General features: G+C 33.3%; 4 protein-coding genes across 8 annotated transcripts; 3 read left to right on the top strand and 1 right to left on the bottom strand.

Moving 5' to 3' along the window:
* The first annotated feature begins 388 nt into the window (after positions 1 to 388).
* LOC108205790 (uncharacterized) lies at positions 389 to 1,620 on the top strand. The gene has a single exon (XM_017375866.2). It carries the CDS (start codon positions 557 to 559, stop codon positions 1,505 to 1,507), a length of 951 nt encoding a protein of 316 aa, XP_017231355.1. The 5' UTR covers positions 389 to 556; the 3' UTR covers positions 1,508 to 1,620.
* Positions 1,621 to 10,249: 8,629 nt separating this feature from the next.
* Positions 10,250 to 26,352, top strand: LOC108201473 (protein CHROMATIN REMODELING 4). Of its 4 annotated transcripts, none has more exons than XM_017369758.2 (11): positions 10,250 to 10,493; positions 11,727 to 12,021; positions 12,442 to 12,543; positions 12,636 to 13,517; positions 15,904 to 16,017; positions 16,252 to 19,026; positions 20,377 to 20,534; positions 21,284 to 21,398; positions 22,440 to 22,534; positions 22,743 to 23,337; positions 24,037 to 26,352. In XM_017369758.2, exons 2-11 carry the CDS (start codon positions 11,812 to 11,814, stop codon positions 26,083 to 26,085), a joined length of 7,095 nt encoding a protein of 2,364 aa, XP_017225247.1. In that variant the 5' UTR covers positions 10,250 to 10,493; positions 11,727 to 11,811; the 3' UTR covers positions 26,086 to 26,352. The 4 variants fall into 4 exon arrangements, with proteins under 4 accessions (XP_017225247.1, XP_017225253.1, XP_017225258.1 ...); XM_017369764.2 differs by having other exon boundaries at positions 10,250 to 10,497; XM_017369769.2 differs by lacking the exon at positions 10,250 to 10,493 and adding an exon at positions 10,504 to 10,704 and having other exon boundaries at positions 15,919 to 16,017.
* A 3,619-nt stretch (positions 26,353 to 29,971) lies between these two features.
* LOC108205157 (UDP-N-acetylglucosamine diphosphorylase 1) lies at positions 29,972 to 36,472 on the bottom strand. 2 transcript variants are annotated; one of them, XM_017374974.2, is made up of 15 exons: positions 36,124 to 36,472; positions 35,971 to 36,025; positions 35,736 to 35,887; positions 34,643 to 34,682; positions 33,945 to 34,037; positions 33,761 to 33,873; positions 33,587 to 33,661; positions 32,974 to 33,013; positions 32,762 to 32,844; positions 32,570 to 32,647; positions 31,787 to 31,930; positions 31,494 to 31,561; positions 30,775 to 30,889; positions 30,530 to 30,686; positions 29,972 to 30,274 (listed from the first exon to the last, which is right to left on the bottom strand). In XM_017374974.2, exons 1-15 carry the CDS (start codon positions 36,340 to 36,342, stop codon positions 30,177 to 30,179), a joined length of 1,530 nt encoding a protein of 509 aa, XP_017230463.2. In that variant the 5' UTR covers positions 36,343 to 36,472; the 3' UTR covers positions 29,972 to 30,176. The 2 variants fall into 2 exon arrangements, with proteins under 2 accessions (XP_017230463.2, XP_017230462.2); XM_017374973.2 differs by having other exon boundaries at positions 32,974 to 33,017; positions 33,513 to 33,661; positions 36,124 to 36,440.
* An 8,716-nt stretch (positions 36,473 to 45,188) lies between these two features.
* LOC108197788 (protein RGF1 INDUCIBLE TRANSCRIPTION FACTOR 1) lies at positions 45,189 to 48,750 on the top strand. The gene is made up of 4 exons (XM_017365493.2): positions 45,189 to 45,582; positions 46,467 to 46,541; positions 47,237 to 47,374; positions 48,150 to 48,750. The coding sequence occupies exons 1-4, from the start codon at positions 45,364 to 45,366 to the stop codon at positions 48,474 to 48,476; spliced, it is 759 nt and encodes a 252-aa protein (XP_017220982.1). The 5' UTR covers positions 45,189 to 45,363; the 3' UTR covers positions 48,477 to 48,750.
* The last annotated feature ends 8,871 nt before the right edge of the window (positions 48,751 to 57,621 follow it).

Below are 57,621 nucleotides of genomic sequence, written 5' to 3'. Positions count from 1 at the left end.
TTATATTATCATTTTAATTATATTATCATTTTGATCGAATTTTGGAATTTCAATTATTCAAGCAAGTACTATGTTGTATAGTTTTAGAATTTTTTATGAGGATTGGCACAATTGTAGAAATTGAAAATGGGACCTAATTGACAGATTCAAAATTAATAGATGATTTCTCGCAAATTTTGGATATATTGAAAAAACTTGTCAAATTAAAAAATATATATATAAAATATAATAATAACTATTTATAAAAATAATCGAAACATAATTGATACATATCCTAAAATGTTTTAAAAAAAAAATCCTAATTCCACATTTTACAATCTTTTCACATGTTCCAATGACATTGATACACATATTTGCATACATTTTTAACACGTATTATACACACACATACCAAATACTAAAGGATAGATCTATGTCGGTGCATCTCAACATTGCCCAAATCCTTGACCAAAGCTTCTTGAAAGTTCAATCCCCACCCACCCATTAATCTCATCATCTCAACACTCAAATCCCAGAAATTAAAACCCAAAAAGTTGAGATCTTTACCATCATCACCATGGATATTGCCCCTGAAGAGCTTCAGTTTCTCACAGTTTCAGACATCTTGAAAGAATCAACCTCAATACCCAAGCTATCTCCAAGAACTTTTTATCTCATAACCTTGACTCTGATCTTCCCTCTGTCATTTGCAATCTTAGCTCACTCACTTTTTACACACCCCCTTTTGTCTCAAATTCAAGACCCTTATGGATCTCACTCTTCCGAGTGGACAAAGCTTCTTGTTTTCCAGTTCTTTTACCTTATTTTTCTCTTTGCTTTCTCTCTTTTATCCACTGCTGCTGTTGTCTTCACGGTGGCTTCTTTGTACACATCAAAGCCTGTGTCTTTCTCTAATACTTTGTCTGCGATTCCTGGTGTGTTCAAGAGACTGTTTATTACTTATCTGTGGGTTTCTTTGACTATGGTGGTTTATAATGTGATTTTCTTGTGTTTTCTTGTGCTTTTGATTGTGGCAATTGATACCCAGAATCCAGTTCTGTTCGTTTTTTCTGTGATTGTTGTTTTTGTGTTGTTTCTTGTGGTTCATGTTTATATTACTGCGTTGTGGCATTTGGCTAGTGTTGTTTCTGTGCTTGAGCCTATTTACGGGTTTGCGGCAATGAAGAAGAGTTATGAGTTGTTGAAGGGGAAGATTGGCTTGGCATTCTTTATGGTTTTTGGGTATTTGGTGGTCTGTGCTGCGATCAATGGAGTGTTTGGATCAGTGGTTGTTCATGGTTGGGAATACGGGGTTTTTACAAGAGTTGTTGTTGGCGGGTTTTTGGTTGGTGTGCTTGTGATTGTGAACTTGGTTGGTTTGTTGGTGCAAAGCGTGTTTTACTATGTCTGCAAGAGTTATCATCATGAAGGGATTGATAAGACAGCTTTACATGATCATCTTGGTGGGTATCTAGGGGAATATGTGCCTCTCAAGAGCAACATTCAGATGGAGAACTTGGATGTTTAGTATCACGGTTAGAGTGGCTACATGTACCTTCTTTTCTTTTTCTTTTGTATGAATTATAATAGAAGTTAATGATATGTAAATTGGAAACAAATTTACTGGTGGTCTTTTGCACATTTTTTAATTCCATTTAGTATTGCAAATAATAAAATTAAGTACCCTTGTTTGTAATTAATTTATACATGCGTAATCTCTAATGCGTATCTGCCTATGCATTTGATTGTTGGTTATGTCGATGCTGATTGGTGATAATTGATAATTGTTACTCAATTATCATCAACTCGATAATTCATATGTAGTGCTATCTTATAGATAGCGAGATATATATAATTTGGTTTATTTATGCATCTGTCTTGGAATCATAGATGAATGTTTCACATGTAATATTTAAAAATGGTAAGTCCTGTCTGTCACCATAAGTCCAAAACTGATTTTAGGTATTGTAGTTGGGTGCTTGACTGCTAAGCGGGTTCTCAAGTGCTTTTAATGCTTAAACATATATTCATTGAAATGTTAGCTACAATCAGTTGATCTAAAGCTGTGCTTAGAGCCGCAGCAAATTCCTAGTCAACAAGAAGGCGTTTCTCATGATTGTACAAGGGTAGTTAGTTACTTTCTAATTGAGTGTGTTGTCCTGGTGGTGCCTGGGCTACCGTTATAGCTTCATGTATTGGTATTGCATTGCATCAAGTCAAGTGCTGTGTACAAAACATACTTATGCTACAACTGATTAGGATGAAGCCAAAGTAATATGCAGTAACAGTATATCACTATGTTTTGATTGTTATCATATTCCTCATTAATTTCTTATTCGGAAGTTAGAGCTTAGTGATTGGATATAAAGTTTTTGGAGATGTGGTGATTTCTTTTGCCCCGGAGTTGCTCTGTTTCTATAGTTCTCATATTTCAGACTCCTTATTACTTTACTTGCCTCGGCAGTCGGCGCTCTTTCACCAATGTACTCCGAAGTCTCAAGAATTAAATATAAAACAAGGCTCTACTAGGTGGTTTGAAGAGATTTATACTTTTTAGTTACTATACATAGGGCTTATTCATATTCTTGCTCTAAGTTACTTCAATTAACAACTAAGAACTGTGTCATATTCATATAGATCCACTGATGATTCTGTTACTATCCTTTCCCTAGGAATTGACATCAGTATTAAGTTTTACTGTATGTGGAAGTAGAATAGTTCCCTCTTGATTGCGCAGTTTGCATTTAGCAATTAATCTAGGTTATTAGCAGAATAATGTATGTGATTTTTGTTAAATAGTTGTTACAGGTCGCTTACATTCTCGTGTTGCAAGTCACACCTGTTGCTAAGCACCATAGCAAATAAAATGATTCCTGGTGTTTGTTATTTGTATGTCTGCTTTGGAAGGAACTTTATATTCTTAACTTTCCAGTAAGTTGCTGGGCACAGATACTTTACTTCTGGAAATTTTACGTAAATAGAGTATTTCATTATTATTTCATATGATAATGTTGTTTCGGGTTATCTGGAATTGGGCATCCTGTATAATGTTTCGTGGTCTATTCTTGTGTGCTTTCTTTCTACCAAATTCACGCTTTCCTGGTTCCCCTTCAATACATTGCATGTGGCTTCATTCCCTGCTTTCCTGAATTTCATTGTATGTGTCATTCATATGAACAGATAGTTCATATGTTCTTGGTATACGGCATGTTTCCATGGTGTAAGAAGTTTAACATTTTGCCATGGAGTAATAGTTAATTTTCATGGTATGTTTCACAATTAGATGTGGAGAACACCAGAATTTGAAGACTACTATTTAGAAGAGCAGCATATTAGGAGGAGAGCATGGCCGGTTCGGCTCGGTTTCGGGATAAAATCTATATGTTTTTAAAATCGAAAACTGCAACCGCCTGTTCGGTTTCGATTTAAAAAACCTCATAACTGTGAGTAGTTTGACAAATTTCATTTTTCAAGAGATCTTGATAAAATTTGGACTTCTCATGAGCATGCCCCCAAGCCAATTACCCCTGGGCGTGGTTTGGAATTTGGATCATAGTACGAGTCGTCATATCCATTATGCAGTGATGAGGGCATCTCCGGCCATGATCCAAATATCCAAAATTGAGGCAGTTTTGCCCCAAAATACTACAATCGTGGACTAAAAAGTGATCCAAATTTGGATCAGTGAATAGTACTGGTCCAAATTTGGATGTTCACTGATCCAAATCTTTTTAACATTAAAATATTATTACTTTTATTATTTGATGATTTTGTTAATGTTATTAAAGATAGATTAATTAAGATTAGAATATAATCAAAACAGTAATTAATTATAAATCAAATTTTAAAATACATAAAATTTCAAAATACATAAAATTTCAATAATTTATCAATCGCTACGAAAAAAATCAAAGATACAAATCTTTTTAACATTAAAATATTATTACTTTTATTATTTGATGATTTTGTTAATGTTATTAAAGATAGATTAATTAAGATTAGAATATAATCAAAACAGTAATTAATTATAAATCAAATTTTAAAATACATAAAATTTCAAAATACGTAAAATTTCAATAATTTATCAATCGCTACGAAAAAATCAAAGATAAAGATGCCCCAACTTGAACTTCGAAATGCACTAATTGAGCATTTGCGGGAAGAATATACAAATTCTGAGGATTAATATTTTAATGTAATATTTTAATATTTTAAATTTATTTTTATGCACTGTTTTAACTTTTTTGAATTATTTCGTAATATTTTATCTTTGTCTAGTCGTTGATTGTATTATTATAATCAATGATGAAATTAGTTAATATTTTTTAAAATATTTAAAATCAAAGTATATGAATATTATAAAGATGAATGAATTTGGATCAATATTTGGATCACATGGTTGGAATGAGATTTGGATCCCGCTCTAAATTTGGATCATTTGGTGAATTTGGATCTATGGTTGGAGTTGGCCTAAGCATAAAGCAAAATATCTGGAAATTTTCATATACAATCAACTTATACAATCAACTTAAACCGTTAAAACCTCAACTAAGTGGTAAATTAATAATATTATTGAATTAATACTTTTATTTGAATAGCCGGAAATATTTTTATTTTTAATAAATAATAAATTTGATAAAATTATATTTTTTTCCCTGGTTTCAATACCCACTGCTTTAAAAAGGTTAATGAGAGTGTATTTAATTGCAGTTTTAAAAGATTTTTTTCATCAATGAAATCCGAGAGTATTCAACTCGGATTTTAAAATATGTTCTAAATTTTGGGCTAATCAATAGGATTTTAAATTATACTTTAAAATCTGACGATATTCAAATGGGATTTTAGAATGTATTGAAAATTATGCTTCAAATCTGATGATATTCAATTGGGATTTTAAGATGTATTGAAATCCGATGGTATTCAAATGTTGATGGATTTCTCTTACTTCATAGATGATAAATTTTGTGGAAATCTCATCAAAATCCACGAGTTTTTGAAGCATCGTGCTCAAAATTTTAAGACTCTCATCAATTTTGCGACATTTAATTGATAATTCGCATAAAATCAAAATCAAATATAGACATGTAGTCCATTAAAATCCATAGATTATATAGAATTCATTAAAATCTCAATTGAATGTACTCGTAATCGTAGTTGCTTTATACATCCGAGCATCTCCAACGATATTGACTAAATGGTTGCTTAAATTTGACACTTAATATATTATATAAGATTTGTCAAGACATTGTGCCCTGATGGGAGTGGGTATATTAATTAATTGTATTTTAATATTGGTATGTTATTATTGTTATAATAGAATATATCATGTTAATATGATAATATATGATGTAGAATTTTACTAGCCGAATATAGTCAAAGAGAATAGTTATTTTTATTAAAGTGATGTTACGTAATTTTTTCCCAAATGACGTGACAAACAAATTACTGATTTTAATATTAATTGGATGTAATTATAGAGAATAATTTTGTATCAAAGTTAGTATTTTTCCTCCCAAATGACGTGACAAACAAATGACAGATTTTAGTTGGGTGTGATTATAGAGAATAATTTTGTATCAAAGTAATGTTATGTATATTTCTTTCCCCAAATGAGGTGACAAACAAATAACTGATTTTAATTGGGTGGTTTATGTGTATACGAGAGGGTGCCATTATTATTAATGTGAAGTGAAATCAATCAAAGATTGTCAACTTATTAAAAGTGTGATAACATTTTATAAACTTTTTTACTTCTATTTAAGAATATGCTTGATTTTGATACTTATTTTAGTGGATATATTTCAATTGGTTAAAAAGTATTAGTGCATCTTACTCAAATTTTATAAATCGTCCCAATCATTAATTTGGTCAGAATTTTAAATTTGTATCTTCAAGTGAACTCCTTTTTCGATCACCCTCTCTCACTCGAACTATATATTCTATTATGAATATTGGTGTTAGTATTTCTATCATTCCATAAGGTCACATGTCTGAGATAGGTGTTAATTTTCACAAAAATTAAATATAAAAAATATGAAAAAATTAATTTAAACTTAAAATTCTTACATATCAAGCTAAACCACCTCTCACTCACACCTACTTAAAAAGTAATCTAGAATTTTAAAAAACTTTAGTCAAAAAAATCATATATCTACCGGATTACAATAAATCACAGAATGATTACAGAACTCAATAAAGATAAGCACAATTTGAAGAAAATTTATCAATTAGGGAAATTTTTTAAGGATACGATCTCATTTAAACTTACAAAGTAATAGAAAAAAAAATTGATTCGAGTCATTGAAATGGGTGAATATCTTTTATATCGCTTTTATCTACACGCATATCCAAAATACCAATATGCATAGTAAATGTCCAAAATCACACTTTATATTCGCATTTAGTAAATGCGCTGATGCGTACGCATTGTATGTATGCGCTTCCCCTTCTTCTTTTCTATACTTGCCTGTTTTACTCACAGAACTGTAGTATTCACTATGTGTGTTCGCTGACCAGTGACCACTGCTACTCTACCTCACTCAGTGCTATGTTACTGAACCTCAACACCCCACAATGTATAACCAACTAACTCATGTGAACTCTACGCATACGTATAAAGGTTATGCGTGTGTAATAACTGGATACACATTTGCCGGATGCGTGAATTGTCTTGAACCAATCCATCAATCACATCTTTTACTCTTAATCAAACTGCTCGAGTCGTCGATCTCGATCTCCATGCCATGTTTTCTCCAAGTTCTTAAATATACTCATTGACATTCTCAAACCATGATAGGGGGTAAGTCACTTGCATATAAACATTCGTGTAGTTTAGTTTGAGAAATTGGGCCTGAAAAAAAAAGGTTTAAGAGATTGGGGATATGCGCATACTTCAAATGCGTATTTAAATGAGTAAATTGGACACACTCAGCCAAAAGCGGCATTTTGGACACCTCGGTACTATAAATCTGTCAAAAAGGGCATTTTCTCCATTGAAATGTTCTATAATTCTATACAAAAATATTAATTTTAACATAATAAAGAAATAATTTATAAATTCTGTCAAAAAAAAAGAAATAATTAATAAATAATACATAACCGGATAATACATAAATTATTAGGTAGACTCTAGAGTCACTGCACAACCAGATGGCACATAAATTATTTTCACACTTGTAGATGATAAGTCAAAGCTATTATATTTATTGAACAAATAATCAATTATGGACATTATAATTGAAAAATGATGATAAGTTTGCTCCATCAATTTGACCCTTTCAATCAATGTGTATGCATATATCGAAAGTCTATGGTCATCCGCACAACGATATCAATATTTGAAGATATTTTATATAAGTTTATAAGTTGAGTTACACAAACAAAACATGTAAGAAGCACAAATACTACTACATCTAGGGTTACAACAACTATGAGAAAGTAACAAAAATTTGTATTTCAAGTTAAATAATTTGTATGTTCTAAATGTATAATCACCTCTAAGCAATGTGTTATATTTTCAAAGTCTTGAGATCGGGTGCTTTTTCGAGACTGAAATAGAAGGACTTATGTATTTAGTTAACACTATGTAGTTGATACTAAATACGATAAAAGTCTCGTGTATGGTATCAACTATTCTTTTTTGCTTCATGTGCTGAAGGAATTTATAAACATCACTATTTTTTATAAGGTAATTAAATTATGCATCCCATTTTAGCTAAATTATATCTCTATTGCTCATTATTCGGATCCCATGAATTAAAGTTACAGATTTTCTTGAAGTGTCAATATAAATGACTCTCAGACTAAAGCGTCCAGGTCCGTAATATATTGTCAGCGGTTTTCAAAGGGATGTCATTAATCCTAAATTTTGATGAAAATGCCAAAGTTATATCAATTCATTAGCATTATTTATTTCGATAAGGGGAGACTATATTCTGATAGGGAACCAAGTTTATTCTGGTATGTGTTTCAGAAATGACATTACTATATAAAAAGAGAATAAGGTATGTTAATACTTTAGGAAAATAAGGATGTGACAACTCCCAAGGATTATGAATTTGTGTGACATATCAACCACTCAAGGCTCGAGTAGCCACGGATTTGGAATAAATCAACGGTTTTAAATTTTATTAATTAATTATTTCTATTGAGATTTATATTTTATTATGTATTAAGTTTTTAAGTATCTAATTAAAGAGATTTCATCATCTCTTTGGTGTAGATTTTTAAATTATTTTGATTTTTTGTAATTTTGGGTTACTTTCCTTATTCTATAAAAATCCCTATAATATATTATATATTTATTAGCTGGTTGATGTGCTTTTCTCTTACAGTTGTTTTTTAATTGATTTTATTATTTCTTGTATATAATAACTTCTTACATTCTTGTATTTGTAGATTTTTTCAGGTATTCGACAAGAATAAAGAACGAAATGGAGAATAGGACCTTTATGGGTGTTTTATTATCGAACATTAAAAATTGTCAAGTGTCCTCGGTCATCTCTGCATGTCTGAGGGTTAGATGGTTAATATTCTTGAACGAAAAGAACTCCTAGCCGCGACTGTTGTACATTTCTTTATACGTGAAAGTATCTTGTTGCAAAAAAAACATTTTATTAATTTACTCATTGAATTATTTGAACCAATGTCATACGTTTAATTAGTTAAAAGAAAAACTAACATTATTTTTTCGCATGTATGTGAGCACGATTATGTGATGACCGCGTTCACAAATTTTTTATCCACATCTACAATGTCCTTGAATTTATGTCTACATAATCAGTTCGTAATAAAGTTGTTAAGAGATCAATAAAAAATCAAAATATGGAGAGAGTCAAAATTAAATATAATTATTATTAGGTTTTAATCGTCAAACATGATTTGAATAAATTCTCGTACCGGTGTTTTTACCTAAAAAGATTTAAAGATAAACAACAACGTTAAAAAAGTTAAATAATTAAAATGATCAATACTACTACTGAGTTACTTTGAAAATTGATCATTCTAATCAATTATGTAAAAAATCTCATATAAAGTTATAATCATGGATTTCTTATAAGATAAATATATTGACTGTATAGTTAATATGTTCAAAGTTAATAAGAAAGAAATCGTCAATAAATTTATATTTGCAAATTAATTATTCGACTGAATGCAATCAAATGCAACTTTCTCCTATGCAACATCATTCAAACTTGCACTCTTGTCGTCTGTCTTTAATTTTCTTATCCGATCTATTGCAAACACAACCAGGTAAAAGGCTTACATAGTTTCACCACCCTTCTCCTCCTCCTCGCCACCATCGATTCATCACATTTTCCCGACCATCCACCGAAACCCCATCTTGATATGCACCACAGATATCACACCGTACACTGTTCTTGCGCTTCTTTCCCAAAATCCCCACTACCAACTCCAACACCAAACTCCACCTCCTATTCTCAGCTTTCACAATTTTAAGAAAGACTCTCTGACAAGATTTCACGCCGTCACCGATTAGATTAATCTTAGATACGACGTTGAGAAAAGATCAATTCCCTTTTAACCTAACCCTTTTCACAATTGAGAATTCATGTCAGCCCATTACACATACATATCTTATGTTTATTTTTCCTCAATGATAATATATGATTTCTTCAACTTTACTAGCTACTTGATCTGGTTAAGAATTTATTTGATTTTTAGATTTATTTTTAGTTGATTTTCTGATTTATTTTTCTGATATTAATATTGGTTCCGTAAAGACTCATTGTTTTATGTAATAGATAAATTTTCAAATAATACATAGACCTACATGTATTTACAAATGTATCTATAAATTTAAATATATCATATGTAGGGACCACGTCATTAAGAATACTTTAAGAAATGCTTTTGATTTCTTAACATCACTCTCATATAAATTATAATTTCTTTCATTTCTCCATTCCATTTATATTGGTCATAATTTGAATTTTTACTTATTTCATTATTATTGGTTTAGTTTATATATAAAATTAAATATCAATTTTGTAAATTATTTTAATTTTTTAATAATAAAATGATTAAATAAAATGTTATATTTGATTTATCGACAAAACAGGAAGTAAAAAAAAACCAATCTAGTAACAATAGTCGCCAGATTTTTGTTACCAATTTATAACCTAAAAAATTGCAATACTTTTTGCAGTCAACCATATATAGCAAGTATTCAAAACATACACATACGCATACATACGTACATGTAATAACAAACCTATATATATCTTAAACACAAAACACAAGTGTTATGAGTTTGATGAAAAAATTGCTGATGATGATCAAACACCCCACAGTTTTTGCACAATACCCATTATATCTCTCTCTCAATTTTCTAGAGAGAGACACAAAAAATCGGGTAGTGTGTGAGAGAAAGAAGCAAACAGATGTAGACAGGCGTCCTAGGGGGGCCACGTGTTGTCTTCTCATTGGCTCGCGACTTTCTCTCTCTACACGATATACATACAAAGCAAAGCCTCTGGGTGCCATGTCAGTTTGTGCGTAATACCCTCTCTCTAAAAAGCCATCACTTTGTTTCTCTCTCTATTTTATTTTGTTTGTCTACCCTTTTTCTCGTTCTCTCTCTCGCTCTCTCGCTCTCTCTCTCTCTCTCGCTTACCCTAAATCTCTAATCTCTTCAGTCATCCGGGAATTGAGATTTGGGTTTCTTGTGTGTGTTTGCTTTGATTTGATCCATTGAATTGATTGGTATGCTCATATCTGTATCTGGGTACTTGTGTTTTTTGTGATTTTTGCTATCTGTGTTGTGGGTTTTAAGGTTTATGAATAAATTGAGCTGATTCTTGTGTGTTTTAATGTTGATTTACATGTTTTTAGCACTTGATTGTTGTGATTGTTAGGTTTTTAGCTTCAGTTGTGTTTAAAGTTTGATCTTTCAAGGGTTGTGGTTTTAATTGGGCATCTTGAAGTGAATTGCTTTTACTTCTGATTTGGGGTTTTTGAGGTTTTGATGAGGCTTGAATGTGAATTGACTTCAATTAAATCTGTAGTCGCTTTGATGTATTAGATTAGCCGTTTGTATTGATTTTAAGACTGCTGATAAAGCTAACTAAATTACTTAACAGTGTTGCCTACTTCTTGATAGGATTTGTTCTTTCCCTTTGAAAAGGGTTTTAAATTTTTATCTGTACTCAGCAGCGTTACACATTCCTGATAAATGATTTCTTTAAAAGCTGTTTTAATTGCATGAGCATCGTATATCTGCTCTTTAATGCTAGCTATTTTTTTTCCATTTCATTGGTATCAGCTTGTTAAATGCATCAATTCAGGTTTATGTCATTGGTAATATATCCATACTAGTGATCCATTGTAGAAATCGTGAACTCGTATAAATGACTTGCCAGTAATTTTTTTATAAATTAGTACTCATCTGATCCATACACTATACACCATGGCTTGGTTTAAGGCAACTGCCAAAATTAGCTTATCTTTGTTTGGTCTTTGTGTATCTATTAAGAAGTCAATGTAGGAATGAAGCATTTTAGATGGATTTTGTTGCCATATAACTTTTGGTTGTCGATGCATATACCATTTTTGTAGTAGTTGTGGAACACATTTGTACTGCAGATCTTTGTTTATTTACTCTTAACAGGAAACTGTAATGAACTAGTTATGTCGCTAAATATATATTATCACTAGGGCTATCTTGTTATTTTTCCATTATACTTATGTGGTATGGCACTGATCGTTATCTAATGATAATTCTGTAGGAACATAAGTGGGAGATCTATGATTAAAGCTTGTGGAAGATACTTAATGGAATGATTCTATATAGATGAATTGCTTGGGACAAATATGAAGGATAACGACTCAAGTACAATGATTAACAGGAATTGGGTGTTAAAACGGAAACGAGGAAAGCATCCATATAGTCCGGATACATCCAACAGCATTAAATCCAATCCCTTACCTCCTGAACCAGCTGAAAATGCGTCATCGATACTCGAGGGGAAATCTGAGACAATCTCTTGTCGTATTTCTAGCAAGAAGAAAGGAAATGATGGGGTAACTTCTCTTCTCCTTGTCTGTTTGTATATTTACTACATTGTATGATGAGAATGAACCTAATATTAAACAATAAAAACAAAAGAAAAAGTGGATTTACATAAGAATGATATAACTTGAGTCTAATAAACAAAAGAAGAGTGATGTGATTGGCACAGAAACAAAAGTTTCTCCTCAAAAGTTAAACTCCTCATAAATGTGTGTTTTGTGTTCAATGAAGCAACATTATTTTTTGCATATCATTATTTGTTTGTCTGTTTTTCTTTTTCATGTTCTTTTAATTATGCCATTCATATTTAAATATTGTACAAGTTCTCTGAAATGATTTAATGAGTTCTTACCTGACATTCTGGATTAACAAAATTCATTCCGTTGCAAACTGCTTATGATTTTTGCCGCTTTTTTCCTTATATTTTCCAGTACTTCTATGAATGTGTAATTTGTGATCTTGGTGGCAACCTGTTATGTTGTGATAGTTGTCCACAAACCTATCATCTTCAATGCCTAGATCCGCCTCTTAAGGTATGTTCACTTTATCGACAATATCTGTAAAAAAATAAATCTGATGTTGCTATTATATACTTTTTATTGATTGTTAAACCTATCTTATCCAGCGTATTCCAAATGGTAAGTGGGAATGTCCAACCTGCAGTGTGAAAAGTGATTCACAAGATTTAAAAAACAACTCAGATCCACTCCCAAAGCGAGCTAGAACGAAGACAACCCTAGGAAAGTCTGATGTTGGAAATAGATCAGTTGACACGGACAAAAAGTCCATTATATTAGGAAGCTCTAAACTTCAGAAAAACCAATCGTCGAGCAAAGGAAAATCTCTGTCATCTCATCTCACTCAGTCCATCGGAGAGAACCTAGTCTCTGCAAATGTGATTCCCAGCAATAAACCAAGCCGTTTATCTTCGGATGGTTCTGCAGAGGGTAGTTCACCAGTTTTGAAGGTTGCTAATGACAATCTACCTGAATTGTCTCCAACAGCTACAACCAAACAGGCAAAGTCCGTTTCTCCTACTGAGGCATCAGGAGCTAGATTGGGCACAGACAAGAATGAAGTAATTCTTGAGAAAATGTCCGACGCTTCCAACATTGTCGAATCTCTGGAAAAAGAAGTTGTTCCTGTGCTTGATGCTGCCACTCGTAAATTTAGAAAGAGAAAACACAAGTTTTATATCGATGACAATCAAAAGAAGCCTAAAGCTGGCAAAAACAGTAGTGCTGTCAACACATTAGAAAAGCAGGAGGAAGAAAATTCTGGCAGTTGTCAGATAAAGAAACCTCACTCAAAGCCTGCTTTAAAAGGAAAATCTTCCAGAACTCGAGCTAGTAATAAACCTCAGAGAAAGCACGTGGCAGAAGAGAAATCTTTCAGTTCTCAACCGAGTAGAACTCGTCGAAAGCATAAAAAAGTTTCGGATGGAGCTCCAGCATCTCTGTTGAAAAATGACCTCAGCACAGAGATAGATATCCCCTCAAGAGACGAGGTATATATTTCTACTGTTTTCCTGGTCTTTTTTGTTCCAACTCCTCCAGTGCACATATTAAACTAAAGTTACCAGTAAAACTGAATAGAAAATATATTTTCTATCGCATTGTCTTACTCTTGTATTGTGGTTCATATTCATTTTACGTAATGGCTTACCTTTAGAACTAGTTTATTATTTGGTCTTAATATACTTCAGTTCATTATTAAGGTTGTTCAGCGGAAGATGTTTAATTCTCGACCTAACTATCCTTTTCAACTAGAATATTTCATGAATGCACGAGGTGCCAACTTATAGTATGGAACTTGAGCTGTTGTGATTGTGATTATAATCACATATTGAGTTGCGTATCTAGTTCAGTAATCAGAATATCTCCTATCAGAGTGTTCATCTGAACTGCTTATGTATGTAACTTTGAATTATCATTCGTAAAGTTGATAATGCACCTTTATGAGAGACGGACGCCTAGACGGAATATTTTTGTGTTGCCATATGTGTATGGCACAGATTCGAAACCTATACACTCTAAAGTCTAAATAACATCTTCACATTCATACTGTACATGTATGTACATCTAATTTTAATGCAACTGAATAACAATTCATCATAGGATGTGAAGAATTTGCGGAAAAAATATTCTTTTTACTAACATTGTACATTCACTAATTGTTTTAAAGACATAAATGCTTTTGATATAGTATCTTGTGTTATAGTTTGCACTTTCCAGAAATTATCAAAATTTATTCCTTGGAGGATCTATGAATCTCATATTTGGCTTCGCTGACAAAAAGAAAATCCTTCTCCATTTGGCATAACAGGGATTGTCAACATGCCTTGTTGATTCTTGTTCAAAGACAGACTTACTAGATGGAGACTTAATCATTACACCTATAGAATAGAAATGGCTAATCTCCTTGTTTATCTTCAATTCCCGAACTGCACTGGGTTTTCATTCTAAATGCTCCTATTTGAACGCATAAACTGAAAAGCGTGGTAAGCATGCAAGGTGTTTAAAAATTATATTTTCCAAGCAAGGGGCGGTCAATCAAAAAATCTCTCTAATTCATCTGCCAACTTAATAAACATGCCATTGAAACCGATATTGCCACAAATGAATGGAAGGGTCAGAACTCAGGAATGAAGGCGCCTTCAACTCTCCATTATATAGGAGGGGTGTGCTCGTCTTTTCTACTGCTAAACCTAATAGTATCCAAATAATCTAGTGCTGCAATTACCTGATTAAGCGCAAAGAAGCAAACATAACAAATGAATGGAAGGATCAGAACTCAGAAATGAAGGTGCCTTCAACTCTCCATTAAATAGGAGGGGTGTGCTCGTATTTTATACTGCTAAACCTAATAGTAGCTATATAATCTAGTGCTGTAATTACCTGATTAAGCCCAAAGAAGCAAACGTATGAACTCTGCCCTTAATCTTACATCCATTCATCCTGTTAAAATTAAAGTCCCATTCATTCCGTTAAAGGTCAACCAAGTGACAAGTCTGTGGAAATTAGTAGTGTGAGGTGTTATGCGACCCCTTCATAGCCTGTGGGCAGTTTGTGTATACGTTTAATTTGGTACCATGATGACAAAACGTGGTTACTGGTAACAAATTAAAACCATTTACACCAATTTTGTCTTTCTATGGTTGTCATCTTCACTGTACTAATTTAGTGTTCATTTCAATATATTCTGTGTCAAGTCAAACTTTTTACTTAGGTTGTCTCACATCTGACCTTTTTGGACTTACCATCTTTCACAATATTTCTAGGTTTGGGTGTAGTCAGTTATACCTAAATACCTTAATTTTCCTTGCACACTGCACAAGTGGCTTATTGTTTTTCTCATAATATTTTGAACTGCAAGTAAAAGAACATTCACTTTCTTGGAGCTTGTTACTTATAAGCGCTTGGTGTTTTGTATTACGTATTGGTTTCTCATATGGCAGTAGGTCAGCCTCCCCAGTTAACTTCATTTGCTCTTAGTGAAATATCACTTCTTCAATTTTTTTTTTAATTTACTGTTCTTTGGAACCGGGGGAATATATTGTTTTATTTGAGGAATATATCGTCCTAAAAGGATGACACCAAAGGAAGAGCAGTTATTTATAGGGGACAAAAATCATGATAAAAAAATGTCATCTGACTCTTGTTATCCCATTAATCTGAATCATATCTCTTTGCCTTATATATGGTTGTTAATTTAAACATGCTAGATGAGTTTCTTTCTACATATAATGGTGTCCCTTTTGCTGTGAAGAGAAGACCACGTAATGGTTAATCTTCATGTTGCTGCTTATAGTTGTGATGCTCCAAAGTTACGATTGATTAGATCTTGTCCTTGTCCGTATCATTTCTTGTACTATTTCACTTAGCTTACTGCAGTTGTCTATCATGCAGATGGTTTCTGAGGAACCAGGACAGAATGAATCACATGCAGCGAAACATCCTCTAGTTGAACCATTGATATCCGAGGATATCCCTCCTGGTGCTCAACAGGTAAATATAATATATAAAATGTTTAGGTGGATATACTTGATTAATGCTGTTGGTAGCCAGATATGTAAAGAAGTTTTGTAAATTTTTGAGGAAGTCGACCCCCCCCCCCCCCCCCCCCCCCCCACACACACACACACACGAAAAAAAAAATTAAAAAATTCTGCTCTCACCTAGTATGGGCTCTCTTTTACTCTTAAATTATATTTGTAATTTTATTTTGATTTTGTAATGCAGGTTGATAGGGTTCTGGGGTGTCGAGTGAGAGGCAGTGAATCGAATTCTTCACACTGCAGCACTCTGGTTGACACACATGACCTGCCTGCCAAAACATCTCTTTCTTCAGATGATTTTAATAATATTTCTGAGAACAATACTAGTTATGATACTCATATGGATGGTGGAGCCACTGTACACAGATCAAAAGCTGCACAGGAGACCTTAAATCAATTCAATGAAGTAAAAAATGTCAATAAAGGTTCTGATGCAAACAAGATTAATGTGTATAGAAGATCAATGATTAAAGAATGCAGGGAAGGTGGTTCCATGGATACAATGCCAAATGACAAACAATGTACTGAATCAAATGCATTAAATACTAAAAATGAAGTCATTTCTGCTTGGAGTACCGAAGATCTTGAACAAACAGCTGAAAAGAAATCGATGGGAGAAAGCACAAATAACACTAGTCTTGATAATGATGCAGGTTCAGGAAGTCCTCAAATGGCTAGACCTCAGGGACATGAAGATGCACAGAAAGTGGAAATGGAAATCACAACTGATTGTGTTCCTGAAACAATAGTGAAGGACCCTTTAATGCCACAACTTGCATGCTCTAACGGAGTCATGGTTGAATATGAGTTTTTAGTCAAGTGGGTTGGGAAATCTCATCTCCACAACTGTTGGATATCGGAATCCCATCTAAAAGTTCTTGCAAAGAGAAAACTAGACAATTACAAGACAAAGTATGGGAGGTCACTGATTAATATATGTGATGAACGCTGGAAGAGGCCACAGCGGGTAATTGCACTTCATTCCATTGCAGATGATTCTAAAGAGGTATTAGTGAAATGGACTGCACTTCCCTATGATGAATGCACCTGGGAGAGAGTTGATGAACCTGTCATCACAAGATTTTCCAAATTAGTTGATTTATTTAATCAGTTTGAATGCCGAACTGTGGAAAATGATACAGCAAATGATGACATGTTGAGGGGCAAGGGGGGGCTTCACCATGGAAAGATAGAGCCTCTCACTGAGCAGCCTAAGGAGCTTGCAGGAGGTTCCTTATTCCCACATCAGCTGGAAGCATTGAATTGGCTGCGCAAGAGCTGGTGTAAATGCAGGAATGTTATACTTGCTGATGAAATGGGTCTTGGGAAAACAGTATCAGCTGCTGCTTTTCTATCATCATTGTACTTTGAGTTTAAAGCTAGACTTCCTTGTCTGGTTTTGGTTCCTCTTTCCACAATGCCAAATTGGATGGCTGAGTTCACACTATGGGCCCCAGAGCTGAATGTTGTTGAGTATCATGGTTCAGCCAAAGCAAGAGCTATGATACGGAAATATGAGTGGCATGCTAGTGATCCAAGTGGTTCAAATAAACAGACAACTTCTTATAAATTTAATGTTCTTTTAACTACTTATGAGATGGTTCTTGTCGATTCCTCGCATCTATCTGCAGTTCCTTGGGAAGTTCTTGTAGTTGATGAAGGGCACCGGCTGAAGAACTCAAGTAGTAAGCTTTTTGGCATGCTCAATACCTTCAAATTCCAACATCGCGTGCTTTTGACTGGGACTCCTCTTCAGAATAACATAGGAGAGATGTACAACTTGCTACATTTTTTACAGCCAGCCTCGTTCCCTTCGCTGTCTTCATTCGAAGAAAAATTTAATGATCTTGCTACTGCCGAAAAGGTGGAGGAGTTAAAAAAACTCGTTGCTCCACACATGCTGCGGAGACTTAAAAAGGATGTAATGCAGAATATCCCTCCTAAGACCGAACGAATGGTTCCAGTTGAGTTGTCATCCATTCAAGCTGAGTACTACCGTGCTATGTTGACAAAGAACTATCAGATACTGCGCAACATAGGAAAAGGGGTTGCTCAACAGTCAATGTTAAATATTGTGATGCAGTTAAGAAAGGTGTGCAACCATCCTTATCTCATTCAAGGTTCTGAGCCTGAAACAGGATCGCCAGAATATCTTCATGAAATGAGGATAAAAGCTTCAGCAAAATTGACATTATTGCATTCTATGCTTAAAATTTTACACAAGGATGGCCATAGAGTCCTTATATTTTCTCAAATGACAAGGCTTCTCGATATTCTCGAAGATTATTTGAATATTGAATTTGGTCCAGGAACGTTTGAGAGAGTGGATGGCTCTGTTTCTGTATCTGACCGCCAAACTGCCATTACTCGATTTAACCAGGACAAAAGTCGTTTTGTGTTCCTATTATCAACACGTTCTTGTGGCCTTGGGATTAATTTGGCAACTGCTGACACTGTCATCATCTATGATTCAGACTTCAATCCGCATGCAGATATTCAAGCAATGAATCGAGCACATCGTATTGGACAATCAAATAGGCTATTAGTGTACAGGCTTGTTGTCCGTGCTAGTGTTGAAGAACGCATCTTGCAGCTGGCAAAGAGGAAATTGATGCTTGATCAGCTATTTGTTAATAAATCTGGGTCTCAGAAGGAGGTAGAAGATATTCTACGCTGGGGGACCGAACAGCTATTTAATGATTCTTCTAGCACTTCCAGTAAAGATGTAGGTGAAAACCATATCAGCAAAGATGAGGCAGGTGTTGATATCGAGCCCAATCGTAGGAGGAGAACTGGTGCCCTTGGGGATGTATACAAGGATAAGTGCACAGATGGAAGCAGTAAGATAGTCTGGGATGAAAATGCTATTCTGAAATTGTTAGACCGTTCAATCATTCAATCTAGTTCACCTGATAATGCTGATGGGGATGCAGAGAATGACATGCTTGGTTCAGTTAAGGTACAGCCTAACTCATGCCTTATACAAATATGTGTTTCCTGTTGCGGTTGATATATGAGTCGAATGCATATATCGCAGCAGTAGTTCCTCCCTTTTCTTTAAACAATTTGAAGCCTATGCCTTTGTGATCATTCCTGCAAAACTTGAAATATGAGTTCTATGCATTTATTGAAGCACTAGGTCCTCTCTTTATTTTGAATAATTTGAAGACTGCACTAGCATTTGTTATCTTGCAACACATTGTATTGATCTACATTATTGTTTTTTGTACTAGTAGTTTCACATTCAGCAAACAGGCGGGTGTCTAAGGTTCACACAGTCAATATCTATATTAGCTGTCATGTACTATATAGTTTATAACTTAGATTGATGGAGTAATGTTATTTAATATAAATAATAAATATGCGTCTATAGGGTGGTCTCCGCCTTTTTTTTAGCATAAACGGAAATAGATTGTATAAATGTTTTGAGATATAATACAGCCAATCACTTAATCTTGAGGATGAGAACAGAGTTCTCTCTAAAGCTTCATTTTTGGGGACCATGCCATTATCTTAAAATTTTACTGTAATGGAAAATATCTGATTTTGAAATTTCACTAAAATAAATTATGGGGATACTTTTATTAATGTTCATAAAAATATAGCTTTTATATTAAAACAGTTTCGCTAATAAAGTTTTTGAATGATTGTACCATATAAACATCAAACGGAAAATATGTGGATAAATAGTTTCAACAATAGATAAACATAGGAGAACGCAGAAGCAAAAGTAGTACTATCAAATTTAAAGTGAAGAATATATATATATATATATATATATATATATATATATATAGACGTGTACACGCACACACACACACACATAGACGTATGTATGTATGTATGCATGCATGTATGTATGTATATAACTGAGCTCTTGCATTATATGCATGTATGTTTAAGGCGACTTGGTCATCTTTTTCAATTTATATGTTATCATAAACAATAGCTTTTATAGGCATGTTTGTTTGGTACCTTTATCTATTTTACTGAGAAGTATATCTGGTCGATCCGTCGATGTATTGCTCAGATACTGCAGGCATGCTTCCTTTTTAAAAATAAAATAAACTAATGAAACCACAGTCCAGTGAAAGAGGTGTGGATATGTATTGCATTGTGTGTTACAATTTTAGTTGTACATCAATCCGGTTTTGGATTTGTTTTGCATCCAGTTGGTTGGCTGATTCTTTAGCCTAGGTTCATTTTCGGTGTATAGTATTATTAGCTGATAGAACTTATTGCTTTATCCAACACAAATCTAAATAGGATTTTACAATTTGATTAATGCCTTGTAATGTTTTTTTATCAGTCACTAGAATGGAATGATGAACCACCAGAGGAGCAAGAGATAAGTGAATCACTTACAGTGGTGAATAATGATAATTCTGTGCAACACTCTGGAAATAAAGAAGATAAGGTGGTGGCGGTTGCTGCAGATAATGAATGGGATAGGCTGCTGCGTGACAGGTAAGTAATAGTTACATGAAGTTTCTTCACATTGTTACGTTGTTTTAATTGGTATTTTCTTTTTGTTGCCTAGAAGTTTGACATTACAATGCGTGCATACACCAACAGATGCACACACACACACACAAAAAGTTACATGCTCTCATTCTGTCCTTGTAATTATGGTAAATTTGGTGAACTGCAACATGTGAAAGTAAAAATGAAAGCAGCCTTTATAAGAGAGTCCTTTCTTTAAATTCTTATTTTTCTTCAGACAAGTGGATGAACTGTTGGTTGTGCATGGTAGCATAAACTTGCTAGTGTTTCCTTTGAACCTCCCAAACTCAGGTAGGAGGATCCGGAATAAAACAAAACTATTTGCCATCTTGAGGTCTATACTTGGTCCACTTTTGTGTTTCTTCATAACCTTTGAGGGCTCATATTCCCCTTTAATCTACCAATGTCTGTAATATATACATATAGTACATATCATAATCCCTGGTATTGTACCCTAGTGTGTAGCCCTCACCCTTGATTACAAGAGGTCAAGGGTTCAAGTCTCATGGAGACAAATGTTTGCAGGAGTATTTAAACTTATTGTAATTGACCTTAGCCCTAATAAATGATACATATTAAAGCGTAAGAATTTGCAAATTACTTTTCAAAATAGTATGTGTATATGATCGTGTTGTATGTTGTGTAGACGTGGTTGAGCACTAGCAATTGACTCTGTACATCTTGCACTGAGTGAATTTGTTTTGTGGATGTAGATGGGAGAAATTTCAAATTGAAGAGGAAGCAACTCTTGGAAGAGGTAAACGCCAAAGAAAAGCTGTTTCCTATAGAGAAGCCTATGCTCCTAATCCTGCAGAGACACCAAGTGAGGTAATTAAGAAAGTAATTGCCAGGGTATGGTAAAAAAAACCTCGTTCTCCGCACTTTATTATTACACATACTTGCTTTCATAGAGTCGTACATTTAAACATGGTGAAATTCATGTATCCTAAATTGTCGAATGTTTAGCCTCAGAATGAGCTTATTCATATGTAGACTTCAACAGTATAGATTTATCATGATGCTTTTATGTTTATCAAAGAAGAAATAAAATATAGTAATGCAGTGTCCAGATGTCCTTTCTTGCTATATAATGGAATGCGAGATTCATTATATGAAAGAATTATGTAAGGAGACAACTTGGTATAGCTTAAGTAATTGGGACTGCTTTAGTCCAATTGCTTGAAGGGAGACAAATATGTCTTGTATTCAGATGGGCACAGCTGCCAGTTCTTATTCTTTGGTGCTGGTAGTCTGTTCATCAGCAGCGTATTTGGGTAGTGTCCTCTTCCCTTTGGCTGCTAATCATCGAGTCAGCTTCATTACTCTATTTGATGGTAGACATACTCTTCCAGTTGAACAACCTTCTAACTGTATGTTGAGAGCTTCCAGATTATCATAACTTTATATCTCTAGTTAACATACTCTTTTACTTGACACTTTTTCAACATCAGCTTGATATGTCTTCAAAGCTTCCAAGTTACTGTAACTCTGTATCTATTTAGCCCAATAGCTATACCCCTTATTGTACATAGTTTTTATGCTTTCCCCCGAAAGGCATGTGATGAGGTATCGGGGTATTGTTTTACTTTGTAACCAAGTGATCATCTAAAACAAACTGAGTACTTGTTACCGTATAATTGTTATTAGAGCAACATTTTGATTATTTCTTAGAATGTGTTAAATAAGGGCAGAAACTCTTGTATTAGTCCGCTAAATTTTCCAGCAATCTTAAATAGTTTCTATCCAATATCTTCTGGATTCCTCTTTCTTTTTTCTATCCAATATCTTCTGGATGTCCTTTTTGGTACATCTGTTTTTAAAGGATTGCAATAAACATGCAGTGGTGATTACTTTTGTTTTCGTGATCAGGGTGGTGGTAATGGTGGTGGTGCTGGCGGAGGTGATGAAGTGCGGGAGCCAGAGCGGGAATATACCCCAGCAGGTCGAGCCCTAAAAGCAAAGTTGTAAGTTTAGAGCTCATAAAAGCTTCTTTTTACTCTCTTTTGAGTTGTGTTGCTATCATCTGTTTAGTCAGTATCAAGCTCATTTATGCTGTTGCTGGAAACATAGTTAAAAACCGGAGATAGTAGACACATTTGATAGAATATTGAATTTGACTCCATTTGTCAAGAAATATGTTGTACCCTGACATTGCTTTTTTAACACTGACAGTGCTAAGCTTCGTGCTAGACAAAAAGAACGCTTGTCTCGAAGCAGTGCCATTAATGCATCTGGTCCGGCTCTGGGATCGTCTCTTATCGAAACCTCCATGGTCCCTTCATCCAGTGCTCCAGAAAGACATCAGATGACTAAGTTAGACCATCGAAAGAGTGAGGATTTTGTAGCAATTGATATAGAAGGTAACAACCGTCATCAAAAATTAGAGGCGCAGAAGACCCAGCCTGGCTTGGTGGCAAGGCTGAGCAAGTTACCAAAAAATAAAATGAGAAGTTATGAAGATTTTCCTGGTCAAGCTGGTGAGAATTCATTGCCAAACAACAATTTGTTACCTGTTTTGGGACTTTGTGCTCCGAATGCTAGTCAGATGGAGTCGTCCGAGAGGAATATCTCCAAATCTTACCGCAAGCAAAATAAGCAAGGGAGCAGGACAGGTTTCCCCTTTGACATAGCTCCACTTCGAGAAACATCAACTGAGACAGATGGCAAACCACGTGATCTTGCCTCAGAAAACTTTATATTGCCGAAAGCATCTTTAGAAGCTCTGCAGCATGGTCTGAAATTAAGCAAACCTGATACTTATGCTCAGGTTGTTTCTGATTTCTCTCTCTCACTCTCTCTCTACTCCCCCCTCCCCTCTAATTTTCCCAAAGAAATTGTCATCATATAATAATTCAGCATCCTAACATATTCAATTTCAGTTTTAATATAGCATACTGGACATGTGTATTTTTTATATCTCATCTAATCGTCACACTGCTAAAGTGAAAAATGAAGAAAGATAAGTAATAATCTTCCGCAAGATGATTCTCATTCAAGTGTGCTTGCTATGTTTATATACCTGTAAATTAAGCTGTTATTCTATTTGGATATTATATTTTACTAGTATTACAGTTAATCTTCTTGTACTATACTTAATCTTCTTGGGATTGAATAGGGGATTGACCAAGGGGTCTTGGAATTTGAATTCGAGACCCTGGTATTTACAATCTGCTGCACGATGTTTAAGTTACCAACTCCCAAAAGCTTAAGGTTTTTGTACAGTTACTTAATCGGAATATAAATCTTTAGTGCACGCGCTCACAAATATATTCTACTATAGACACTTGAAGTCTAATATTTGGTTATTCTGTAGTGCCAGTGACATGTATACCTAATATCTCTTTATTTAATTTATTCTAACCAACAACAGATGTTTGACTTGTACCATTTGAAGATGCATACCCTTAATTTTGTTACTTTTGCAATTATATAGAAGATGGTCTCATGATTTTAAGTTTATTTGCAGAATTCCTTTCCCTTTCCACAGGGAAATGGTCCTAATCATCTAGATACACGTGGACCGAGTTCTTCTGAATTTCAAGAAAAGTCAGCATTGCCAAAACTACCGTTTGACGAGAAATTGCTCCCCAGATTCCCATTTCCAGCCACTAATGTACCCCATCCACATCCTGACCTGTTCCCCAACTTAACATTGGGTTCCAGAGCTGGGAATATAAGTGACTCTGTTCGCGGGCTTCCTGAAATGCCTTTCCTGCCAAATTTAAAGCTCTCGCGTGAAGAACCATCTAGATACGAGCAACATGGTATCGAAGTGAATCCTCTGCTAGGATTAGGTCAGATGCCACATACCTATTCATCATTTCCTGAAAATCACAGGAAGGTTCTCGAGAACATAATGATGAGAACTGGATCAGGACCAAGCAACTTTCTTAAAAGAAAAGGTATTAAAGATATATGGACCGAAGATGAACTGGATTTTCTGTGGATTGGTGTTCGTAGACATGGACGGGGTAATTGGGATGCTATGATTCGAGATCCAAGGTTAAAATTTTCCAAGTTCAAGACTCCAGAAGATCTGTTAATCAGATGGGAGGAGGAACAACATAAGATTTTGGACATTCCAACTCTTCCGGTGCAAAAACCATTCAAGTCTTCAAAATCAGCAAAATCTCCATTATTTCCAGGAATTTCTGATGCAATGATGACCAGAGCACTTCATGGAAGCAGATTTGCGGGTCCAAAAAAATTTCAGCCGCACCTGACAGACATGAAATTGGGTTTAAACAATCAACCATCTTACTTGCCACATTTTGAGCCCACTGAGCAGCATGATTTACCCAGTGAACATATACCTTCTGATTCCACTTGGAAGGCTAATAACCACCAGAAACGTTTTTTAGGGTCATCGTCTGTCAGACAATATGATAGACCGGGAACTTCTAACTTACACAATGAGCAGCCATTTCTTCTCGATATGTTAGGAGGCAGTAGTTTTGGCTCCCCTGGTTTAAATTGTTCAAGCAGCTTTAATATACAGAAGCAGGAGAATGAACTGTGTGTTAGTAGGAGTTCGAAGCTGCCAACATTTCCTGAAAAGTCCCATAACATTTTGCGTGATTCTGATAATATGGGAAGTGGGAAATTAAAGACTTCAGCCTTGTTGGCCGATCCTGATAAAGATCAGATTATGGTCCACTCGAAGCTGAAAGACATTGCTGGAAGTTCTTCGAAAAATGAGCTGCCTCATTGGCTTCGGGAAGCTGTAGGAGGTCCTGCAAAACCAGTACCTGGTGTACCACCGAGTGTCTCTGCAATTGCACAATCAGTTCGTATACTATATGGGGATGATAACTCAACCATTTCTCCACTTTTTACTCCTGCCCTGCCTCCTGCCGAACCAAAGGATCCACGAAGAACATTTAAGAAAAAGAAAAGACGAAGAGATAGGGCTCGAAAGCTCAAGAAGTTCTCTCAGGATATTGCTGGAACCAGTCACAGATTTCAATGCAACGTTCAGGCTGAGAATGTTGATTCTCCTCATCCCCTTATGCCGCAACTATCTGCTGCAATGCCAGGACTCCCTTGTTTGGAGCCTAGCGTTAATATGCCTCCTCCCAGGGTGAACGTATCCACTTTGTCAGCTGCTTCAGTATATTCACTTGCTCAAAAGAACAAGCTTACTGAAACTGTTCCATCTTCTGAAGTGCTTCAGTTAGTAGCGTCCGGTGTAGATCCACGTCCACCAGAAACAAGTTCAAAATCCCTGGTAGATCCACGTCCACCAGAACCAAGCTCAAAATCCCTGGAAAGCAGTTTTCCGCTTCCAGATTCTGCTGAACAAGTCATCCTGCCAGTCTCGGAGAGTGCATTTGAGGAGCAGAAAGGCAAGGAGTTTCAATCTAGTGTGATGAGTCCAGGCACAAAGGAGAAAGCAGGGCAGATCAAAAGCAGGGATTCCAGCGAGACTCATTCAGATCCTATTCAGCGTGAAGCAGGAGAAACATCATCAGAAGGTACAGTCTCGGATCATTGTAGGAGTGAGCAAGAACCGTAGACTTGCATGGGTAAAGCTATTCAATTGCTTTGTCCATCTTTTCCTCAAAATTTAGACCCCTTAATGAATCTGTGTTACAATTTTGTAGAGATGATCCAGTTGGGTGTTCACTTAGCGAATTTGGGGTCTGTAGAATAGTTTGTGTAGATTTTAGCGCAAAAAGAAATATATGAGTTCTTGCTTGGTACTGTTTTACATGGCTGGAGATTAACTTTATTTGAAACAATATTTATTAGAACACAAAGGTTAGGCGGTTTTCATTTGTGATGATTTTATACTTGGTATCTTTGCACTAGTTTGGTCTAGGAGTCCTAGCAAGCACCAACCTGCACAGGGTTCAGATTATTAATAAGGTGGTTGTCAATCACGGAAATCTGAATCTCTATAAGAGGTATGTGGATGTGGATTCTTAATGAACCAGAATACATATATGATATATTGTAGTAGTACCCAGTTGTGAGTTGTCTAGGATCACACTAAAATGAAAGCACGGTTTGAATGTTGTTTACCTAGGTTTCTTTTACCTAGGGGTATTTACATATCCACCCCTCTACTGATTCTAAATATAAAGAAACTCAGAACCCAAGCATACTTGGACTTTGGTTCTGTTTGTAATGTGGTGAGCCGTAGATCTGTTGCACGATAAATAAGTGCAACACAAAGTCAGCTCAACTCAGCAATGTTGTGTCTGAAATATACCATTACATCAAAGAATCAACCCCCTACACTATGTATATCTCCTCAGCTTCTTCCAACTATCAATGTCATTCCATCATCCGTGGCATGTGCCGGAATTTCCTCGGGTATCTCGGCACTGTTATTGTTGGTTGCACTTGCACCATCTTGTAGCACTGGAACTGGATCACTATTAATCTGTGTTGAGTACTCTTTAGCTTTTGCTATTAACCGCTTAGCTTGTCATGATTCCTTTGTAACAGTAGTCAATTTTGTAACCCGGACTAAAAACGGAACAGAATATGTTGATACAACAGTTATGAAACCCAGATGAGCGGGGTGAACTCTTAAAACGTACTCCCTCCGTCCCACTAAATTCTTTACAGTTTCCTTTTTGAATGTCTCATCAAATTCTTTGCATTTCAAAACTTACCAAATAGTCAATGGGTCCCACCACTCAGTGGCGGAACCAGGACTAGTAGTTAGGGGGGCTGAAATATTTTTTCATCCATACTTGCATAAATAGCTTTCTCAATAAATATCATCATACTATCATTCAGTCATGCATCTCTCATTATTAAGCTTATAAGTCTTGATTATAGCGGGAAAAACTCTCTCATCCTATTTAGTGAAATATGGAGATGAAATGAACTCCAACAAGATCCTAGCACCTCTTCAAAAATTTAGGAGCTCTATTTGCTTCCTCAACAATGAGCACACTCTCCCTTTTAACTATATTTTATATTATTTTTCTTATGCACAAAGTACTCAGCATGCATGATACAGTTTGTAGGTATGCCTATTTTAATAATAGATATAGATAGAGAGCGTATGTAGGGAATATTGTTGGAGATATTGTGCAATTTTACCTCTTAAATAGTTAAAAGTTGATTGCTTATATTTTTTTTAGAGAAAAGTTAAGGAGTTTGTTGGAGTTGCTCTTAGTGTATCTGTTTGAATGTATTTGTTAATTAGACTCTCTTTAGACTAAGTGCCTTCTCTTTTCTTTTTTCACAATAAGTCTTTCTCTATGACATTTAAAATTCAGCGGGGCTAAAAGAAATTATATTGACATCACTAATACAGCGGGGGCTGAAAAAAAAATATACACTGTTTTTTTCGAGGTTAGGGGGGGCTCAGCCCCCCTCTGGTTCCGCCACTGCCACTACTACCCAACTTTTACTCCATTTTCACATTACTTTTACTCCTCTACTTCTCTTATATACATTAAAATTCAATGGATCCAACTCCTTCACCCATTTTTATTCTTTTTTCCACTATTTTATACATATTTCTTAACCTTCGTGCCCAAACCAAACGTAAAGAATTGATTGGGACGGAAGGAGTAATACGTAGGAATAATGATTATGGGGGAGAGTATAGAGAATGTAAAGACCGCCGAAAACCACAACTTGCACGACTGCTTATGCTTTTGCTGCTACTGCCTTCTGCATTCTTTTTACGTGTGATTTGTGATCCTGGTGGCAACTTGATATGCTGTGATACTTATCCAGGGACCTATCACTTCAATGTCTAGATCTGGCTCCTAGGTTTGTTCACTAAATCCACACTGGTTTTGGCAAATGGTCTGTGAAGAAACTGGTTATAACTTATAAGTGAAATCTTGTTATAGATTTCTTATAAATGCAGAGAAGTTCCACAAATACAGTCGGCCAATATCAAGAGGTTTATAATATTTATATACAAGTAAATGTGCTACTGGAGTTTGAGTTTTTTATAGTAATCTCTATAATTTTTATGTATAGTATATATTAATGATTTTTAGTTAAGGGTACTGATACTCTTAAAATCACATATAATAGATTCATGAATTTTTTTTAAAAATATCCGAGTTGCAGAAATTATTTTTAACGGTACAAGTAAATATCATAAAACGTGACTGTTCACGATTTGATTTCCAAAATAAATCAACGCTTACAAATAATTTAATTATTTTGTAAAATGCTTCATATTAATATAATTTTTAAACCATCACTGCGATCATATCTTTCTTACTATAAAATGTTCTGCAAAACTGAAAGTCAGATTTCTTAAATTAAAAATAAATAATAACAAAAGTAAAGAGGAGGGGAAGAAAGAGACAAGTCAAAGAGGCGACGAGAATCTAAAAGATCATCACGTGCCTGTAGTGGGTCTCGTACGAGAACTTTAAATTAATTACAAAAAGACAGAGGTGCACATGACTTGGAGAGTGTTTTTCTTTATAATTTTGGAGCTTTTTGTAATTTTAAATGTAGCGGGGGTGCTCTATTTATGTAAAACAATCAGATCTACATCGGCGTTGTATATACACAGGCAAGGGCCATGGATCTATCTACAACATCACTTGAGCGGAGCCACACAATACATATCCAAATACTTTCTCGGTTAACCAGATATTTTCAACTCTTAAAATTTATTGAAAGATTTACAAAAAAACTCGTTTATACTTCAAAATATAAAATACTATTCCTTAAATGTTTATAATTTCGGACTTAAATCAATCTGGTTTTAATTTCACAACCACAAATCCTATACCAGACCTTCAACTAATTAGGTTGAAAAACAAATGAACGAGTTAGACATTTACTTTTAAATCTGTCAAAAAAGAAAAATCAAGCCCGCCTAATATTAAAATTTTATAATTCTTTAGTTCATCAACAGAATTTATTAGTACAATAACATGATTATGGGACGGAATTGCGAGCTGGTGGTGATACTGATACTAATAAAATACAAATACACAATTATGTTTGCTTTCAGTTGTAGGAGTATAATTTGTATCGCCATGTTATAATTTGTCTCTGCTTGTACGGACTTGGGTAGCAGGGTATGCCCCATTTAGTCATTTTAGACTCCTGTAGTTGTTACTACTCCCTTTTTTTTTATATTTAATATTTTGACTTTTCAAGCGCATCTTTAAATATGATGATAAAAGTTATTATTTTCAATTGATTTGTTTTGTAAATTGAAATTTTGATTATATATTTTTATTCAGAAAAAAATTAAAAAATAATATTTCTAACTAAAGTGTAGGACTCAAAACCTCAAATAAAAAAAACAAAAGGTTATGGACACGCCAGCCTAGACAGAAACCTCCGAAACCTCATTAAATTTCATGCCCCCCTTATATTCCTCGTCCAAAAAGTATTCAAGGCAAAGAAATATTTTATACTACCATCTAAATGACCAGCTTAACCAACAGGAGAAATATGAGAACGAAGATTCAAAAATTGCTCGAATACAACCAAAAACCTTACAACAAAACGAGCAATACTTCTATCAGCGTGTAAATACAGACCTCATTCACACAAATTCTATAGTAAAATATACGGGAAAAGGAATACCTGAAAAGGAAAAAAAACACCCCCCAATTCGTAATTAAAAAAACTCACAACTTGATATGGCAAAGCTAATTAGTATGAGATTTCACAAGGTGCGTGAAATGTTCTACCACGACATATAGCTTCAAGGTTTTCTCCAGCATAAGAACAAAGTGGTGATACCTCCACACCTGCGCTCAAAATGATAAATACGGCTTTAAGAAGGTAGCACTAAAAGAATATTAGAAACTACACATAGATCATAGATGTGTGCATATTTATCAGGTAGGACATAATTAAGGAATTGTCTGGCAGAACAAAAACAATAGGCCAATATTAGAGTCTTACTTCACAATTTTTGTTCTATATTATCAGATGTTAAAAGTACTAAGAAACAGTGTATCCATGTCAAATAAGGAAAATTATATAGAACAGGTTTAAGTTACCAGTTGAATATAAAGGCACTGAATGTGTTAAGAAGCCACCAGCAGCAACCACCCAACGAGTGTGAAGACGGAGACATAGCAAGCGAGCACTATCTGGAGTGTCATAATTCGAACCATTGGCATTTTTTACTGGAGCAAATTCTTCTTCACGCAACACCTTCGTGAATTTTCATATCACACTTTATAAACCAGAACGAACTCCAATGGAGAATGCACATTCTAGATATTATTAGAAAATATATTACCTCGAAAAGTGTCATGGAAGGTGCATAAGGGAATGCATCAAATATAAATTGTTCCAATTTGTATCCCATTGTATATCCATGGATTGATGGAATTTTCTTCTCGGCAAGATGGTAACTGCATTACATCAATTGGCATTAACCAATAGCGACTTCATAACACTTGAGTAACAAAAGAAGTAAAGAACTCTCTGATGAGAGGACTTAACAAATGATACACTATGTGCATAGAATTCATGTAATCAACAAGGTAAAAATGTGTTAATCAAGCTGGTGAGAAATGTAGAAGTGCCCAAGTACAACATGGTTTACTTTAGAGATTCTTCCTTTTCAATCTGCTCCTTTTTTTTATTATCAGTTAAATTTTGAAGTGATTTCAAAGATTTAAAGAAATAAAAGAATTCATAGTAAAGGATGTGCATGCAAATACTATTCTACAATGATTGCACCGGGGGAGGTAAATGGTGGAAAATTTTAAATCGAGGCAATCATGTTCTTTACAACATGATGGGACAGATATATTTAGAAGAGAAGAAATTCCTAACTTTTACGATGTCAAGAATGAGTCATGCAACATATGTCTATGGTAGCAGTGACTATATTGTTTGACCTCTCAAGGCAAACCTAGTTGTAATCAAGTCATACATCTGAACCATATAATAAATAACATCAAATTCAGACAAAACTGAAAATATACAACTAAACAAAGTAACTTTACTGACATGCTGTCCTTCTCAAGACCATTTGCAACTTGATTTAGAAAATCAACGGTAAACATATGTAGGCAAACCTGGAGCAGGAAAAATAAAAAATTATAAGATTAAAGCAGGTGGATGTATCTTGCAAAAGGCAAAAAAATTGTAATACAACAGTTATCACTTATGTAAAAGGGAAGATGCTTGAGATTTCTTCTGCGAGCAACTCTAAGACAAATTATGCAAACTTTGGAAAGCAAAGGAAAAATTTTAAATGAAACGATGGCAGAGTAAAGTAATAAAGGTGAAATAGACATTACATTACTCCAACAAAAACGAAGCCTGCCAGTTTCCTGATTTATTGCACTAGCTAGAGATGAATCTAGCTCGCTATATTCAACTACAGCAAGAGGTCCGCCTTTTCCTCGCCTTACAAACACACCAACCTTTTCTTGAGGGTAAGCCTGCAATCAGATTATTCTATGATGGTTTAACACGGTACAACACATTAGAGAAATTTGCATCAAACAAAACAAAATATATTAAACTACGTCAACCACAGATGATTCTATCATATATAAAATCTTTAACTGCTACTAAATCTAGTTACAAATATCATAAAGATAGACTGTTACACCAAATTTCGGCATTTCGCTGACATGTAAGTTTTCCCATCACAGATAAGCACGCACCAAAATACTTTGTGCAGTTATTATTAATCAGTTTACTAAACAGGAGCACATCTGACTCTGGGCTGGCACAATTTGCACAACTGCTGCGCTCAGACTTTTTTTTTGTTTTAATTTTTGTTAACTCTGACTTCTTTGACTAGTCCAGATGATTTGGGTAGTAGCTAGTATTTCCCCATGCATAATATATCCACAAGTTTTTTTCACAGTGTATCTGCATGTTCTAATCCGACCCTACAAAGCTCAGCACTACCCTTCAAGGGAAGAGAAAAGACTATAATAACTGCTTATCGGAATGATTGCTCTGAAGTAAATATCTCATATAATTTCGGATATTTTAGAAAGCAATTTATAATATACAAAATTAAGATTTCACTTACTCCTATGACATATGAAGAAGCACAAAAAAAATACCTTACGGACAACTTTAGCTGCAGTAGCTACACCTTTATCGATGAAATAACCCAGGAAAGTAGGGTCAGCCACACGGACCTGCTTGCAGACGAACAAAATTGGAAATAAGAATACACCGTATAGTTATAAGGAACTATTGAGATTACACATACAATAACTTTTTTTGAAAAATACTACAGAAAGAAAATTTACCAGAGCGTTGTCAACTCCATAACAGTCTAAATATTTAACCCCTCTCATTGTCATATCATCTAGTAACCTTGAATATTTCAAAGCTGAAATGTTGATATACAGTCCAATATTGAATTAGCATTCTTTAACCAAAAGATAAAATGGCAATGTACGTGATCAGCAATAATAAACAAAATGCCTCAGAGAGGACTTAAACTCAAATTAGGTTATACCTGAATAGACTCCTCCATTTCCGTCTGGAGCCTTTGCTACCTGGCTTTAGAAATTTAGATTTCCATTACTACCATATATACAGATAGTGCACTAATTTATATATAAAAAGAAAAAGCTACTAGTAGTACATACAAGTACACTTTTACAAGAAACTAGGCAGTTTCGATTAACATAAAAAAAAAGAGCAATATAATCAAAACACACCAAAAGTTCATAATGCCATAATTGTATATATATTAGACAAAAGTGTAAACCTAAAATACCAACAAAAGAATGATCCTACTACCAAGTTCAGTGATATACTTTCAAATCCACTCCAATTACAACATCCATACTTATGAATGTTTAGGCAACAACTTACCAGAAATTTTATCTAGTTGCCGCTACTATAAACTACTCTCTTAGTTAGGTAGGATAAATTAATAATGGTAGATGTAAGTCTCCAAAAGAACACATATTAGAGAGGAAGCAAAAAATGCGATAGAAGATGCAGACTACTTAATTTTTTAAAGCACGCTCAACAGAAAAGCAGAATTACCAAGGGTTTACAACTGTGCCATCAAATAAGCGCAAACATAGATTACTGGGAAAAAAAAGGGAAAAAGGTCCTACTCTGCAAGGAGTCTCCATTATAAATCTACCATCTTTTGAAACACAGGGTATTGTCCCCTGCTGGAAGAAGGTAACCTGCATTAAAATGTAAGTATGATTAAATTTCAAAAACAAGCAACAAGCATTCAGAAAAGGGTCAAAGTTGGAAGTGTGCAAAAAAAAACTTTAGCTTACTTGATCAGATTCAAGACCAAAATATTTATGACTTTCAAAGAACTTGCGTGTGGCATCATCAGTAAACGGGCTAGTCATTATATACCAATGTATTGGCACAATATCAGTAGATCCTGCATGAACAAGTAAAATGAGAGTATGTCTAATGAATTTATTATCCGACCAACCCAAGTATGATGCTCACCCTCATTTTGAGATAGAGCTGCTAATCTTTGAACACGCAAGATTTTCTCAGCTTGAAGTTGAAAAAGTGATTTCCCAGATGGAAGTCCAATATCTGAAACCCAGTCATGATTATAAATGTACAATTTATGAGAGAGGGGAGATCTGGAAAGAGTATACTAGTTCATAATTCAGATAACGGAAAAGGTACTGCTAATATATATGTACTTCCACACAAATAGTGTCAGTTTACATCATTTTTCAACAGCATACATCTACGGTATAATATCTACATTCTATTTTCCTACGCTATATACATCATTTTTCTACGGTATATGTCTAAACCTATAATAGGATGGTACAAGATGTGAATGAAAAACATGATAGAAACATGACAAAGGAACCATTTTTTAGGACGACCATTATTGACTGCATAACTACTTCTGGAAATTTTCAGAACAGTAAAAAAATTATTCCAGTAATTTGGCCATTGATTCTCAGATGTATGAACCTTGCCTATGAAAGTTATGAGACATACACAAATATAAAAACATATGACCCTTCCTAAGAAACTTAGCTAATATAAATCTAAAGGATATCAAATGCTTTTCACATTGACATATTGGTTTATTTAGCCTTATGTGCCAGAGAAAGAGTGGCAGAATAACCATGAACAAGAAAAAAATGATGAAGTCATTGTTCAAAATGATAGTTACTCACTGAAACATCCCTTTGGATCTGAACTTCCGAGACGAGTTCCCTGCAGTCAAATCAACTGTGAGAATATATGTCCAAGGGAATTTTTATACAAGTGAAATCTAATTAATATGTTAAGAAATATGTAAACAACCCAAAAAAAGAGGAATTGTAAAGAAAATGCTGAAACTGAACAAAATACCAATATCAGTAACTATATAACAAACAATCGCAGGTGTAGTAGCAACAACTTAAAATCATTTTTCTGAGATAGTTAATGGTCTGGACTCTGAAAAATAATCTTCAACTCTAATGATATTAACCATATCAATACTTTAGATACCACACTCCAAAGATGTTCCCTCGTTATATTTCTCTACAATTATTTGCCAAAATAAATAGATACAAACCTACAAGTCCAGCAAGCTTGATTCTTCTTTTCTGCCTCGTGTTTTCATATATGAGCTAGACAATTAAAAATCACTCTTCTTATTCTACTTCCTTTGTAATAATATACGTTACTCCCAACTTCTGAAGAACATTTTAAATTACTGCACAAATTCAATTTGGACATGGTCGGTCAATTAATTGATATTTTGTGCTAATGATTGCAAAATACTACTAACTAAAAGAAAGTAAGCTCTTTTTTTGATAAAATAAAATGTATGTACATCATCAATTGATTGCAGAAAATGTGATTATTAAAACAAGTGAGATGTACTGGATAAGAGTAAAAGAGAACAAAAGAAATGACTTTAAATAATAGGAACATGATTATCTCTCACACTTTAACTGACTGCATTAATATTATAAGTAAAACCCCACTATAACTAAAGCATAAAAAAAAGATACCTTTTTGCTCTTTCTTTTCTGTGTTAGCATATCCTTAGCAAATTGCCGACACCCAGAAAGCAAATTTTACCAAACTCTCACACACACTTAAGCAACTAATTTAATCAAATCACTAACAAACATATCAAATCCACACCCACCATTTCATAATTACGCAATTACGACTAATCCACAAAAAGTGCACAGCAAAAAAAAAAAAACCAATCTACTAATCAAACAATAAACTAAACACTGAAAAGCCTCAAAAGGCAGTAAAAGAAACTACCTGACCACCAGAGAGAAGTAAAACTGCTAGTTTTCCCTCAGAAATCGCCTTCATTCCCATCTTCCACCATCTTTCCCTATCTTCAAGCTTCCTATCCTCTACAGTTGACACACTACTCTCCGGCACCGGCTCAATTGCCGCAGCCGGTAGCGCTACATTATCCAACATCTCAATTCATCATCCATACAAAACGATCACATACAAATTAATTAATATATTCAAAACAAAAAAATACCATGTGACTGAAGCGAGCAACGAATAATCCGATCAATCCTAGAAAGATCCACATTCTACAATCACAACAAACACAAAAAATATCAATTCAGCCGTAAACTAAACACACATACATAAAAAATTTCCTAATAATCACGCAACAAAAATGAAAAACCTCAATATCCTTAACGAGAAGCTCCCGCTCGTCACTCGAAAGCTCATCCCACAGCGCAAACGCATCCTCCTGTCCATAATCCTTCAATCTCTCTATCAATCCCTGTGGCGGTCCCGCCATGCCGCCACCGTCGTTGAACTGATCACCGCCGTTACCGTTACCGCTACCGTTGCTGTTGTTACCTTCAATTTGCGCCTGTTGTGCACCAATCTCTCTCATCTCGCTGCAGAGATTGGTTAGGTACTCTCTCTAGATCTCTATAGAGATTTCTCTCTCGCTCTAAATCTGTTGGGGTAGTGAAATTGATGAGAGGGGAGACAAATATAATAGCTGGAGTGTAGTGGAGTCTGTTTAGCAAGTGAAATTACAATAACGGGATTGGGGATTTTGTTCTGGTTTGGTGGAGGTTAGGGGTATGATTGGTATTTAGGTGGTGACATCGAAGTACCAGTGGATCTGTGATTAATAAGCTCACCGTCAAATTCTGGGGATGGTCGTGGGCCCGCCAATCTGGTGCAAGGACAATATTACACTTTAAAAAAAATTACTGATAAAAATTATGTGGAATGAGATTGATCTAGAAAATATAAATAAAAAATATGTGGAATAGAATTGGCTTTGAAGATATGATTTTGCATCGAAGGTTGAAGTTGACAAATAATTTGAAACAAAAATATTTCTTGAAAGTGGACATGTAAATTGAAACAGAGAGAGTATTATTTATTATAATGTTAATGTTAGTATTAAATATATTTTTATTAATATTAAGTTTGTAAATCAATTGAATTATAAGATTATATAAAATAACTAAAAAATGTGACTAAAATTGTGGAACGGTGAAGTGTTGTATCTGATTAACACAACATGACATCCAATCTTTTCACGTGTAGCGAGAGCGAGAAGTGGTTTTAAAGGCAAGAACGAATTTTGCAACAGAGACAAACTACTAAAAGCAGTAGCAGTAGCACTACACAACACACTCAACAATGACTGATGCTCGAATAGACTATCTACTTGTTATTTGCACCATTTGTCACTCTACGTCGTTGACAAATGAGATCTCATAAGTGATAACTTTCTTATTTTATAAGTTGTTTGATCGACAAATATATACTCATTCACAATTAAATTAAAATATCTAAATTAATTAGCTCAACAAACTTAATTTGTACCAAACTAAAAATTCGTATTATGGATTTTTATTTAATATAACTTACAAAATGTAGAATTTCATGTAAAATATTTATATCAGATAATCAAATAAAATTTACAAAATTTATATGTTTTATTAGTCAATGATAAGATAAATCTTGATTTTCTGAAACACAAAATCTAGCATCAGAAAACTTGGAGCGGTCAACACGAACAAGTTTATAAGTATTGTTACTATCATCTTATACCCACGTCAGCCATCCAAATTATTAGGACAAATAATTCTATGTTAATTAGTTCAGGGTAAAAAGTGCAGTCACATACTTTATATTGCAAAAATACAATCATTATTACACTAGGTTTTTTTTTTTTGAGAATGATTACACTAGGTTATATACAAACTTTAAATCTCTAATGGAGTATATGCCGTTGCAAGTCACGTAGCCCACCCGGAGTTAGTTGAAACAGGACACCTTTGTCCTTTGAATCGCTTATTAGCCTATTCACTGTTCCCTATTTCGTGAAAATTTCATTCACTCTCAACAATAAAATATTGATCACAGGAAGTTTATCTTCTAGTAACATAGATTCTTGATTATTAAATTATATAAAATTTTAAAATATATTTTCCAACATAAACTAGCGATATCTCTATAATTAAATTTATACAAATTTCATGCTCATTTCATAACACGAGAAAATTCAACTCATAGGAAGGAGGAAATTATCCTCACCTATATATGCTAAGTTTATTGGCCGCCAATTATTATTGAAGATTCTAAGAGCTACAGGTGTGGGTGGCTATGCTAGAATATATCAATTATGAATTAAATTTTGTTGATTTAAATATGTTCTTGGTAATATTTTAAAAATTATATATTTTTATTATTGTAAATTTCTATAAATAGGAAATCATGTAAATATAATAATGATGAATATGATAACAAATGATGTATAATTTATTTTAAATCTTTATAATATGATGTAATTGACTAGAATTATATACGAAAATTTTATCCCTTTGAAATAACGCTTTTTCTATATATCTTTTATAATTATAATTTCAAATATGCCGCTTAGATATTTAGTCAGTAACTTTTCTGTATCACATATGTTCTAAACATGTAAATATTATAAATAACATGGGAGTTGATTGATTTCAAACCAACTACAATAAAAATAACTGAAGTTTTTTTTTTTTTTTTTGAAACGAAAAATAACTGAAGTTGATCAGAAAGTTTAAAATTAATAACTGAAGAATTATAATTCATGCGGCCGTAGTGGAAATAATACGGTCATTTAGTACCTTACAAATAAAATGGTCATTTAGTAATGCAGGTGAAGATATAGAAAAAAGTAATACACGAGTCATTGTGTATGGTACCCACCCCCCAGTTCTCTTTCGGTAGAGGTTGCCGTGGCCCATGGCCCATGGGGCCTAAGTGAATTAAGCTTGTATTCAAATTAATTCGTATTATGTTACAACTAAAACCATGATTATTAATGCAGAGAAACTAAATAACCTTTTTGGTGAACTTCAACTATCAATCTGGTAAATGACATTTGTATTACAAGCTGAAAACAAACCTCCTTACCAATGAATTCAAGTTACGTAATACAAAATTAAGATATTTGACACCAACCATTTTCTCTATTATACAAAAGTACCCTCGTATATTTTCCCCTACAAGGAATATAGTGGACCGTTTGTACAAAGTCAAACAATTTATTATCTGTAAGAAAATTTACCTATAAGTCGGATAAATTGAAAATCCTAATTTTTTTAATACTTGTTTCAAACTTTGATTTAGAAAATATAAAAAATTATTTAAAAAATACAATATATTATTATTATATTTAATGATTTTATACCTAATAAATTGTACATAAAAATTTTTTTATCTAAATATGTAAGTTGAAAATTACTTCTCAATTATATATAATGAATATTTCTTTTAAGTTTAGTCCTGAAAGTTCATCTTAAAATCTTGTTTCTAAATTTTCGGGTGTGGGCCGTAGCTAAATTTTACCACAATTACTAGCTAAATTTTACCACAATTATTACTAAACGGAGTAAAATTATTCTTGACAATAGTTTAAAGTCCTAAATATTCATAAATTTCATTTGTTTTTCCTATACTTAATAATATTTCATCCATTTTCTTCTCAAATCTTTATAAAATATCCACAAATAATCTAATTTTAAATTTTCTCCAATAATTTGAATATTGGGTTTTATATCAAACACGCCACCCGTTGAGTCAACCCACCTACACCTACAAATCATACCTCTTTACTCATATTTATGAAAACCAACCATTTTGTTTTTTTATTACAAAATCACATAATTATAATATTTATCAAAATGATTTGAAAATTTGTAGCTACGTAGTTACGTAAAGTTATATGATCCCTTAGCTATGTTGCTTTAGGAGTTACTAAATTACTAAAATTTAGTAATTTCATATAAATTTATTTATGTTATAAATATTGTGTATGTATTTTATCGTGTATCTTTTCCGATATATATTTAGAATGAATATAATTATACAAATATCAAATATTTGTATCATTTTGTGGTCTATAATATATATTTATTTTTTTTGTGGTCTATAATATTATTGTCTACTTTTAGTTTTATTTAGGCAGACCGAAGACAGTTTGGGCTGCTTTATACTTCAGATAGGGCCGAAAATAGCTTCCCTCTTTATTGTTTCTTCTCAATCAAATCATGGGCCATAATCAAGTCTAAACATAACTGTGGGCTTACGAATTGGGCTTTATAACTGGTAGTAAAGTTTTCGAAGAAGACTACCGACTACCGTGCAGGCATCATATCGGAGTTTTCTGCTTAAGCACGGACATTAAAAATCTATAAACAATGAATATGAAAGGAAATTAAAAAATAATAATAAGATTCAGCAAAAGTTTATTTAACTATTGGTGATGTACTCTTTTAAATAAAAATAAAGATTTATTTCGAATAAAATTTCCCTTTTATATATTTCTATATCTAGTAAGTATTTAGAGATGTAAATGCTTTTATATTTTCGAATAAAAGTAGACATCATGTATATTTCATAAATCATTTAAATTCCTTCATTTAATTAATTTATTTTCTCTTTTGTTTGATTCTCTCACTTGCTTTTTTTATAAATTCCAAATTTATTTCCCCCTTTTTTTTACTCCGCTATTTCTATTTTCGTTAATTTCTCGTCTTCTTATCTTTTATCATATATCATATAAAAGTACTCATTAATTAATTAATATTATTTGAATTATATGTACCTAATATTATATTTATATCTTATATTTATAAGTCGGTACTATAATTTATCTAACTTATTAAAATTAGTATGAAATATAAAAATCATAATATATAATTATTTATGAAAAGTTAAATTATGTTACTCAAGATAATGATAATTATTGTTATAAATTTGATATATTATTGATATTATGTATTATATATACATAATATTATAATATATATAATACATTTCATTAATATATTTTTACGAGTTATATATATATTAAAAAAATTATTATAACCCGATATCAATTCAAGAAAATTCAAGAAAACTGGGTATTAATTTGAACGATGAATGTTCACTTTCTTTTATTAATATTTTATTACTTCTAGACCTAATTAAAGTTTTTGCTGTACTTTTTATTTTAAGACACCGTAATCAAAATGTAAGTTAAACATTTCACGGCTATAAATTACAAAATATTGAATAATGTGATGTGATTACAGGAAGGCAGAGTAATATCATATGACTATACTCGAGAAAGATGGAATAATACCAAAGATATAGTAATACCAATGGTGTAATTTTTAAAAAATGATTTTATTTTTTTACACAAACTGGTCAAGCAGAAGCCAACTCCTTTAAAAAAAAATACTTCTCTTCGGTTGCCATACAGACACATTAAATAATTTATTCATATTTTCTCAATTTTATGGTACTATTGACTTTCTACAGTATATTATACATAACATAATAAAAGAGGTAACTTTAAAAAAATTGTTCATAAATATATATAGAAAGAAGAGTGACTGAAGTCATCTAGGATATATTTTTTTTACCCATGTGATTATTTATACTGAGATGGAAAGACTCAGGATTTAATAATAAATTAAAAGTATTAATAATACATATTCAAGTCATAAATAAACATACAGTTCCTAATAAGAAAACAGCAAACCACCAGCGCTATGTAACGACTAACGAGTGTATTACCCGTTTACCACCTCTAATTTTGTTTTTTATATTTGCATATAGCACATTTCCCTAAATTTCAAAGACAGGAATGCTACAATTTGATGTTTTCGAGTGGTTCTATACACCTAATGTTGTTATTTTTAGTCCTCCAATAAGATTCAAACTTTTCTTAAGAGTATCATCAATCATGTATATATGCACAATTTGATGCTTCTTTCGTTATGAATACTTTTATTTTCATTGGAAGATTGTATAATTATTCGATGCATGCATATTGTTTCAATAAATATTGCTCCAATGCATCGTAGAGGGGTGGCAGTTTCGGGTGGTCGTGTTCGTGTCAGCAATCGGGTCGATTTCGAGTCGATTTTGGGTCAAACTAAAATCATTTAAAATTGAATAAAATTGAAAATTGAAATTATTAGAAACGAAATTCTAATTTCGGGTCATGTGGGGTTCACTTCGTGTCAAACGAGTGATTTTCGAATCACTTTCGAATTTTATATCAGTAAATCGGATTTCGAGTTTGAGTCGGGTTCAGATCGTGTTTGATATTGCCAGTCCTGTGAGTGTCCGCTGCTCCGTGTATGAAGTTCTTTTGGAGGACAAATTTGTAATCACATACCGGCTTTTCTATCGAGGTACATAAATGCTGCCTAGCAGTGAGCCAGTGACAAACATCCTTTCATGATTTTGAAAATACAATACTAGTAATACAATAGCCATCATACCTAAAATTTTCATAAAATACTCTCATAGTACATGACTTTTAATAAGTTACTCTCATTTGGTATGTTCAGTTTAGGAAAATATATATATATATATATATATATATATATATATATATATATATATACATATATATATATATCAAAAAATATGTAATTACACATTTTTTTTCATTAAATATTCTTAATTAAAATCTTGAAAATCGTGAATTCAGCTAAATTTTAAGGAAGTTAAGTCTTGGGATATAAATTATGGAGATGGATTTGCAAAATTATTACTAAACTTATTTTGAAAATATAAATGGACATCTAAACATGACAAAATTTATTTAAAAAATGAACATGTAAAGGAGGAGGACGGAGAGTAATATATTACCGTGTATCATATTATTCCAAACTATCTTTAATTGAAGATAAAATTGAATACTCCCTCCGTCCCATTACACGTGTCAAAAAAATTATAGTATAATTACATGTCTTTTAACGCAAATTTATCACTATATTTATTGTGAAGATAAAATTATATTAAAATAATACACATTTTCAATTAAATAAATTTAAAAATAATTTATAAATGTATTTGAGTTAATATGGTTTATTAGATATTTTTCTATTCACAAGTTAAATCTTATATTATTTATATTATAATATTAAAACCTAACGTTGAAAGTTTGGTCGACGTTAGAAAAGTTTGATTAGTCGGTCATTATTTGGATCTATGGACATCTTTAATTCATAAAATATTATAATAAATTCTTTTTATAATTAAGATATATTTAAATATTTATCAACTTGACAAATCTCTTCAACTTATTATAAAATGTTAAAAATAAATATTAAAATATTAAATATCTCGGTCAATCATTATTTGAGTTTACCGAACTATTTAATCTGTAACAGGGCACCAACAATGTAGACGCGTGAAATGTCTTACTGAAAGAGTTTATTGTAAATGCAGCTCGCATTCATATTCCCCGCAAATATTGCACTAGTCAATCACATCTTAACAAAATTTTTACAAATCTTATATAGAATTTGCACTTGCTCTTACCTATTAAAGTAAGATTTTTTTTTTAAACCACATATTAAAGTAAGATTGTTTGGCGTGTTATTATATTTGATTCGGCTCATTTTATATTTAAATTATAATATACCTTACAAATTTTAATCTCGAATTTAAAATTATAAACTTAAATTCATCGATATATAGACATGACGATATCTCCCCACTTCTCATTGACAGCTCGTGTGGTACTCACTCCATCCGAGTCATGTGTTTACAAATAGTTTGGGTATCGAGATAAAAAAATAATGTAATTCTTCCGTCCCATAATACAAGTTTTTTTTAAGAAAAAAATTTATTTCATAATACTTGTTCACTTTTAATTTTCAAAATAAATATATTAACATTATTTCAAACTTACCCTTCTTGAAAGTTGTATAACAAGTAATGAGGGTTGAATAAGAGTCTACATTCATGCATTTATTAGGGTGCAAGCAAGAAAATATTATCTAATTAATGTTTTTTTAATATGCGTAATTTTTTCAAAAGAGACTTGTATTGTGAGAAAAAGTGAAGGAAAATGAGGTGAAATGGTGGGCCCCATTATAAAAGAGATATAGTGGAGTAAAAATGGTGTGAAAAAGAGAGAAAAGTAGAAAAATGGTGAAACACAGGGGCTGTTTGGTAACTGGAAGCAATTTCTGCTTTTGACTTCTGCTTTTCTTGACCCGTTTATGTAAAGAAGTAGAAGCACTTTTAAGAAGCTGAGAATGCTAGCTTTTCTCTCACAGCTTCTGCTTTCTTTCCAAACACTTTATTAACTTATTTACTTCTCACTTCTACTCCATTTCTTTATTTTAAACATGTAATCACTTTTTTTAAGATTGGCCAAACGGCCCCACGTTAACTGTTTTTGGTAAGTTTCGAAAACTAAAGAATTGGATGGAAAAAACATAAAGAATGGTTGGGAAGAGAGTATATTTTACTCCCTCCGTCCCCCTCAATTGTTTACATTGGAGGGGGACACGGAGATCAAGACAATGTATGGAAAATGAGTAAAGTTAGATGAAAAGTGGGTAAAGTGGTGGGACCTATCAATATTTAATAATAGATTTGAGATAGTGGAGGAAAGTAGTGGGTGTAATAGTAGTTTTTATTGTTAAATATGAGATAGTGGGGGAAGATAGTGGGTGTAATGATGAGAAAAACTTACTATTTATAGTAACGTAAAGAAATGAGAGGGACATCCCAAAATAGTACTGTAAAGAAATGAGAGAGACATCCCATCCCAAAATAGTAACTGTAAAGAAATGAGAGGGACAAAGGGAGTAACCCATTGCAAGCTTGCACTATACGACTATATCTAGCTAGGATACACCCTAAAGAAAACACTTTACCGCCCAAAAGATGTAACCCCTCCAAATCTCCAAATAGAAATCTGCATCTAGACACCATTCCATGCATATCTGTTATCACCTTCTTATTTAATTATTTTGTTTCTTCTGCTCCTGTAACTCCCACACAAATTCTCCATTCACACCCTTGCAATATTACTATTAAATAGCTAAATATAAAACAAAAATCTCGCTCTAATATACTCAATTTACCCAAGTCGGTAGATAAAAGGGGCAAATTGGTCAGAAAAATGCAAAAATGTTGTACACATTGGTGGGCTGTGTTACATGACCATCATAAAACACCACTCACCCAGTCATCAGACTCAGCACCATACCACAGCCCCACCCAACCCTAGACTACACCCCTCTCAAGAAACATATTATACACACATAATTACATCCAGTACCAATCACAGATTATTAGATATTAAATTATGGTAAAAACAGATAAAAAGAGTAAAAAGAAAAAAAAGTAAAATTGCATTGCATTTTGTTTGGTGTAAAAAAATGGTTAGAAAAGAGACATTATTTCTGGAAGCTGCAGCAGAGCTTAATAGAGGCCAAGAGTGTCTTTGAGTAGGTTTACTGGGACATGTGAGACTCTATTATCTCTACACATTTATATATACATACATACAAACATACTTACAACAGCACCTGCATATACAAACATTAAGTAATAAAAAACAATATAATAGTATAGAAAGAGGAGTATAAAGAATAAGGAGCAGGACATGGTGAGAAAGTCATCATCATCAGCAGCATCAATGGAAGGTGGAGATATAGTAATGAAACCTGCATGGTTAGAAGGATTGTTATCTGAAACATTCTTTGAAACATGTGGGCTCCATGATACTAGTAGGAAGAATGAGAAGAACATCTTTTGCTTGGATTGTTGTCATAGCTTCTGCCCTCACTGCCTCCCTCTTCATAATTCTCATCCTCTGCTTCAGGTATGCAAAAATTCTGCTGTGTTTTTATGTGTTTCTCATGATAAAGATGGTGAATTTTAGTTTCTTTTCATGCATAATTGGCTGTTAGCTTGTGGGGTTTGTGATTCTTTGTGGGGTTTGTAGAATTCAGTGAATTGTTACACTAAAAAGACTTGTTTTTATTGATGCTTTCAAGAATTTGCCAAAATTTTACTTGGGGGTGCTTTGAATTCTCTTAAGTTTTGTGTTTAATCAAGAATTCTCAGCTTTCTTGCTTTCTTGATTGGATTGAGGGGTCTTTATTGATTCTTGAACAATTTTGGTTTCATGTTCAAGAATTGGTTTTCTTGAAAGCCTTTTACTGTACTTTTACAGTTTGAGTTCTCACCTTTTGGTTGAAATTCAAGAAAATTTGTGAGATCTTTGCTTTACACTTTAGAATATCCTTTCTGATGAAAATTTCTATGGCAATACCAAAAGGGGTGTATTTAGACATCTGATTTCCCATATCTGGTTTTGTTTCCTTTCCCTTATTGACAAGATTTTATTTCTTTATCCAATTTCCCCCTGCTACCAAAGGTTCCTCTGCTGTTGCTTTCAAAGAAAGTGAAACTTTGACCCAAAATTCATCTCTAGTCTATTTTGTTTTCATGTAAAGTTTTAGCTCCACAATTTACTGTTACTTCATTCATTTCCAGATTTTACTGTTGCTTCTCAATAAATTTTCCATCTTTAATTTTCACCTAAATTGTACTTGATTGCATTTGATTCAACCATTTCCAAGATATGTAGACTTGATTCTGAATCCTGCACAATCTAATTAACATTTTGAATGTCGTAATTTGTGGAATTTACAATTTTGTTTATGTATGCCATTTCATACAATTCTTTGGTGATTTGTGTAGGTGAGGAGGTATGTTTACCATGATGTTATTCGATTGGATGAGGTAGAAAAGATCCTTGACTGCTCTAATATCCAGGTGAACCATAATTAAGTTGTACTCCAATAGTATACATTGGGGGACGGCGATGCGACACACGCTTTAATGCTCGTGTAAAACATAGTTCTATAACTTATTTCTAAGATTTTTCCTTTTGAATAAAAATTTAACATCTAAATTTTTATTCAGAAAATGAAAATCCTAAAAATAAGTTATAAATCTATACTTTGTAAGAGCATTGAAATGCGTGAACCTGTAGAAGAAATGGGACAGAGGGAATACCAATGAAAAGGGTATTGCTATAGTTGTGTCCTCTGCAGTATTTCTCTAGTTAGTGGTTGTTGGGTGGGATAATGACACTCTCTGCGAAATAAATTTTAATGTTAACAGTTGATTTGCTGATAAATTTGAAATATGTGTTCTTTAAAGTATAACTTGGGTGTTGTACGGAGAAGATGATAAAGTTCAATATTATGCAAGTGGAGGACAATCTAGTTTGAAATATAAAAGCCTGACATTTCCACATGTTTTAAGTCATGGTAAAGTTGTCTAAAATCTTATATTTTTAATAAGAATAAGAAAAGGTACTTTTTATGCCTTAGTTTGATTGAAGACTGATTTTATGCAAATTGAAATTGAAAAAGAGCATAACTGTATGAGTCTATTACTTTCACTTTGCAGCAATTTATGTGTACCAAATGTAATAATGCTAATATGATATATTTCTGTGGCAGCCCTATACAACAAACAATGCCAAAGTGATATTCTTGAATCAGAGGCCATTTAGGTCATCCAAGGACACTGCCAACACTTGTTTCACCTGCCAAAGAATTCTCCAGGAGCCCTTCCATTTCTGTTCTCTTTCATGCAAGGTAATATCTCTCTCTTTATGTGTATCTCTAAGTATGTGGAGAAGCAACCATGCATGCAATTATTTTGTGCCTGGTATATTTTGAAATCTTCGTTTATCAGTCTTGTACCAACCCGAGATAGTTTGCAGCGTACACCCATATTTTACTTGTTGGATTGTTTCTCATTTTTCTTTATCAAAGAATGTGAGAACCAGGTGTTTCAATTATAACTATCATAGTGAACCTTGTCAGATTTATAGGATAACATTTACCTTACCTTATTTTTTGTACTCTCATTATTGTCCATATAATAAGTCACTAATGTTCTCATGTAGTTTACAACAATAATTGAGTAAATAGTGTTTCTTTGTTGGAAGAGTAGTAAATACATGTGCTTTGTTTCAGTGATGGGTAGTACAAAATATAAAATCCACTAAATTTTGTTATTAAATTAATGATTATGTTAAACAATAAGTTTGTTTGCACCCAATACTAATATAATTACATGTTGTATCATGTATGTCTAAATAATTCTACAGTTTAGAAACTCTTTTTCTTAAATTGTGATGTTTTCTATCCCATCAACCAAGTTTTCTTCATCATTCCCGTAAACTAATCACTTTGCAAGTGCTACTAAACTTGTGACTAGTCCAGAGAATATCATGTTTGTACGCATGTATCACAGTCCAAATACAATATAGATCCTACTATGAAAACACTGATAAACCTCAATACTCTCAGATGTGAATAAATAATGCATAGACCAACAATTAATCAAAAACCATGTCATTTGCAGGTTGATCATGTGGTTGATGAAGGCGAGGATCTGTCCAGCATCATACTGGGGTTCAAGGAATCTAACGAATCTGAATTTGCCCGTGCTCAATTTGAAGGACTTCGAATGGACAGTGACGATGGTGGTGGTGTAATCACCCCAGATTCCATCTTGGAGGCCCCTTCTCATTTCCATGCCTCATCATCATGCTCTAGCCATGACATGGGAAGTTCTAGTATTGTGCACCAGATACCCAAAAAGAAGAAAGGCCGCGACCACATCCCTGGCATAATGTGCTCCCCCGGAAACAGGAGAAAGGGAGCTCCTCACAGATCTCCCCTCTCTTAATCGATAAATTTCTGAATAAGTAATACTATGTTAATTTACTAGTTTGTATCGAAGAATGTATGATATTGCATAACTAGGAAGTTTTTAAAAATTGTTGGATTTGCTTATCTTTTTCAAAGTGGTTATGGTCATTCTTAGTTTGAGTTTGGCCAGAGAGCAACTCCGTTTCTAGCCACAGGTGGCTGCTGGTAGGTTATTGTAATCAGAATTATGCTTCTAGCTCCACCAATTTTGTACCCGGTGCTGTGGAATTTGCTCATAGCTATATATATATGGTGTGTGTGTTTATTGAAGTTTTACTGTTGCTCATTGTTCGATTCCAGTGTCATTTTGCACTCAGCTCTATGTGGATGAATATCCGAAGGGTTTATTCAACTCGGATTTTAATTGATTCTTTTTTTAATCAATAGATTGTATGTCATTTTGATTTTGTGTGCATTATTGATAAAATGTCATAGAGCTGATATAGATTTTTTAGGATTTAGACACAATGCTTCAAAATCTCGTGAATTTTGATTCATGAATTTTGGTGAGATTTCAAAAAAAAAAAATTACACCAAACAGTTCCACAAAATCCATCATTTTATGAAAATTCAAAAAAAATCCATATTTGAATATCATCGTATTTAAATGAATTTTACACCGACCCAATTGAATGCTATCAAATTTTTAAGTATAATTTAAAATCTTGACCGAATACTACCAGATCTAGTAATATAATTTAAAATCAGAATTAAATATCCTAATATTAGAACCATTATTAATGAACCTGGCTTTTTGTACAATATTTTTATTAAAAAGATAAAATAGGTAAGAAATATGACGGGCAGAGAGACTCCCAGCGCCGTACCTGGTGCTGTTCACTTTCTGTTTAATAAAATTTCAATGAACCAGGCAGGCTATGTTCCATCTTCTACGTGGTATCTTGTGCTGTCCAACGCGTGTATACGATACTGTGACACTTTGGCATACTATCCTCGTCGTTGATGTTTATCAGAGCATCTACAACGCTGGTTGTTTTGATACTTGTTAGAGCAAGTCCAATGGTGATGCTAAAATGTGTATAGCTATTGTTATAATTTGAAACCAAAAAATGGTGTTTGGAGTTAAAATAAAATTAATACTCCAATAGTTAGATTTAAAATAGAACCAATTAGATGTATATTTAACTAACATTCAACTTGGGTGCTATATTATAGCAATAGCATCCTATTGGAGTTGCATTTTTTCCTTCAGTGCTATATTATAGCAATAACAACATCTATACTTGGTTTTATATTTAGCACCAAGTATAGCATTTTGCTATTTTGCATCAAAATATAGCATCCCATTGGAGTTGTATTTTTTACTTGGGTGCTATATTATGGCAATAGCACCCACTTTAGCTCCTCCATTGGACTTGCTCTTAGAGTTGATAATAATTTATTAAAATATATTTTATATTCAATGAGAGCATTGAAATGTATGTCGAATCCCGTCTTAATGTAAAGGAGATGCAGGGAATGTTAGAGAGTCTATTCTTTATAAAGTTGTTAGAGATTGTTCAATGAACAACGGTTGTTTGTCTTCTTTTTTTTTTTATTAATATTTTATTCTAAAATGTGTGATGCATCTTTTAATTTAAAATTGTGAGATGTACAAGTTAAAAGTTTCACAATTATAAATTACTGCTCGCTCGGTCCAACTCAATTCTTTATATTGAGTTTGGATACGGAGGTTAAGAAATATATATAAAGTGGTGGAAAAAAAAATGGGTGAAGTAGTGTGACTCATGATTTTTAATATATAAGAAAAAAATAGTAGAGTAAAAGTATGGTGAAAATGAAGGAAAAAGTGGAAAAGTTGTAGGACCATAGACACGTTTTGTAATGTGAAAAAATGAATGAGACGTAAAAAAAGACGGTAAGAATCCGGTGGGATGGAGTAAATAGTAAATACAGTGTAAGAACATGTGATTGTATTTAGAAAGGTGAGGTAATACCAAATATAAAGGTGAACCAATACTCCCTCCGTCCCAGTCATTTGTATACAAATGGTTGGGACACGGAGATCAAGGAATTGTGTAAAAAAATGAGTAAAGTTGGATGAAAAATGGGTATAGTGGTGGGGCCCATTTATATTTAATAATAGATTTGAGTTAATGGAGGAAAGTAGTGGGTGTAATAGTGTTTATATTATTATAAAATAGAGATAGTGGAAGAAATTAGTGGATGTAATGATGTTTTATATTATAAAAAGTTGCTATTTTGAGAATGTATACAATTGGTGGGACGTCTCAAAAAGGAAACTGTATACAATTCATTGGACAGAGGGATACCGTGTTGTTATATTCAAGAAAAGATAGCTATCAAATACGCAGTAATACTATGTATCACTCAATCGTGTCTTACACACTTTCTTAGTACGTTTTGTAGTATGTAGATGCTCTAATGAATGTATTGTTAGCTGTTTTGTAAACAATGATTATATCTTTTTATATAAATATTACATTTCAAATGAATTTTCAAAACTATCCATTTAATTAAGGTTATTTTTATTTCAAAATGATAATATTATTTAGTAATTTTTAAATTCGGTGTATTTCAAATATATGCAATTTAATTTTTAATTAACTTTGGTGTGTTTCATCTTTTATGTAATTTCAATTTTAATTAATAATTTTTTTTTATGCTTATGAAAATTTTGTTAAAGAAACATGTAAGATATTCCCATGGGATAATAATACTTATATTCAGAAAAAGGAAAAAAAAAACAGTCGAATAAAAAAACTGATGACGTAAAATGTGGCATTTGATGAACTTTTAAGATATTGTATTTCGATGATACTCTTTATTTTAAAGTAAAGTTTCATTATTATTTTAAATATAAGTGTACGTGGAATCTTCTTCCATCCGAATTTTATAAATACGGTCAACATCAGTAGGTCAACAAAAATTAAAGATATGAAAATTGTCCTGTTGAAGTTCGAATTTTTCATGTAATTTCTCCGGTTTTTATTTATAAAATATTATAATGGCTTTTAAACAGGAGTTTCATAGGGTTACAGATGATCTCAAAAAGCACGCAAACGGGGTATTCTTCCTAATATGCGCCTGAAAAGGTTATATGTAGAGTATTTAGTTCCAGTGTAAAACAGGCCAGAGGGTCACTCATTCGCTAACCAAAGAAATGTCGATGTTTCATATCCTATGTACCTGGAATTTTTATTTTTTTACTTTAGTTGGTTCCAGAAAAACAGGAAACAGTAAATTAGTACTTATGATTAGTGTAAAGGGAGTCGTCCTTGACGATTGTTTAACAACAGTGGGGAGTTCTTCCGTCCCGTCCGATTACTGAGCTTCTTATGTCGTGCAATTCTAATATATTAAATTACTTTTTTTACTTTTTCATTATTTTGAATATATATTTATAAAGTATCGTGAGATGGAGGGAATTTTAAATTACAAACATCTTATAATTAGTCTCATTAGAGTATAGATGTCCCAAAGATTATCAAATTTAATTGTTAATCATTTTATACGATATCATATTTTAAATTATTATAAATATTATTAACTATAGGTGATTCACGAGTTACTGAAAATATATTAATAATTGATAAATTATTTATTTAAGGGATGAGATTAAATTTACCAAACATCCATCAAAAGAAATGAAATTATTTAATATATTTAAGTAATTTCTAATAATGAATTAGATTTTTAAGTTGATACTATGATACAAACACATACTCCTATTTCTCTTTGTAACAGATGATGAGTGACTTTAACCAAAACTGAACAGACGAACTCTCGACAGAAGTTACATTCCTTCAATTTCATATCAACTGGTCTCGTTTGATTTTCACGAAAATTGAAAGAAAATAATAAAAGAGATCAAGTTTAGTTGAAAGTGGGTAAAATGATGAGAATGATCAATATTGTAATAATAGATTTGATTTGAGATGAGTGAAGAAAGTAATGAATGTAATAGTGTTTGTTTAATAAAATAAATAAAATAAAGAAGTAGTGGATTTAATAGTGAAAGATAGTGTTTAAAAATAATAAATATGATATGTTTCGAAGAGAGTATATGATTGAAATGCAAAAATAGAGATCACGTAAAATGAGAATGAGGAAGTATACGATTGAAATGCCCGAAATTAGGGCGCTGCTATGGACACATGAGACTCGTGTTAGGGTTTTATTTTACCCTTTTATAATATTGATCTATTAAATAATCTTGTTGCATGCCCGCTTAATTAGAATATCTTGTTACATAGATACAGTGTAATTATTGAACATACAGCTATATATAGAGTAAATGTACAGACTACAGGTACAGTGAAAAGGAAAGTGCGCTCAAAGGGTTGGTCATTCACATGTCATTCATCCCTCTCTAATCATACCCTATTTCAACACTTGTCAGTCTCTCGACCCAAGACAACCCCTAGTCTCTGCATAGGCGGCACATGTGTACTGTTTACAAGCATGTGTGGGGTCTGCGTAGCAGTACCAATTTCATTTTAATATGAAAAGACAAATTGTTTGTTAGGGAGATAAGATGAGAGATCAGAGAAGTATGTGTCATTTGTGTCAAAAATTATATATTTATTGTAAAATAATATATTTGATTATCTTTTTGAAATTGGTTTTGGTAGTTTATAAGGAAAAGAAAGCCCACACTTTTTAAAATAATCATGATTGATGGATAAGATATAGTCAAGTTAAGCGTTCTTCTAAAAAAGGTTAAACAAACAAAGTTCCAAATTATTTTGTATACACATAAAATTTAATATAGATTTATAACTTTTTTCACTAATTTCTTTATTTATACTAACTCAATCAACGAAAACTTAATCTAAAAATATTTAACTAAAAACACAATTAAAGTATATAACAAAAATATAATATATTATAATTTAATTATATAATTAAAACCACATTCATTATAGTTTTTAATAATTATTCCGAACATTACATATCAATATACCACAATGTTGCCCGGTTGAACAAGTTTGTCTCAAATATACTAGGGTTTTGTTAGTTGGATGACCTCTATTTATTTCTTTTCTTGCTCACGCTAATTTGCCTTTAAACAGTGGGCTATGTACAATGTAGCTTAGGGTGTTCAGTTGGCATCAAAGCCAAGACTACTGATGCAACTGTGTCTATCTTTTCTTTTGATTACCTTTCCAGCTTTCCTGCTGTCTTTGTCAAATTTGATGTCATCAATCGTGTAATGTCAATGTAAAAAATCACTGCATTTTTAAACTCCTTCCCCGTTGGTTAAGGGACTCCACTCCACATGCTTTAAAAATAGTGGTATTTGAATATTATATAATATGCATCTCTTTAAAAATAAAAATAACAAGTTAAATGCATAAAAATAATATCATAATATTTCACATATAACATTAACTATATTTTAAAATATTATTAAAAAACAAAAATTAAAGAATGGGCTCAACATCTAACGTACCATGCTTTCTAAATATAAAAAATACCGTGTTTTCTGTATTTAGAGTTGTGGGCTCACCACAACACTGATTTGGACAAAATTGGAATTCAACTTCTTTCGTTTTAAATATCAAAAATAACAATCTTTGCTGGTTTAAACAACTCTTGCTGTTCCTGCCGGTTCATTTTCGATTTTAATTCATATCAAGGGATAAACTACACAAAACAAATAAAAATTTCTAGCAACCATGTTTACGACGTTATTCAAAATACATAAAAAAATAAAAATGTTTTCTAATCACATAGTCGGTGCTGCATCCTGCGGTTCATTCACTACTACTACTTCTCGGCACGTATTTTAAAACTCTTATAAAGTATGTTTATATTATATAATTTTTAAAAATAAATTCCTGAAAAAAAATTTGAAATTTAAACTTTTATTCAAAAAAAGAAAAATCAATAATACATTATAGAAGTATATTAAATTTGAAGTTTAAACTTTTATTCAAAAAAAGAAAAATCAATAATACATCGTAGAACTATATTTTACGAGGGTCTCAGTACGTAAACTTCCTGAGAAGACGGAGGGAGTAATATACTTCATCAACTTATCTGGTATGCAGTTCCAGATTTCCAGTGCGCTTCGTTTGAGTTCCAATTCAATCCGACATAAATTAACCAGTCTCATCCTTTTTCTTCAAAAATAAGTTATTTATTTTTCAAAAATAAAATTACACATATGCACTTTATCCCTACATGCAAAAACATCAAATACTTATTAATTAAATATGTTATATAGAAAGAATATTGTATAAATATAATTTTTACACTAAATAAATTCTTAATTTATCAAAATGTACAGCAATATATGCTCATATCTAGTCAGGTACCCATTTATGATTAAAGGTCACGCTCAAGAAAGAAATCGTTATTAAAATGAAACCATAGAACCATTAAAATTCTGTTGCAGAACTCTAAATTTTAAATAGATTTTTCGGATATAAATCTAAATACATGTTTTTTTTATGTTTTTTATTGTTTTGTATTCAAAAATAATATTTAAATATAATATACAGATATTGACATTTTTTGTCTGTGAAGTTAAAGTTGTGTTACAGAATTTTAACTAATACTAAAAATAAGACAAAAATTTTATAAGTTCTCACAGTAATAGTTCTTTGTTGAACATGACCCGTACCCATACTACACGTATGTAAATGATCTGTCGAAGCAGGGCCGCCTTGCTTGAATGGTTGGCAGCAGAGCATCAGGGGAAAAATTGAATTAGTTGTGGTAATTATGTGCCATTTTAGCTGGTCTGACTTCCACATTTCTCAAACCTGTTTGGATACAAAGTCAGAAATATTTATAATAAGCTGGAAATGCTAATTTTTGTTTCATAACTTCTACTTCCTTCGTCTCTTTCTAATTGTCACATTTGGTTTTGTGCCGGTCAAATTAACCAAAGTTTGACTGAAATTTTTTAATGTTTTATTAAAATGTATACAGTAAAGAAAAATATGTCGCCGGAAATAACTTTTAATCTACTTTAAGATATAATTTTCAGTTTTTTTTTAATAATGAAAAAGTGATTTATAATCTTTGGTTAAAAATTAGTTAATTTGACCAACAAAAATAAAAATGTGATAACTAAAAAAAGACAGAGGGAGTACTTTTTCCCCAAACAAATTTGTTGATAGAGGAATTTGGTAATCAACAAAGATGAGGTTCATGGCCGGAATCAAGATCTGTGACGGTGGTTTTGGTCGCCGGAGTGCGGTGGTTGTGTGTTTTTAGGGGTGGCTGAGATTAGGGTTTTGAGTTGGTCTCACGTGCTCTCAACTCATGATCCCCTAATGTGCCTACGTACCCCTATATTTATAGGGGATCAAGCCATACGTAGTTCTGTTGAATCAAGACTCCTAGTTTGATCAAGACTAGGCCTCTTGGGGATAAGACCAACCTTAAGCCGGTGACTTATCACTTAGAGTTCTACTCCAGTTAGAATTAAGCCTTGAGGCCAACTACCTCAGACTCCTAGTCCAAGTACATCACGGATACGGCATCATCTCCACTACGAGAGATGACACTAACCGCTACTTTTCGTAGCATGGAGGAGACATCGGATAGAGCCGTGACCAATTCCTTGAGGTGTAGGGACGCGTCCTTACCCCCTAGTGAAGGTTCTCACTAAGAGGTAAGACCATTGAGGAGCCAAATTACACGATCGTCTCAGTCCCCCAATGAGGGCTAACTCACCAGAATACAGGACCCAGACATATGATCGGCCTTCATGTCACCCCTGAGGGCCTTCTACAACCGTGATCACCCCAAGCCCCCGCACGAGGACAACCCGGCAGATAGCAGGATTGGGGATTATAGATCACGCCCGGTCGTAACCCGGGAACTACCAGATGAGCCTGATAACTTCCAGATGAGCCTGGCACTAGTCTTCATATCCCTCGGAAGGGTTGTCTTCAATATCCCCCGGAAGGGTTGTCTTCAATATCCCTCGGAAGGGTCGTCATCGAGACTCACTCATCCTCACACATAATATCTAACTGTGGGCGCGGCCCTTGAGGGCGCGCCCTTGATCCTTGCTGCCTTGTCTTCTTAGTCCTCCATATACGTTACACCTTTCTCCGAAACATAAGGCCGCGCCCCCCAGGAATGCCCCGAGAAGGGCGCGCCCTTGTCTCCACTTATAACCAAAATTGGCCATAACAAGTACTCCCCAAATTTTCTTGATATTGAAGATATCAAGGGAATTTTCATATCGTGCCGCACACATTTTTCTGAGGGCGCGTCCACACATAGGGGCGCGACTTAAGCCGTGCATTATTCCTCGATATTTCAAGGGCGGGCTGTGCATATGCCTTGCAAACATATAATGTCAGTGTTTTTGGACATTTAGCAAATTGGCCAAGCATATGAGGCTGGCTAAGCATGAGGCTGGAGCGTCTTTATGATGCGCTCATAAGTAATCAGCAATCCTTATGTAGATAAAAGAAAACAGGGGGCGCGGCCTATCTGTCGTTGACAGTGGCGCAACTTTGCTTATTCCTTCCAAAGGACACATTCAACCATTCGCGCCAATGAACTTTAACAAAAGAAGGGCGCGCCTTCGCGGTGCGTAGGTTTGTGGCTGTTTTTAGCCTTAGTGTGTCCATGATACCTAGGAACAGTACATATAAGGCGCGACTTACAGAATGGCGCCGCCTTGTTATAACATGACCCCTTTTTTATCTTTTTCTAAAGAATTGCCTAAGCAGAGGGCGCGGCCGATGGCGCTTCCTTTCCTGCAATATTTTTCTCTTCCAAGGACTGTATAAGCAGAGGGCGCAGCATTACTTATAATGTGGGCTCTTTTAATCTTTTCCAAGGATTAAGTAGAGGGCGCGGCCTTTGGCGCAGCCTTACTTTTTCACGCGTGAATCACTTGCTTAAGAAATTCAAAAGGACCACTCCCCAGTCCATACATCATCCCATATGGGGCATCACGAATCTTATCGTGGTTTATATAACTCCGGTGCATCGCACAGGTCCCAGAGCTTATGGCTCGATGGGGAATCAATAGTATAAAATATTATCCAGAGCAGATCATGGATATAAGATCCAGAGCGTATCATGGATATGTAAATAATCATAGCATCCAGAGTTGGTCATGGATGACATCCAGAGCGTATCATGGATAGTTAAAATTCATA

The sequence above is a fragment of the Daucus carota genome, chromosome 1, assembly GCF_001625215.2.
Source record: "Daucus carota subsp. sativus chromosome 1, DH1 v3.0, whole genome shotgun sequence".
NCBI lineage: Eukaryota > Viridiplantae > Streptophyta > Magnoliopsida > Apiales > Apiaceae > Daucus > Daucus carota.
This window is presented reverse-complemented; position numbering and strand designations above follow the sequence as displayed.

What these genes read in the sequence shown, in the direction of transcription:
- LOC108205790 (XM_017375866.2), top strand. Translation starts at nt 557, where the DNA reads ATGGATATTGCCCCTGAAGAGCTTCAGTTTCTCACAGTTTCAGACATC.
- LOC108201473 (XM_017369758.2), top strand. Translation starts at nt 11,812, where the DNA reads ATGAAGGATAACGACTCAAGTACAATGATTAACAGGAATTGGGTGTTA. An exon ending in ACATGCTTGGTTCAGTTAAG is followed by an intron (nt 19,027 to 20,376) that starts GTACAGCCTAAC and finishes TTTTTTTATCAG; the next exon opens with TCACTAGAATGGAATGATGA. An exon ending in AACCTGATACTTATGCTCAG is followed by an intron (nt 23,338 to 24,036) that starts GTTGTTTCTGAT and finishes GTTTATTTGCAG; the next exon opens with AATTCCTTTCCCTTTCCACA.
- LOC108205157 (XM_017374973.2), bottom strand. Translation starts at nt 36,342, where the DNA reads ATGAGAGAGATTGGTGCACAACAGGCGCAAATTGAAGGTAACAACAGC. An exon ending in GGCACAGTTGTAAACCCTTG is followed by an intron (nt 33,018 to 33,512) that starts GTAATTCTGCTT and finishes AAATTTCTAAAG; the next exon opens with CCAGGTAGCAAAGGCTCCAG. An exon ending in ATGGAGTTGACAACGCTCTG is followed by an intron (nt 32,648 to 32,761) that starts GTAAATTTTCTT and finishes GTCTGCAAGCAG; the next exon opens with GTCCGTGTGGCTGACCCTAC.
- LOC108197788 (XM_017365493.2), top strand. Translation starts at nt 45,364, where the DNA reads ATGGTGAGAAAGTCATCATCATCAGCAGCATCAATGGAAGGTGGAGAT. An exon ending in ATTCTCATCCTCTGCTTCAG is followed by an intron (nt 45,583 to 46,466) that starts GTATGCAAAAAT and finishes TGATTTGTGTAG; the next exon opens with GTGAGGAGGTATGTTTACCA. An exon ending in TTGACTGCTCTAATATCCAG is followed by an intron (nt 46,542 to 47,236) that starts GTGAACCATAAT and finishes TTTCTGTGGCAG; the next exon opens with CCCTATACAACAAACAATGC.